Source organism: Gobio gobio (assembly GCF_949357685.1).
Source record: "Gobio gobio genome assembly, chromosome: 21".
Lineage (NCBI taxonomy): Eukaryota > Metazoa > Chordata > Actinopteri > Cypriniformes > Gobionidae > Gobio > Gobio gobio.
The window spans coordinates 9,648,717-9,709,664 of NC_137117.1; the positions used below are offsets into that span (position 1 = coordinate 9,648,717).

Below are 60,948 nucleotides of genomic sequence, written 5' to 3' on the forward strand. Positions count from 1 at the left end.
TAAGATCGAGTAACACTAATAGAGAGATACAGCCACGATCGGATGATAAGAGCAAATCATTTGTAACTCTGACGAGAGCAGTCTCAGTGCTATGATACGGTCTAAATCCTGACTGGAAATCCTCACAGATACCATTTCTTTCTAAAAAGGAACATAATTGTGAAGACACTGCCTTTTCAAGTATTTTTGACAGAAAGGGTAGATTTGAGATTGGTCTATAATTGACTAAATCTGTAGGATCAAGTTGCGGTTTTTTAATAAGTGGTTTAATAATAGCCAACTTAAAAGTTTTCGGTACATATCCTAATGACAAAGATGAATTAATGATATTAAGAAGAGGATCTATGACCTCTGGTAGCATCTCTTTTAATAGCCTAGTTGGTATAGGGTCGAGCATACATGTTGTCGATTTTGATGATTTAACGAGTTTAGCCAATTCTTCTTCTCCTATAGCAGTGAATGAGTGTAATTTTTCCTCAGTGACACTACAATGCTCTGTCTGATGTGATGCTGTATTAGACGGCTGCATGGTTAAAAATTTTTTCCTAATATTATCAATCTTACATGTGAAGAAGTTCATAAAGTCATTACTGCTGTGCTGTTTACAATCATCAGAAGTTGAAGCTTTATTTTTGGTTAATTTAGCCACTGTATCGAATAAATACCTTGGGTTGTGTTTGTTTTCTTCCAAGAGAGTTGAGAAATAAGCAGATCTAGCAGTTTTTACAGCCTTTCTGTATGTGATCATGTGCTCTTTCCACGAATTACGAAATACCTCTAATTTTGTTTTCTTCCAGCTGCGCTCCATTTTTCTGGCTGCTGTTTTAAGGGCCTGGGTGTGCTCGTTGTACCACGGCGTTGGACTATTTTCTTTAATCTTCTTTAAGCGCATAGGAGCAACTGTGTCTAAAGTACTGGAAAAGAGAGAGTCAATAGTTTCTGTTGCAACAGTTCTATACCAGGGGCGTAAATCGCGGGGGGGACGGGGGGGACAGGACCCCCCCAATCTGAGGGCTGTCCCCCCCTGAAAACCATGCTGAGTATTGTAAATAATATAATGATATATACTTAAAATAAATGTGTAAGTAGTAAAACAATACAAACGCAAACGGGACAAAAAAAAATGCGTTTTAAGTTTAGAAACATTTTGAGTCCCCCCTCCCCCTTACCCCACAGTGGTTTGATCCACCGCGCACCTCACCTAACGTTACCCATAGAACGTAGATAAAGTACCACACAAGTTTGGGGAGATAACAATGCTCTTCAGACAGCAGTTGTGAAACTCCAGTAAGCTGTTTTATTCACTTTAAACATCAGATGAAGTGATTATTTTCTCTTTAATACAGATTAGGCAAAACACTGTTAACATCACTTGCCCACTGCGGCACTGCCCCGGGCCACCGTCGTTTTAATTTTTATAGTAATAAAATCATTTGACACAACTATTACAAACTGAACGTGTCTGCTCAATACAGCACGAGCCGAACGGGCAAACAGCTGACAGACAAGATGATCGCGGAAGATTTGGTTTCAAAGCGAAATGTAAAAGCGCCTATTTAAGGGAGTGTGTCATTGTACTGTTTTGTAGTTGTGTTTTTCATTACGAATAATTGGCTAATGAACCCAAAATACAAGCAACCCGCCCCCGAATTAGCGCTCATTCTAAACCTAAAGGTTTTGCTCAATATGAAGTGGCAGATCAGAGGGCTTGCTGCAGCTGAATATCTAAAGATCTGAATATCATAGTATAAAATACTTTGTGGAGGACGCAAGATAATTTAATATTTATAATATGACTGCGTGGTGAACCTTAATCGTATTTAAACAACTATCACTTTGTGTTGTTGGTCAGATAAAATGAAAGAGAAAAGAAAAATGGACATTACATAATTTTTCAGTGCACCAAAATGCCAAGTAGCCTAAGTACGAAATGTTTTTTGTTTTTTGTGGTACACATATCCTTATAAGAAACGATTTTGGCTGTATTATTTGTGTCCCCTTCAAAATTTGCTCATGAGAAATTTCATGTTTATTGTCCCCCCCAACTGTTAGATGAAATTTACGCTTCTGTTCTATACTATCTGGGATGCTGAGCAGATGATACTGATGAGGGAGATTATTTAAAAAGCAATCTTTAGTAGCGGCAGTGATTGTCCTGCCATTTTTAAAGCGAGGGGGCGGCTTTGCAACCTTAGCTAAATTAAGTATACATGATACTAAGTAATGATCTGAGATGTCATCGCTCTGCTGCAGAATTTCAATGGTATCAACATTTATTCCATGTGACAATATTAGGTCTAAAGTATGATTATGGCGATGAGTGGCTCCTGACACGTGTTGCCTAACTCCAATAGAGTTTAGTGTGTCTTTAAATGCTAATCCCAATACGTCTTTTCCGTTGTCTACATGGATATTAAAATCACCAACAATTAGTACTTTATCTACGGCCAGTACTAACTCTGATAGAAAATCAGCAAATTCTTTGATAAAGTCTGTATTATGCCCAGGTGGCCTGTATACAGTAGCTAACACAAATGTTGAACGTGTTTTATCATGTACACTACATAGCGTTACATAAAGCACCAAAACTTCGAAGGAATTATATTTGAAACTAGACTTCTGAGTAATACTGAAGATATTATTATAAATTACAGCAACCCCTCCCCCTTTACCTTTCAGACGCGGCTCATGTTTATAACAATAATCTTGGGGGGTGGACTCATTTAAGGTAATGTAGTCGTCAGGTTTTAGCCAGGTTTCTGTCAAACAGAGCACATCTAGATTATTATCTGTAATAATATCATTAACAATAAGCGCTTTTGGGGAAAGGGATCTAATATTCAGCAACCCAAGCTTTATCAATTGTTCATCTGTATTATATATTTTGTTTATTTGTTGGACGTCAATTAAATTTTTACTGTTGAATGGTTTTGATGTTTTTTTGTATTTACTAATTCGGGGAACAGACACAGTCTCTATATGATAATATCTAGGTGAAAGAGTCTCTATGTGCTGGGATTTATCTGACTCCGGTAACGTGAGACAGCTAGCAGACGGTCGGTTTAGCCAGTTTGTCTGCTTCCTGACCTGGGCCCTAGTGAGTCAAGGTTTAGCTCTAAGACTATGTGCCAGATTACTAGAGAGAAGAGCGGCACCACCCCAAGAGGGATGGATGCCATCCTTCTTCAACAGGTCAGGTCTGCCCCCAAAACTTTTCCAATTGTCTATGAACCCTATGTTATTTTGCAGACACCACTTAGACAACCAGCCATTGAGTGATGATAGTCTGCTAACTATCTCATCACTCCTTTTTTCCGGGAGCGGTCCAGAACAAAAAACAGCCTCAGACATCGTACTAGCGAGTTCACACACCTCTTTAATGTTAATTTTGGTGATCTCCGACTGGCGAAGTCGAACATCATTAGTGCCGACGTGAATAATAATCTTAGAGAATTTACGATTAGCTTTAGCCAGCACTTTTAAATTTGCTTTGATGTCAGGTGCTCTGGCTCCCGGTAAACAAGTGACTATGGTGGCTGGTGTCTCTATCTTCACGTTCCGTGTAATAGAATCGCCAATGACTAGGGCACTTTCAACAGGATACTCAGGGGGTGCTTCACTGAGAGGGGAGAACCTGTTTGATGTTCTAACCGGAACGGAAAAGCGGTTCTTTGGTCTGCGACTATGCTGCCTCACTGTTACCCAGTTTCCCTGCTGCGAGGGCCCTGCAGCCGGAACCGAAGAATGTACAGAGTTCACTAAGCTATTCGCATCCAAATCAGTGTCTAAAGCTGTTACATCCTCACTACTCTCAGATAAAGTATGGATGCGTGTTTCTAATTCTGAAATCTTCTCCGTCAGCCTAACTATCTCCTTACATTTATCACATGTGAAGCCCTGTTCCCCAGCGGAGAAGCCTACACTAAACATGCGACATGCACTGCAGGTGATAATGACAGGAGAAGACATGACTTACCGTGTTTGTTGATTAATCCAATTTACCACTTACCACAATCGTTTGCTGGACACAATTTACTAATCCAAGTTATGAACTCAGAAAAAGGGAGGCCCGGGTGCAGAGATAACAAGCTAACAGGCTAGCAAAATGCTAACGTGTGATGGTGATTTAGATTAAAAGCTAGCGATGTCAAATTTAACGTGATAGGCAATTTTTAAACAATGTATGGTGATGAGTAAGTTATATTTAGCAGTAGAAGAAAGAGGAAATATCAAAATAAAGATTCAAACGTAAGCAAGGCTCTACAGAGCTACAGACTTGAGCTACAGAGCAACAGACACAGCAGGCAGACAGGAGCAATCGATCAGGCAGGAGAGCAATCGACCAGTGACGCCATTCTTCTAGGGCGGCCTTCATGGCCAAGAGTTCCCGATTACCGACATCATAATTTCTCTCTGAAGAAGATAGAGAAGAAGGCGCATGGAAACATCTTTGCAGGAGACCCATGATGCTGAGAGAGTATAGCCCCTATACCTGTGTTGGAAGCGTCCACCTCCACGATGAAGGGAAGATCTGGGTCGGGATGATGGAGAATGGGCGCCGATGTGAAACGTGTCTTGAGATCCTTAAATGCCTGATGGGCCTCATGTGACCAGAGGAGATGTGAAGTAGAGCGTTTAGTCATGGCAGTCAACGGAGCAGCCACCGTGCTGAAGTTCCTTATGAATCGTCTATAAAAATTAGCGAATCCAAGAAATCTCTGTAGCTCTTTCACTGTGCGTGGTTGGGGCCAGTCGAGCACGGCTTTTACCTTGCTATCATCCATCGCCACCCCCTCTTGACCGATTATGTATCCCAGAAAGGTTATGGATGTTTGGTGGAACTCACACTTCTCTGCTTTGGCGTACAGTTGGTACTGGATTAGGCGTCTGAGTACTGATCTTACATGTTGGACGTGTTCCTTGAGAGAGTTGGAGTAGATTAAGATGTCATCAATATACACTATTACCCATCTGTCGAGCATGTCGCGGAAGACCTCATTAATGAACGACTGGAACACGGAAGGACTGTTGGCCAGGCCGAATGGCATGACGAGGTATTCATAGTGCCCTGAGGATGTTGAGAAAGCAGTCTTCCACTCATCACCTTCTCGGATTCGGATTAGGTTGTATGCGCTGCGCAAATCAAGTTTAGTGAAGTATTTGGCCTGACGGAGTTGTTCGAGTGCTGCTGGAACCAAAGGCAGGGGGTATCGGAATTTAATGGTGATGTCATTAAGGCCGCGATAATCAATGCAGGGTCTAAGACCACCATCTTTTTTCTTAACGAAGAAGAATCCGGCTGATGCTGGGGACGTAGAGGGTCTAATGAAGCCTTTTGCCAGTTCTTCCTTTATGTACGACTTCATGGACTCTGACTCAGGTTGTGACAGTGGAAATATTCTTCCCCTAGGGGGAGTTGCACCTGGAACTAAGTCAATGGCACAGTCACTGGGGCGGTGAGGAGGCAACTGAGACGCTTTAGCCTTGCTGAACGCTTCAGTTAAATCAGAATATTCATTGGGTAAATCAGGGATCACAGGGCTTGGCTCAGTAATGGTTACTACCTGCACTGGTGAAGGGTTAACTCGAGTTAGGCAACTCTCCTGACAAGCAGGGTTCCACTGGATAATTTGCCCCTCCTTCCAGGAAATATGAGGATTGTGTCGACGCAGCCAGGGCAGACCAAGAATGATGGGATTGTGAGGGAAATGAATTACATAGAATATTATGGCCTCCTTGTGCAACACTCCAACTTGCATAGAAACTTCCTCAGTGACGTGTGTGACCCTCCCCCCTCCAATGGGACGGCCATCTAACGCCTCCACTGCCAGACAAGAATTACATAGTGTCAGAGTGATTTTATGCAGTTGGGCAAACTCACGTGACATAAAATTGCCAGCAGCTCCTGAATCTAACAAGGCAAAGGTGGGAATAATCCTATCTGGAGCTGTTATTTTCACAGGGATTTTGATGCAGGAAGGATAATTTATCTGCACGTGTGCACTCACCGCTGTGGAGTTAGATGACGTGGGGCGAACCGGGCATGATGTTCTCAGGTGTCCAGCTTGGCCGCAGTACAAACACAAATGGTGCTGGATTCGTCGCTCCCGCTCCTCCGGGGTTAAGTGGGTGTAACCGAGCTGCATAGGTTCTGTGGGAGTGGCTCGAGTGTCGGCGAGTATGGTTCGAGTGGGACGCCGTGAGCGGATCAGGTTATTGATCTGGATTGATAGTTCAATAAACTCACTCAGCGATCTTCCTTCGTCGCGACACGCGAGCTCAGCTTGATTTAACCCCTTCCGGTACAACAGTTTTAGAGTATCCTCCACCCAGTTAGTCTGTGCCGCGAGAGTGCGAAAAGATAGAGCATATTCCGCTGCCGTTCTTCTCCCCTGACTCAGAGCGAGCAGCTGGTCGCCCGCACTCTTACCTCCGGCCGGATGATCGAATACTTCCTTGAAGCATTGAAGAAAGACATTAAAGGACGGGAAAGCTGTTCCGTCATCTCTCCACACCGCGGTGGCCCAATCTAAAGCCTTTCCAGTCAGCAGCGAGCATACGAAGGATATCCTGCTCGAATCCGTGGGATACAAGGTAAGTTGCTGGTTGACAAACATTGAGCATTGTAATAGGAATCCCTTACACTTCGTTGAGTCAACGTCAAACTTCTCCGGGAATGCCAGACACGGGTTCACGCTGGTGGGTAGATTGGGCAGGTTGTCAACGGGGAGCGGTGCAGACGCCGCCGCCTCCGCTGAGGGTATAACATGTAAGCCTTGTAGTGTCTGGACGAGCTCCTCCGTCAGGGTGGTTAGGCGATTGAGCTGATGCTGATGCAGAACGAGTTGGTGGCCCTGTGCGTTCAGTTCAGAGGACAACTGTATAATGGCCGCTGGATCGCTGTCTGGCGAAGTCTTCTGTAACGAGGCGTCAGCCGAGTGAGGATCCATCTGCAGCTTTATTTAACTTGACAGAACAATACAGGGTCGAGGCTCAGCAGTAGAAGTAAGGGGACTAAACAGAATCGTAAACAGGGACAGGCTAGGGTCAGGGCAGGCAGCTAAAGATCACAGTCCAGATAAACAGGCACAGGTCGGGGCAGGCGGCAGAGAATCAACAATGATAAGTAGTCCAAGGTCAGTTACTGAATAGCAATAGGTAATGAAACGCTCAGAAATGATCACCGTGGCAAATCAAGACTTCGCAAGGGTGCTGTGTGTGTGTCATGCTTAAACAGCACGTGTGTGTGTGTGTGTGTGTGTGTGTGTGTGTGTGTGTGTGTGTGTGTGTGTGTGTGTGTGTGTGTGTGTGTGTGTGTGTGTGTGTGTGTGTGTGTGTGTGTGTGTGTGATGAGCTGCAGGTGCGTGCGCAATAAGTCCCAGGTATGAGTGTCTATGGGAGTTGTAGTCCGAATAGCAATGGTCAATATTCTGGTGAGAGCTCCCTCTGGTGATCCGGAGGAAGCGGAGAGGGAGCCTCACCTGTAACAAATGTAAGGAAAAAAAATGCCATTAAGGACAAAAGCTTAGGACGCACCACAGGGGCCTATAGTGCAATACCCCACCTCCTCAAAAAAAAAAAAAAATTCTAAAGGCCATAATGACAATAATGTTATATTAAAATGTTAATGTTGAAAAATTTGGGATGCATTAGGCTACCTGTTTCAGCCACATATATTCCCATTGAAAATTAACGCATTTTAGTACAATACAAATACACTAAAGAACCATATATTTGTAAATTAACGTATTGAGTATTGAGTAAATGAGTATTAACGTGCTTCATGGAGCGGAAGATATGATGATAGTTGCCTATAAGTATTGTAATGGTGCAAAAAGTTAAAATTAAGAGGCATGTTATCAATGACCTTTATTGGAATGTAAATGTACTGTACATGTGTGATCAGTGTTGCCATATTGGGTCGACGATTACCAGCCCAAAGGCTCACCAAAACTCACCCGCTCCAAGAAAAAAAACTTTAACTGCCAATATGATGTGATATTATTTTATTGCCATACTCATCAAGGTTAATAAGTACCATTTTTATCTCCATAAAACATAATGTTAATGATAAAAAAAACATATATCAATATCCCTTAACCTACCTGTCTCCGCCCCCTGGATCTTGTGTTCCGCAGTGAGGGGCTACTGGTAATTTGTGGGTATTGCGCAATTGCGCCAGTGTTGTGCCGAATTCTGACGCCCTGTCAAGTTATAGTAATAGACTGCTAGGATTGGTAGTTTTAGAGGTAGGGGTGGGGTTTAGGATTAGGCAATCAGGTAGCGACTTCAACAAGGCGGGAAATATTTTGGCAGGGGGTCAAAATTCGGTTACTAACTACTTGAGTAGCTTTTTCATTGGATACTTTTTAATCGTACTCAAGTAGCTATTAAGATTATTACTTTCACTTTTACTTTGAGTAAATATTTATATAAGTACTTGTACTTTTACTTGAGTACAGTTTTTGGATGTTATTCCCACTATTTGTTTCAAAACTGGCACATATGCTACACATCTTTGAAATAAGAAGACAGATTCATTTCAGTTGTTTGGTGTTTTCCTCCCTCATTCCTTTCTGTAAATTCATTCTGTAGCAGTGAAATTTCCCATAAATCTTTGGGTGAGTCTATTAGCCCACTAGCCATTGAACTGGACAGCCATTGATCATAAAGATAAACTTCTGTACTCACCCTGCCAGCCGTATTTTCATTTTCCCCTCATGGTGTATTAACCCTACTCTTTTTGTTCGCTCAGACTGCAGATATTTTATCCACTCATCTGTAATATATTGCAAACACCTAAATGATATTCATGTTAAATGCACCTTCTCTGTTCAGAAGCACAGTGTTTTATAACATTAAGCTATTTTGTTAACATGATTTGTGAGCCCAACATGAATTGTGAGCCCAATTAGCAGTCCAATTGGCAATAAAGTTGTGTTTACAAGGTGTCAGGCTTATAATGAGAGAACTTTTGAGAAAAAAATGAATTTAGCTGAATAATGACACTATTTTAATCTGTAGAGCTGCTTTACAACAGAATTTTAAGTTGTCTCATATTTGATTAAGTTTGCATCATTGATTCTGTTATTTTCCTGTTTGTCTCTGTCAACAACAATAACTATAACGATAAAGACTCTAAAATCTCAAATTTGTTCAAATATACATGTAAATATAGGCTTTAGGAAAACAGAGCACGGTGGGCAATATGCAGTTAAATATATAAAAATGGAGGACTGCGTCAGTCATGTGTATTTGCCACACTTCCTGCTACAAGCTGGTGGCACTATATCAGTAACTACATTTTGTCGTGCAGATGTTGTCAGGCGAGGGTACTTATCAAACATGTGAGGACATTGTATGCTTGAGTTACAACAACTTCCTGTTCCTTTAATCTTACCCATAACACCACACCTGTCCCTAACTTTACCCTTAAACTTACCCATACCACCACACCTGTCCCTAACTTTACCCTTAAACTTACCCATACCACCACACCTGTCCCTAACTTTACCCTTAAACTTACCCATACCACCACACCTGTCCCTAACTTTACCCTTAAACTTACCCATACCACCACACCTGTCCCTAACGTTACCTTTAATCTTACTCATTCCACCACACCTGTCCCTAACTTTACCCTTAAACTTACCCATACCACCACACCTGTCCCTAACTTAAACTCACCCATACCACCACACCTGTCCATAACTTTACCCTTAAACTCACCCATACCACCACACCTGTCCCTAACTTTACCCTTAAACTTACCCATACCACCACACCTGTCCCTAACTTTACCGTTAAAGTCACCCACACCACCACACCTGTCACTAACTTTACCCTTAAATTTACCCATACCACCACACCTGTCCCTAAATTTACCCTTAAACTCACCCATACCACCACACCTGTCACTAACTTTACCCTTACACTCACCCATACCACCACACCTGTCCCTAACTTTACCCTTAAACTTACCCATACCACCACACCTGTCACTAACTTTACCCTTAAACTCACCCATAGCACCACACCTGTCCCTAACTTTACCCTTAAACTCACCCATACCACCACACCTGACACTAACTTTACCCTTAAACTCACCCATACCACCACACCTGACACTAACTTTACCCTTAAACTCACCCATACCACCACACCTGTCCCTAACTTTACTCTTAAACTTATCCATACCACCACACCTGTCACTAACTTTACCCTTTAACTCACCCATTCCACCACACCTGTCCCTAACTTTACCCTTAAACTCACCCATACCTTAAAGGTCCCATGGCATGGCATTTTTCTATTATTTTATAGTGTTTCCTGAGGTGTACTTATATTGTTAGTATGATTTTTACATCATAAAATGTCATAATTTAGAAATAAAAGGCATTTTGTCTATACTGCTGTTTGCCCTGTGGCTGAATGCCCTGTTTCAAGAGGCGTTTCTGCTGTGAGACTTAAGTAAAAACGCCCACTGTTGTGATTGGCTGACATCTTTGCATTTAATATGAGCGGAGGGGGCGTGGTTTAACGAGGTCTACGACGCACGAGCTGCTGCCAGAGAGACGGACCTGAGTTCACTTCTCATCAGTTCTCTCAGCACGTCTCAGTTCAGGGTGAACTGTTGTAGTTACAAGAATATACTTCAGGTTATTAGTTTATTTCTAGTCGGAGGGGCTGTCACTCATGTCAGAAAGTTAGTAACTTTAGTAAATTATGGATCAGCGCTGACTCGAGACGCGAACCGTTTAGAACGATTCAGTCCGATTTGGTGAACTGGTTCGGTTCACTAAAAAGAACCGATTCAAAAGAATGATTCGTTCGCGAACCGGACATCACGGAGACGGAGCGATTGCTAACAAAGTTATTTATAGTAACTACTGAGTTATGAGAGCGCTGTCAGTCAGCGCGAGTTTATTGTGTTTGTATCTGAGAGTTCTGAATAAACACGAGTCCCAGTCACGCCGACCCCGTCTTCATCATTATTCTACCAACTTTGTAACACATGCAATGTACCATTACAGCGAGATGAACGAGTTAGTAAGTTTGATTAAAGCATTATTTCTAGATATGTTCCAATCATATGAAAAGCGTCAATGACGCGCATTGAGTAACTTACACAGCGCAAACAAAGACAATAGCAGTAATCGAATGTAATCCAGTTTATTGTGGGGAAAGCTGGCTAGCCTAGCCGGATACCCTCACGCTTACCCCCTTCTGCTTAATCTCACGCTGCGTTTGGTGCCTCCGCTGTGGGCCAGATGCAGTACTGGGGGTCGGGGATGTTGAAGGCCGAGCTTCGGCGTGCGTGAGGTTTATCTCTAAAGTTGTGGCTCTGCCGATGTTAAGCAGAAACTCCCGACTGTATGCACATTTAAGAACAGATAGACGCCACGAGGACGTACAAAAACACTGACTCACAAGATAGAAAACACCGTTCTGTCGGGAGAGAGAGAAGCCGCAGTGTGTGCACGAATAATAAATAATTAGCTACACATCAGAAATCACTGATCACAGATCAGAAGGAACTGAAAAAAGACTTCTGTTTTCATTTGTACATCCAAACACAGAAACTGCCAGCATTCACTCGTTCACAACTCATGATCTCTCGAGCGTTTGCATGGGCGTGCCAGATTCTCTGGGCGGAGGAAAGGGAGGTTACCGTTCCTGCTTGGACGTCAAACCAGGAGACTTCAGGATTGGCTCGTCTGGCCTGTCATTTTCTCAAAGGCAGAGAAAGACAGCCAGAACTTGGTTTTACACCGATCAACATTTCTATCCACTTGGGGACAATATTCAGGCTAGGGGAACTCATATTAATGTTGAAATACTTCATAAAATGAAAATTTCATGCCATGGGACCTTTAAGGGTAAAGTTAGTGTCAGGTGTGGTGCTATGGGTGAGTTTAAGGGTAAAGTTAGTGACAGGTGTGGTGGTATGGGTAAGTTTAAGGGTAAAGTTAGGGACAGGTGTGGTGGTATGGGTGAGTTTAAGGGTAAAGTTAGTGACAGGTGTGGTGGTATGGGTGAGTTTAAGGGTAAAGTTAGGGACAGGTGTGGTGGTATGGGTAAATTTAAGGGTAAAGTTAGTGACAGGTGTGGTGGTATGGGTAAGTTTATGGGTAAAGTTAGGGACAGGTGTGGTGGTATGGGTGAGTTTAAGGGTAAAGTTAGGGACAGGTGTGGTGGTATGGGTGAGTTTAAGGGTAAAGTTAGGGACAGGTGTGGTGGTATGGGTGAGTTTAAGGGTAAAGTTAGGGACAGGTGTGGTGGTATGGGTAAGTTTAAGGGTAAAGTTAGGGACAGGTGTGGTGGTATGGGTAAGTTTAAGGGTAAAGTTAGGGACAGGTGTGGTGGTATGGGTAAGTTTAAGGGTAAAGTTAGGGACAGGTGTGGTGGTATGGGTAAATTTAAGGGTAAAGTTAGTGACAGGTGTGGTGGTATGGGTAAGTTTAAGGGTAAAGTTAGGGACAGTTGTGGTGGTATGGGTAAATTTAAGGGTAAAGTTAGTGACAGGTGTGGTGGTATGGGTAAGTTTAAGGGTAAAGTTAGGGACAGGTGTGGTGGTATGGGTAAGTTTAAGGGTAAAGTTAGGGACAGGTGTGGTGGTATGGGTAAATTTAAGGGTAAAGTTAGTGACAGGTGTGGTGGTATGGGTAAATTTAAGGGTAAAGTTAGTGACAGGTGTGGTGGTATGGGTAAGTTTAAGGGTAAAGTTAGGGACAGTTGTGGTGGTATGGGTAAATTTAAGGGTAAAGTTAGTGACAGGTGTGGTGGTATGGGTAAGTTTAAGGGTAAAGTTAGGGACAGGTGTGGTGGTATGGGTAAATTTAAGGGTAAAGTTAGTGACAGGTGTGGTGGTATGGGTAAGTTTAAGGGTAAAGTTAGGGACAGTTGTGGTGGTGTGGGTGAGTTTAAGGGTAAAGTTAGGGACAGGTGTGGTGGTATGGGTGAGTTTAAGGGTAAAGTTAGGGACAGGTGTGGTGGTATGGGTAAGTTTAAGGGTAAAGTTAGGGACAGGTGTGGTGGTATGGGTGAGTTTAAGGGTAAAGTTAGGGACATGTGTGGTGGTGTGGGTTAGTTTAAGGGTAAAGTTAGGGACAGGTGTGGTGGTATGGGTAAGTTTAAGGGTAAAGTTAGGGACAGGTGTGGTGGTATGGGTAAGTTTAAGGGTAAAGTTAGGGACAGGTGTGGTGGTGTGGGTAAGTTTAAGGGTAAAGTTAGGGACAGGTGTGGTGGTATGGGTGAGTTTAAGGGTAAAGTTAGGGACAGGTGTGGTGGTATGGGTGAGTTTAAGGGTAAAGTTAGAGACAGGTGTGGTGGTATGGGTGAGTTTAAGGGTAAAGTTAGTGACAGGTGTGGTGGTATGGGTGAGTTTGAGGGTAAAGTTAGGGACAGGTGTGGTGGTATGGGTGAGTTTAAGGGTAATGTTAGGGACAGGTGTGGTGGAATGGGTGAGTTAAAGGGTAAAGTTAGTGACAGGTGTGGTGGTATGGATAAGTTTAAGAGTAAAGTTAGGGACAGGTGTGGTGGTATGGGTGAGTTTAAGGGTAAAGTTAGTGTCAGGTGTGGTGGTATGGGTGAGTTTAAGGGTAAAGTTAGTGTCAGGTGTGGTGCTATGGGTGAGTTTAAGGGTAAAGTTAGTGACAGGTGTGGTGGTATGGGTAAGTTTAAGGGTAAAGTTAGGGACAGGTGTGGTGGTATGGGTGAGTTTAAGGGTAAAGTTAGTGACAGGTGTGGTGGTATGGGTGAGTTTAAGGGTAAAGTTAGGGACAGGTGTGGTGGTATAGGTAAATTTAAGGGTAAAGTTAGTGACAGGTGTGGTGGTATGGGTAAGTTTAAGGGTAAAGTTAGGGACAGGTGTGGTGGTATGGGTAAGTTTAAGGGTAAAGTTAGGGACAGTTGTGGTGGTGTGGGTGAGTTTAAGGGTAAAGTTAGGGACAGGTGTGGTGGTATGGGTGAGTTTAAGGGTAAAGTTAGGGACAGGTGTGGTGGTATGGGTAAGTTTAAGGGTAAAGTTAGTGACAGGTGTGGTGGTATGGGTAAGATTAAGGGTAAAGTTAGGGACAGGTGTGGTGGTATGGGTGAGTTTAAGGGTAAAGTTAGGTACAGGTGTGGTGGTATGGGTGAGTTTAAGGGTAAAGTTAGTGACAAGTGTGGTGGTATGGGTAAGTTTAATGGTAAAGTTAGGGACAGGTGTGGTGGTATGGGTGAGTTTAAGGGTAAAGTTAGGGACAGGTGTGGTGGAATGGGTGAGTTAAAGGGTAAAGTTAGTGTCAGGTGTGGTGGTATGGGTAAGATTAAGGGTAAAGTTAGGGACAGGTGTGGTGGTGTGGGTGAGTTTAAGGGTAAAGTCAGTGACAGGTGTGGTGGTATGGGTGAGTTTAAGGGTAAAGTTAGGGACAGGTGTGGTGGTATGGGTAAATTTAAGGGTAAAGTTAGTGACAGGTGTGGTGGTATTGGTAAGTTTAAGGGTAAAGTTAGGGACAGGTGTGGTGGTATGGGTAAGTTTAAGGGTGAAGTTAGGGACAGGTGTGGTGGTATGGGTAAGTTTAAGGGTAAAGTTAGGGACAGGTGTAGTGGTGTGGGTGAGTTTAAGGGTAAAGTTAGGGACAGGTGTGGTGGTGTGGCTAAGTTTAAGGGTAAAGTTAGGGACAGGTGTGGTGGTATGGGTAAGTTTAAGGGTAAAGTTAGGGACAGGTGTGGTGGTATGGGTAAGTTTAAGGGTAAAGTTAGGGACAGGTGTTATGGTGTGGGTTAGTTTAAGGGTAAAGTTAGGGACAGGTGTGGTGGTATGGGTGAGTTTAAGGGTAAAGTTAGGGACAGGTGTGGTGGTATGGGTGAGTTTAAGGGTAAAGTTAGGGACAGGTGTTATGGTGTGGGTTAATTTAAGGGTAAAGTTAGTGACAGGTGTGGTGGTATGGGTGAGTTTAAGGGTAAAGTTAGGGACAGGTGTGGTGGTATGGGTAAATTTAAGGGTAAAGTTAGTGACAGGTGTGGTGGTATGGGTAAGTTTATGGGTAAAGTTAGGGACAGGTGTGGTGGTATGGGTAAGTTTAAGGGTAAAGTTAGGGACAGTTGTGGTGGTGTGGGTGAGTTTAAGGGTAAAGTTAGGGACATGTGTGGTGGTATGGGTGAGTTTAAGGGTAAAGTTAGGGACAGGTGTGGTGGTATGGGTAAGTTTAAGGGTAAAGTTAGGGACAGGTGTGGTGGTATGGGTAAGTTTAAGGGTAAAGTTAGGGACAGGTGTGGTGGTATGGGTGAGTTTAAGGGTAAAGTTAGGGACATGTGTGGTGGTGTGGGTTAGTTTAAGGGTAAAGTTAGGGACAGGTGTGGTGGTATGGGTAAGTTTAAGGGTAAAGTTAGGGACAGGTGTGGTGGTATGGGTGAGTTTAAGGGTAAAGTTAGTGACAGGTGTGGTGGTATGGGTAAGTTTAAGGGTAAAGTTAGGGACAGGTGTGGTGGTGTGGGTAAGTTTAAGGGTAAAGTTAGGGACAGGTGTGGTGGTATGGGTGAGTTTAAGGGTAAAGTTAGGGACAGGTGTGGTGGTATGGGTGAGTTTAAGGTGAGTTAGGGTTAGGTGAGTTAGGGTTAGTTTAAGGTGAGTTAGGGTTTAAAGTTAGGGTGAGTTTAAGGGTAAAGTTAGGGACATGTGTGGTGGTGTGGGTTAGTTTAAGGGTAAAGTTAGGGACAGGTGTGGTGGTATGGGTAAGTTTAAGGGTAAAGTTAGGGACAGGTGTGGTGGTATGGGTGAGTTTAAGGGTAAAGTTAGTGACAGGTGTGGTGGTATGGGTGAGTTTGAGGGTAAAGTTAGTGTCAGGTGTGGTGGTATGGGTAAGTTTAAGGGTAAAGTTAGGGACAGGTGTGGTGGTATGGGTAAGTTTAAGGGTAAAGTTAGGGACAGGTGTGGTGGTATGGGTAAATTTAAGGGTAAAGTTAGTGACAGGTGTGGTGGTATGGGTAAGTTTAAGGGTAAAGTTAGGGACAGGTGTGGTGGTATGGGTGAGTTTAAGGGTAAAGTTAGGGACATGTGTGGTGGTGTGGGTTAGTTTAAGGGTAAAGTTAGGGACAGGTGTGGTGGTATGGGTAAGTTTAAGGGTAAAGTTAGGGACAGGTGTGGTGGTATGGGTAAGTTTAAGGGTAAAGTTAGGGACAGGTGTGGTGGTGTGGGTAAGTTTAAGGGTAAAGTTAGGGACAGGTGTGGTGGTATGGGTGAGTTTAAGGGTAAAGTTAGGGACAGGTGTGGTGGTATGGGTGAGTTTAAGGGTAAAGTTAGTGACAGGTGTGGTGGTATGGGTGAGTTTGAGGGTAAAGTTAGTGTCAGGTGTGGTGGTATGGGTAAGTTTAAGGGTAAAGTTAGGGACAGGTGTGGTGGTATGGGTAAGTTTAAGGGTAAAGTTAGGGACAGGTGTGGTGGTATGGGTAAATTTAAGGGTAAAGTTAGTGACAGGTGTGGTGGTATGGGTAAGTTTAAGGGTAAAGTTAGGGACAGTTGTGGTGGTATGGGTAAATTTAAGGGTAAAGTTAGTGACAGGTGTGGTGGTATGGGTAAGTTTAAGGGTAAAGTTAGGGACAGGTGTGGTGGTATGGGTAAGTTTAAGGGTAAAGTTAGGGACAGGTGTGGTGGTATGGGTAAATTTAAGGGTAAAGTTAGTGACAGGTGTGGTGGTATGGGTAAATTTAAGGGTAAAGTTAGGGACAGGTGTGGTGGTATGGGTAAGTTTAAGGGTAAAGTTAGGGACAGGTGTGGTGGTATGGGTAAATTTAAGGGTAAAGTTAGGGACAGTTGTGGTGGTATGGGTAAATTTAAGGGTAAAGTTAGTGACAGGTGTGGTGGTATGGGTAAGTTTAAGGGTAAAGTTAGGGACAGGTGTGGTGGTATGGGTAAGTTTAAGGGTAAAGTTAGGGACAGGTGTGGTGGTATGGGTAAATTTAAGGGTAAAGTTAGTGACAGGTGTGGTGGTATGGGTAAATTTAAGGGTAAAGTTAGTGACAGGTGTGGTGGTATGGGTAAGTTTAAGGGTAAAGTTAGGGACAGTTGTGGTGGTATGGGTAAATTTAAGGGTAAAGTTAGGGACAGGTGTGGTGGTATGGGTAAGTTTAAGGGTAAAGTTAGGGACAGGTGTGGTGGTATGGGTAAGTTTAAGGGTAAAGTTAGGGACAGGTGTGGTGGTATGGGTAAGTTTAAGGGTAAAGTTAGGGACAGGTGTGGTGGTATGGGTAAATTTAAGGGTAAAGTTAGTGACAGGTGTGGTGGTATGGGTAAGTTTAAGGGTAAAGTTAGGGACAGGTGTGGTGGTATGGGTAAATTTAAGGGTAAAGTTAGTGACAGGTGTGGTGGTATGGGTAAGTTTAAGGGTAAAGTTAGGGACAGTTGTGGTGGTGTGGGTGAGTTTAAGGGTAAAGTTAGGGACAGGTGTGGTGGTATGGGTGAGTTTAAGGGTAAAGTTAGGGACAGGTGTGGTGGTATGGGTAAGTTTAAGGGTAAAGTTAGGGACAGGTGTGGTGGTATGGGTGAGTTTAAGGGTAAAGTTAGGGACATGTGTGGTGGTGTGGGTTAGTTTAAGGGTAAAGTTAGGGACAGGTGTGGTGGTATGGGTAAGTTTAAGGGTAAAGTTAGGGACAGGTGTGGTGGTATGGGTAAGTTTAAGGGTAAAGTTAGGGACAGGTGTGGTGGTGTGGGTAAGTTTAAGGGTAAAGTTAGGGACAGGTGTGGTGGTATGGGTGAGTTTAAGGGTAAAGTTAGGGACAGGTGTGGTGGTATGGGTGAGTTTAAGGGTAAAGTTAGAGACAGGTGTGGTGGTATGGGTGAGTTTAAGGGTAAAGTTAGTGACAGGTGTGGTGGTATGGGTGAGTTTGAGGGTAAAGTTAGGGACAGGTGTGGTGGTATGGGTGAGTTTAAGGGTAATGTTAGGGACAGGTGTGGTGGAATGGGTGAGTTAAAGGGTAAAGTTAGTGACAGGTGTGGTGGTATGGATAAGTTTAAGAGTAAAGTTAGGGACAGGTGTGGTGGTATGGGTGAGTTTAAGGGTAAAGTTAGTGTCAGGTGTGGTGGTATGGGTGAGTTTAAGGGTAAAGTTAGTGTCAGGTGTGGTGCTATGGGTGAGTTTAAGGGTAAAGTTAGTGACAGGTGTGGTGGTATGGGTAAGTTTAAGGGTAAAGTTAGGGACAGGTGTGGTGGTATGGGTGAGTTTAAGGGTAAAGTTAGTGACAGGTGTGGTGGTATGGGTGAGTTTAAGGGTAAAGTTAGGGACAGGTGTGGTGGTATAGGTAAATTTAAGGGTAAAGTTAGTGACAGGTGTGGTGGTATGGGTAAGTTTAAGGGTAAAGTTAGGGACAGGTGTGGTGGTATGGGTAAGTTTAAGGGTAAAGTTAGGGACAGTTGTGGTGGTGTGGGTGAGTTTAAGGGTAAAGTTAGGGACAGGTGTGGTGGTATGGGTGAGTTTAAGGGTAAAGTTAGGGACAGGTGTGGTGGTATGGGTAAGTTTAAGGGTAAAGTTAGTGACAGGTGTGGTGGTATGGGTAAGATTAAGGGTAAAGTTAGGGACAGGTGTGGTGGTATGGGTGAGTTTAAGGGTAAAGTTAGGTACAGGTGTGGTGGTATGGGTGAGTTTAAGGGTAAAGTTAGTGACAAGTGTGGTGGTATGGGTAAGTTTAATGGTAAAGTTAGGGACAGGTGTGGTGGTATGGGTGAGTTTAAGGGTAAAGTTAGGGACAGGTGTGGTGGAATGGGTGAGTTAAAGGGTAAAGTTAGTGTCAGGTGTGGTGGTATGGGTAAGATTAAGGGTAAAGTTAGGGACAGGTGTGGTGGTGTGGGTGAGTTTAAGGGTAAAGTCAGTGACAGGTGTGGTGGTATGGGTGAGTTTAAGGGTAAAGTTAGGGACAGGTGTGGTGGTATGGGTAAATTTAAGGGTAAAGTTAGTGACAGGTGTGGTGGTATTGGTAAGTTTAAGGGTAAAGTTAGGGACAGGTGTGGTGGTATGGGTAAGTTTAAGGGTGAAGTTAGGGACAGGTGTGGTGGTATGGGTAAGTTTAAGGGTAAAGTTAGGGACAGGTGTAGTGGTGTGGGTGAGTTTAAGGGTAAAGTTAGGGACAGGTGTGGTGGTGTGGCTAAGTTTAAGGGTAAAGTTAGGGACAGGTGTGGTGGTATGGGTAAGTTTAAGGGTAAAGTTAGGGACAGGTGTGGTGGTATGGGTAAGTTTAAGGGTAAAGTTAGGGACAGGTGTTATGGTGTGGGTTAGTTTAAGGGTAAAGTTAGGGACAGGTGTGGTGGTATGGGTGAGTTTAAGGGTAAAGTTAGGGACAGGTGTGGTGGTATGGGTGAGTTTAAGGGTAAAGTTAGGGACAGGTGTTATGGTGTGGGTTAATTTAAGGGTAAAGTTAGTGACAGGTGTGGTGGTATGGGTGAGTTTAAGGGTAAAGTTAGGGACAGGTGTGGTGGTATGGGTAAATTTAAGGGTAAAGTTAGTGACAGGTGTGGTGGTATGGGTAAGTTTATGGGTAAAGTTAGGGACAGGTGTGGTGGTATGGGTAAGTTTAAGGGTAAAGTTAGGGACAGTTGTGGTGGTGTGGGTGAGTTTAAGGGTAAAGTTAGGGACATGTGTGGTGGTATGGGTGAGTTTAAGGGTAAAGTTAGGGACAGGTGTGGTGGTATGGGTAAGTTTAAGGGTAAAGTTAGGGACAGGTGTGGTGGTATGGGTAAGTTTAAGGGTAAAGTTAGGGACAGGTGTGGTGGTATGGGTGAGTTTAAGGGTAAAGTTAGGGACATGTGTGGTGGTGTGGGTTAGTTTAAGGGTAAAGTTAGGGACAGGTGTGGTGGTATGGGTAAGTTTAAGGGTAAAGTTAGGGACAGGTGTGGTGGTATGGGTGAGTTTAAGGGTAAAGTTAGTGACAGGTGTGGTGGTATGGGTAAGTTTAAGGGTAAAGTTAGGGACAGGTGTGGTGGTGTGGGTAAGTTTAAGGGTAAAGTTAGGGACAGGTGTGGTGGTATGGGTGAGTTTAAGGGTAAAGTTAGGGACAGGTGTGGTGGTATGGGTGAGTTTAAGGGTAAAGTTAGAGACAGGTGTGGTGGTATGGGTGAGTTTAAGGGTAAAGTTAGGGACAGTTGTGGTGGTGTGGGTGAGTTTAAGGGTAAAGTTAGGGACAGGTGTGGTGGTATGGGTGAGTTTAAGGGTAATGTTAGGGACAGGTGTGGTGGAATGGGTGAGTTAAAGGGTAAAGTTAGTGACAGGTGTGGTGGTATGGATAAGTTTAAGAGTAAAGTTAGGGACAGGTGTGGTGGTATGGGTGAGTTTAAGGGTAAAGTTAGTGTCAGGTGTGGTGGTATGGGTGAGTTTAAGGGTAAAGTTAGTGTCAGGTGTGGTGCTATGGGTGAGTTTAAGGGTAAAGTTAGTGACAGGTGTGGTGGTATGGGTAAGTTTAAGGGTAAAGTTAGGGACAGGTGTGGTGGTATGGGTGAGTTTAAGGGTAAAGTTAGTGACAGGTGTGGTGGTATGGGTGAGTTTAAGGGTAAAGTTAGGGACAGGTGTGGTGGTATAGGTAAATTTAAGGGTAAAGTTAGTGACAGGTGTGGTGGTATGGGTAAGTTTAAGGGTAAAGTTAGGGACAGGTGTGGTGGTATGGGTAAGTTTAAGGGTAAAGTTAGGGACAGTTGTGGTGGTGTGGGTGAGTTTAAGGGTAAAGTTAGGGACAGGTGTGGTGGTATGGGTGAGTTTAAGGGTAAAGTTAGGGACAGGTGTGGTGGTATGGGTAAGTTTAAGGGTAAAGTTAGTGACAGGTGTGGTGGTATGGGTAAGATTAAGGGTAAAGTTAGGGACAGGTGTGGTGGTATGGGTGAGTTTAAGGGTAAAGTTAGGGACAGGTGTGGTGGTATGGGTGAGTTTAAGGGTAAAGTTAGTGACAAGTGTGGTGGTATGGGTAAGTTTAATGGTAAAGTTAGGGACAGGTGTGGTGGTATGGGTGAGTTTAAGGGTAAAGTTAGGGACAGGTGTGGTGGAATGGGTGAGTTAAAGGGTAAAGTTAGTGTCAGGTGTGGTGGTATGGGTAAGATTAAGGGTAAAGTTAGGGACAGGTGTGGTGGTGTGGGTGAGTTTAAGGGTAAAGTCAGTGACAGGTGTGGTGGTATGGGTGAGTTTAAGGGTAAAGTTAGGGACAGGTGTGGTGGTATGGGTGAGTTTAAGGGTAATGTTAGGGACAGGTGTGGTGGAATGGGTGAGTTAAAGGGTAAAGTTAGTGAAAGGTGTGGTGGTATGGATAAGTTTAAGAGTAAAGTTAGGGACAGGTGTGGTGGTATGGGTGAGTTTAAGGGTAAAGTTAGTGTCAGGTGTGGTGGTATGGGTGAGTTTAAGGGTAAAGTTAGTGTCAGGTGTGGTGCTATGGGTGAGTTTAAGGGTAAAGTTAGTGACAGGTGTGGTGGTATGGGTAAGTTTAAGGGTAAAGTTAGGGACAGGTTTGGTGGTATGGGTGAGTTTAAGGGTAAAGTTAGTGACAGGTGTGGTGGTATGGGTGAGTTTAAGGGTAAAGTTAGGGACAGGTGTGGTGGTATAGGTAAATTTAAGGGTAAAGTTAGTGACAGGTGTGGTGGTATGGGTAAGTTTAAGGGTAAAGTTAGGGACAGGTGTGGTGGTATGGGTAAGTTTAAGGGTAAAGTTAGGGACAGTTGTGGTGGTGTGGGTGAGTTTAAGGGTAAAGTTAGGGACAGGTGTGGTGGTATGGGTGAGTTTAAGGGTAAAGTTAGGGACAGGTGTGGTGGTATGGGTAAGTTTAAGGGTAAAGTTAGTGACAGGTGTGGTGGTATGGGTAAGATTAAGGGTAAAGTTAGGGACAGGTGTGGTGGTATGGGTGAGTTTAAGGGTAAAGTTAGGGACAGGTGTGGTGGTATGGGTGAGTTTAAGGGTAAAGTTAGTGACAAGTGTGGTGGTATGGGTAAGTTTAATGGTAAAGTTAGGGACAGGTGTGGTGGTATGGGTGAGTTTAAGGGTAAAGTTAGGGACAGGTGTGGTGGAATGGGTGAGTTAAAGGGTAAAGTTAGTGTCAGGTGTGGTGGTATGGGTAAGATTAAGGGTAAAGTTAGGGACAGGTGTGGTGGTGTGGGTGAGTTTAAGGGTAAAGTCAGTGACAGGTGTGGTGGTATGGGTGAGTTTAAGGGTAAAGTTAGGGACAGGTGTGGTGGTATGGGTAAATTTAAGGGTAAAGTTAGTGACAGGTGTGGTGGTATTGGTAAGTTTAAGGGTAAAGTTAGGGACAGGTGTGGTGGTATGGGTAAGTTTAAGGGTGAAGTTAGGGACAGGTGTGGTGGTATGGGTAAGTTTAAGGGTAAAGTTAGGGACAGGTGTAGTGGTGTGGGTGAGTTTAAGGGTAAAGTTAGGGACAGGTGTGGTGGTGTGGGTAAGTTTAAGGGTAAAGTTAGGGACAGGTGTGGTGGTATGGGTAAGTTTAAGGGTAAAGTTAGGGACAGGTGTGGTGGTATGGGTAAGTTTAAGGGTAAAGTTAGGGACAGGTGTTATGGTGTGGGTTAGTTTAAGGGTAAAGTTAGGGACAGGTGTGGTGGTATGGGTGAGTTTAAGGGTAAAGTTAGGGACAGGTGTGGTGGTATGGGTGAGTTTAAGGGTAAAGTTAGGGACAGGTGTTATGGTGTGGGTTAGTTTAAGGGTAAAGTTAGGGACTGGTGTGGTGGTATGGGTAAGTTTAAGGGTAAAGTTAGGGACAGGTGTGGTGGTATGGGTAAGTTTAAGGGTAAAGTTAGTGACAGGTGTGGTGGTATGGGTAAGATTAAGGGTAAAGTTAGGGACAGGTGTGGTGGTATGGGTGAGTTTAAGCATAAACTCACTTCATTTTGTCAATGAAAATATATCTTATGTCATTTTACTTATCTAGTAAATGCATCTTGATTTAAGAAGTTTTAGATATTTAGACTAGAAACAAGACAAAAATACTAAGTAAGAAGGGCATTTTTTGCAGTGTATCCCTTATCCTACCTCCCTGCATCAGAGGGCTTCTGTCTTTTTTGACACTACAATCCGGCCATCCGTCATAAATAATCAGGCAACTTTCACTGTGTCTACACCTGGCGCGAGAGGTCAGGCACCCAACAAAATGAAAGCAAATCTGTCTGATTTGGATGCGGTGAGAGGCGACGCGACACAACAAATTCCCCTAACGTTAAACTGATCGCACGTTCTATTTCGGACGCAGTTCAAGCTCGGCGGGGGAGATTGATGAGGCGGACCGGGAAGAGGCGGTGGACTTAGTTAAGTTTTTTTGCGCTTTATTTGGTAATATTCTGCCTATGCCACGGGCCGGCCCTGGACAGGCGACTCCATCACACGTCCCAGTTCCTTGGTTAAAATAGCAATTTCTCACGATTTACAAATAGTTGGAAACATTTGGGATATTGTAAGTCCTCAACTGAACAAAATATATAACACTGGCCTAGTGGTTTTTGGATATTTTACTGAAAAATCGTACATATTGCACCGTGAATTGCTGTGACATTACGGAACACAGGTGTCCTCCCATCCAGAAGAGGGCACTGTTTTCATGTCTCTGGGTTGCAGACAAATGGACAGAGTTGCCCAAACTTCATGAGAAAGTCATTTTCTGCTCTTACCAGTGCTTCCTCGTCAATATAGACTGCCGCCCTTCTGGCAGTCAGGTAGTATTGCACTTTTCTGAGTCTCCAGCCTAACACATACATCAGGAGTCCACAGACTGCCGCAGTAGAACGGCCCACTCCTGCATTACAGTGAACATATACTGTGTGACCGTTCTTCAGCAGTCCATAGAGCAGGAACACCGCCTGGGGCAGCATCTGTGTACGACCTGAAGAGGGCAAATAGAAGCTCTTTAGATTCTTGCATTAGTAATCAAGTTTACAGCTCAGGTACAGCATATCCTCTCTGTGCTAAGTAAAACTACCAAATCGGTTACTCACAGCATAAGATTCTATGATGGTTAGGATTCAACCTCACAAGGGAACTGCCTAGGCAGCGGAACTTGTGTTATTCAAGGGTATATTGGCTAACCACACACACAACTGACCTTCTGTGCTCATGTCTGGGGTGGGGATCCAGATATAAGAAAGGCCACAGTCTTTGTACAGGCGCTCCATTGTCTCTGAGGTCATGGTTTGACTGAGGTCACGCCGGCAGCCGAGTGAGTTGTTTATAATGTCCAATTCTGTCTGAAAGTTCATCACTGCTGTAACACCCAGTTCTTGTTTGAGCTTTAGGGTTACATGTTCGACCCGTCGAGGGCAGCTGCCTAACCAGATACGCGGCAGCACTCTGAAGAGAAGAGAGAGAGGAGACTTGGCTGTGTGAATGAGGGTGTGTGTGTGTCTACAAACTATGGAAATAGTTGTGTGTGTAACCAGTGACCCATCAGAGGAAAGGGAAATAAAAGATGTATTCAAAATATAACAACTTAAGACATCAAATTAACTGTTACAATATATGTGCAGAACTAAAATCAGTAATATTTTTTAGTAGACAGATCATGAGCAGCCAAAGTTGTGATAATTAAACATGCTGCAATTTTTTATTGGTTCGATCAATATTTTACATACATCAATTTCCCTGATGGACCACTGCTGTAACATACGATCACCACACTTCTTAATAGATATATTATGAGATCCCAGAGCAACGAGTGCAGACAGATGTGACAGGTTGATGGGAAAGATCATAAAACATACTGTATGAAAAAGTGTTCCTTTAACAGCTGCATTGACAATGTTACTACTCAGTGATTGATTCATTTTCCTGTCATATCATATCAATATAATAGAGACTCCTCCTGACTTGGGGGGTTGACTTGGGCAAAGCAACAATTACGCAGAACACTGTAGCAACTGCAACGAATCAGTCTACAAAACACTCAGAACAACTTAGCAATGCAGGAAAGGAAATTAAAGAAAATGACAAGAAAGTAAAGGAAAGAAAATTAAAAGAAAGGATAGGAAAGTCCAAGAAATGAAAAGAAATGACCAGAAAGGAAAGAAAAGGACCAGAAAGGAAAGGAAATGAAAGGACCAAGAATGACGAAAAAGGAAAGGAAATGACCAGAGAGGAAAGGACATTACTAGAAAGAACAAGAAAGGAAAGGAAAGGACAAGAAATTAAAAGAGAGGAAAGGAAAGGAAATTAAAGAAAATGACAAGAAAGTAAAGGAAAGGAAAGAAAATGAAAATAAAGGATAGGATAGGAAAGTCCAAGAAATGAAAGGAAATGACCAGAAAGGAAAGAAAAGGACCAGAAAGGAAAGGAAAATAAAGAACCAAGAATGATGAAAAAGGAAAGGAAATGATCAGAGAGGAAAGGACGTTACTAGAAAGAACAGGAAAGGAAAGGAAAAGAAATGAAAAGAGAGGAAAGGAAAGGACCAGAAAGGAAAAGAAAGGACCAAAATTTACGAGAAAGGAAAGGAAATGACCAAAGAGGAAAGGACATTACTAGAAACAACAAGAAAGGAAAGGACAAGAAATGAAAGGAAATTACAAGCAAGGAAAGGGAAAGAAGATGAAAGGAAATTACAAGAAATGAAAGGAAAGGAAAGGGGAAACAAGGAAAAGAAGAGACAGGAAAGAAAAGGAGGGGATAATTTAAAGGGTATCACACACCAGTCTCATGTTAATCTTGAGTACCTATAGAGTAGTATTACATCCTTCATATCTCTGAAGAGTCTTCAGTTTTATCATATTTATAAAAGATAGATACGCTGTACTGATTATTTCCGAAAACAGCCGAGCTCATGCAGGAGTGCAGTGGGCGCAGCTAAAGAGAGCGCGCACACACACACACACACACACACAGAATACAACATGACATTATCCCTGGATAACTTTTGATTCACTACACGGTCGTGTTGTTGACACGTCTTGCGCACCAATTGCCAACAAAACACAGACATTTGATGCAGTTTCACTCACCGCCTGCAGTTTCCACTCATGACCGGGAACAAACAAACACACTTGCAGAACTCCTGAAAAACAAACTGCATCCATTGTTTCCTTAACCGTGGATTATTTGTGAAGATGAACAAGGTTATCTTTCCCTCACAACCAGAAACACACATCTTTAGTGACGTTGTTAATTCCGTGGTCTAAAAACAAAATGACAGCGCTGCCGATGGCTTCTGTAACCAGAACGAAGCTCGTTGATTCGCGCCTTCTCGCTCTGGTTGATGTGTGTGCTTCGCATGCGCTCATCGGGAGAAGTGCCATACAAGCAATTCTGCCTATTATGACCTCACACAGGACCATACTCGAAACGTATTTGAATCCTGAAGGAGTGTATTTGGCACAGAAATACTCTGTCATACATCCAACTAATTTATTTTACATTTTGGCCATGTTTAGCATGAGAATCCGACTCTTTAACAGTGTAAATAAGTCAGAATGCGTGAAATAGCATTAACCCCCCCTTTAAGATGAGAACAGAGAAGGAAAAGAGAGGAGAGCAGATCTTTTTCATTTTACATTTTCAACGTCTATACCTCCATCGTTTCTCATCAAACGATGAGACAGTCGTGTCAGCAGGGTCTCTCCCTCTGTGTATGTGAGAGCTCAGGACTCAAATAATGGAAATGCTAATGAGTTTAGTGGTGAGGAGACAGACTGACAGCCAGGGGAATGAAGGTCACAGACATCAGATGAGAGCTGTATTTTTACCTCAGAAACCCACATGCCTCTTTAAGGGGAAAACATAAATGAAATGATTGAAGGGAAAGGGATCTGCAGGTTAATGGTCTGAAGCATTGAGTATGATGTAACCTCTAACCAAAACCTTCTCCAGGGCAGGACGTTTGGAGCATTGTCCAAATGCTTTTTTTTGGGGCCACTGGTGTATGCAATGTACTCTTCTTTTGTGTGTGTGTGCATTTAAGCACTGCATTAGTAGTTGGCACGTATATGAGCAGAGGTGACAAGAACAGGTTGTGTTTAATTAGTGGCCAAAGACCTAACAAGGTCTACTTGATTCTGGAGACAAAAGGTCCTTGTATTTCTCCTTGGGACTTTGTTCATTCAGCCACCAGAGTTTATTTTATTCTCTCAATTAGACTTTGTAAATAATACACACAAACATGGTTTCCTGAGTTTCCCGGTTGTTCGTTTCTTATAGAGTCAATGACATGCACTGTAGGAACATTGACTCATATTGTAATTGTAGACAAAACCTGACATAAGAAAAAACTTTCTAGTTCTCACAGTTAATTTAGCTGTTGAGTTCTCAGTGGGTCTTACTTTCTTCTGGGAATCAAAATAACCTGAAGATGTCTGGGAGATTTTTTCAGATTTTCAGAAGCAAAGTCTGCTGCATAAGATTAAATTAAGTTTTAATGTAAGTTCACAAGGAACTCAAATCCTGCACATTATCTGCTGAAAGAGCCACAGCCACCAGGGAATACCGTTTCCATGTAAGGGTGTACATGGTCTGCAATGCTTAGGTAGGTGGGACGTGTCAAAGTAACATCCACATGGATGGCAGGACCCAAGGTTTCCCAGCAGAACATTGCCCAAAGCATCACTGCCTCCGCCCACTTGCCTTCTTCCCATAGTGCACCTGGTGCCATGTGTTCCATAGGTAAGCCACGCACACACACCCGGCCATCCACGTGATGTAAAAGAAAATATGATTCATCAGACCAGGCCACCTTCTTCCATTGCTCCGTGGTCCAGTTCTGATGCTCCTGTGCCACTGTTGGCGCTTTCGGTGGTTGACAGGGGTCAGCATGGGCACCCTGACTGATCTGCGGCTATGGCGCCCCATACACAACAAACTGAGATGCTCTGTGTATTCTGACACCTTTCTATCAGAACCAGCATTAACTTCTTGAGCAATTTGAGCTACAGTAGCTTGTCTGTTTGATCGGACCTCACGGGCCAGCCTTAATTCCCCACGTGCATCAATGAGCCTTGGCCATGACCCTTCGAACACATCAACTTTGAGGACAAAATGTTCACTTGCTGCCTAATATATCCCTCCCACAAATGTGTAATTTGACAAATGTGTAATTACAAATATATTTAAATACATGATAAATACAAGTTTCAGTTGCTGTTATATTATTAAAGTATATTATAGCTTACCATAAATGCTTGTCAGTACATTTAATTTAACCATATTAAAAAGACAATAGATTTAATTATACAATTACATATAGAGATATTCTTGAGGCATGTGGGTACTAAAGTGGGACACAAAAAACTGTATTTAATATAATGAATAACGTCTCGGTTACGTATGTAACCCTCATTCCCTGAGGAGGGAACGGAGACGTACGTTAGTGACTAACGAATGGGGGTTTCGCCTAGAAGCCAATTACCTTCGAGGTGTTTCACAGCGCCCAATGGCGTGCCAATGCCATGGGCATGCGGAATTTGCATGCGTAACTCCGCCCCACCTCGTGGGTATATAAGGAAGTACGCTAGCAACATCACATTATGTATCTGCTGCGGAGCCAAGATCTGAACTCCGCGTTCCAGCAGCACAGCTGACGTGGCAGAGGAACGTACGTCTCCGTTCCCTCCTCAGGGAACGAGGGTTACATACGTAACCGAGACGTTCCCTTTCGTTCAGTCAGTACGACGTACATTAGTGACTAACGAATGGGGGTTCCAATAAAACCGTGCCACTCGGCTGTCATCCAGTGCCCTGTGTAAGTGTGAGATCCCGCCACTTAAGGCCGTAGGACTCCCACTTATCACAGGATTACCAAGGTACACTGGGAAGCATATCCCAGTGAGGGAATGCCAATGATGCCTACCCGTGGGGAGGACTTAGAGAGTACACATATGACCCGCTGTGGGCTGCATATGGGAAACTCTAGGGTACCAGCCGAAGGTGGATTTTTAACCCTAGGGGTGGCAGGGGCTTGCCAAGGGAAAGACACCTGCTCACTGAGGAGGCTTACGGTGGAAATACTCGTGTGGGGGTCACCGGAGGAGAACCATGCACACGGGGCACCTGGCCGGACATGAGGGTCTGGGCTCGAAAGGGCAGACTGAACTGATGTCGGCGTCGACAGTGCTGGAGGAGCTCAGGGCTCTCGGGGAGCTCACCTGAGGAGAATATCGCACTTATCCAGTCCGTGGAGTGGAGTGGCGAGCAAGCGAAGACACCAGAGCCTGGTCCATTCTGATGTATTCCAGTCCATACTGGAACCTCGGGGGGGCGAGTACATAGTCGGACACTGGCTCCACTCGGAGATTGTAGAATCTGGCAAATGTGTTGGGTGTCGCCCAGCCTGCAGCTCTGCAGATGTCTGTTAGCGAGGCGCCATGCGCTAGAGCCCAAGAGGAGGCCACACTCCGGGTGGAGTGTGCCCTCACACCAAGGGGACATGGTCGACCTTGCTGCTGGTAAGCCAAAACAATGGTGTCCACTATCCAGTGCGACAACCTCTGCTTTGAGAGAGCTCTTCCCTTCCGCTCTCCACCATAACAGACAAAGAGCTGGTCTGAGGTCCTGAAACACTGCGTCATGTCTACATAAGCGCGGAGAGCACGTACTGGACAGAGCAATGCCAAGGCTGGGTCTGCCTCCTCCAAAGGCAGCGCTTGCAGGTTCACTACCTGATCTCTGAAGGGAGTGGTAGGAACCTTGGGCACATATCCAGGCCGGGGTCTCAGGATCACGTGAGAGTTAGCCGGCCCAAATTCTAGGCACGCTTCGTCAACCGAAAATGCCTGCAGGTCCCCGAACCCTCTTAAGAGAGGCCAATGCGGTCAGCAGAGCCGTCTTAATCGACAGAAACTTAATATCAACCGACCGCAAAGACTCAAAGGGAGGCCTCTGCAGAGCACTCAAGACTACTGAGAGGTCCCAAGAGGGAACGAGAGGAGAGCGAGGAGGATTCAGTCTCCTCGCCCCCCTCAGGAACTTGATGATCAGGTCGTGCTGACTTACCTTCTCTTCTCCCAAGAGGTCGTGATGGGCAGATATTGCGGCCACATACACTTTCAGGGTGGAGGGAGACAGCCTTCGCTCCAGCCCTTCTTGGAGAAACGAAAGCACGGACCCGATCGGGCATTTCCAGGGGTCTTCTTAGCGGGAAGAGCACCAGGTGACGAAGAGGTTCCACTTCAACGCATAGAGGTGTCGTGTAGACTCTGCCCTAGCGGAAGTGATGGTGGCGACCACCGTAGGTGGCAGGCCACTCAAACCTGCCGCGTCCCGTCCAGAAGCCACACGTGGAGCTTCCAGAGCGCTGGACGCGGGTGCCATAGAGTGCCCCGTCTCTGAGAGAGGAGGTCCGGTCTCAGAGGGATAGGCCAGGGAGGGGCTGTCGCAAGGAGTAGCAGTTCTGAGAACCAGGTCTGGCCGTGCCAATACGGGGCGACCAACATGACCTGCTCCTTGTCCTCCCTGATCTTGCACAGTACTCGTGCGAGAAGGCTCACTGGGGGAAACACATATAAGCGTAGGCCCTGGGGCCAGCTGTGCACCAGTGCATCCGTGCCGAGCGTGCCCTCGGTCAGGGAATAGTACAGGCTGCAGTGGGAAGAGTCGTGGGAGGCAAACAGATCTACCTGTGCGTCGCCGAACTGTTCCCAAATCAGCTGGACCGTCTGGGGATGGAGTCTCCATTCTCCAGGAAGTGGCTGAATCCGTGAGAGCTCGTCAGCTGCACAGTTCAGTTCTCCCGGGATGTGGATAGCACGAAGGGACCTCAGGTGCTTCTGACTCCATAAAACGAGATGGCGGGCGAGTTGAGACATACAATCTCATATGTAGCAATCCGAGCGGCGTCACCGTGGCTGCAGATGCCATATGCCCCAGGAGCCTCTGAAAATGTTTCAGTGGAACCGCACTCTTGCTCTCGATTTGACGGAAGCAAGTCAGCAGAGACTGCGCGCGCTTGCTCGTAAGCTGCGCGCACATGGCGACCGAGTCGATCTCCATACTGAGAAAAGAGATCCTCTGCAAGGGGCAAAGTTTGCTCTTCTCCCAGTTGACCCAAAGGCCCAGACGGGCTAAGTGGTGGAGAACCAGATCTCTGTGTTCGCAAACCTGCTCTCGAGAGTGACTCATTATGAGCCAGTCGTCGAGGTAGTTCAGGAAGGGAACCCCGTGCTGCCGGAGGGGCGCAAGGGCTGCCTTGGCAATCTTCGTAAAGACGCGAGGGGACAGAGATAGCCCGAATGGGAGGACCGCGTACTGGTATGCCCGCCCCTTGAAAGCAAACCGTAGGAACGGTCTGTGTCGAGGTAGGATGGAGACATGAAAGTAGGCGTCCTTCAGGTCTAACGCTGCAAACCAATCGCCGGGACGAACGCATTCGAAAAGGCGTTTCGCTGTCAACATCTTGAACGGAAGCCTGTGTAGGTAACGGTTCAAGAAGCACAGGTCCAGGATTGGTCTTTACCCGTGGGTGGCGCGCACTGTCATCACCGATCTCTGGGGGCTCAGGGATGGGAGTGTTAATTCTTTCTTTGACCAAATTAGGGTGCTGCTGCCCGGGGGCCAGCAGCTGAACAAAGGATTCTCCCCCGGCCCTCCACCGGGGGAAGGAGTGGTCCTGCTACCATCTCCTGGAAAGAATTTCCCATCCCTGAGCCGTCCGTCTCAGGAGCGCCGCTTGGCCTGGCGTTTAGCGGGGCGCGGGGCGGCCTGAGGGGACTGGGACGCCTTCCTACGGCTTCCTCCGCGACCCGGCCCGGGTGATGGCTGCTGCTTGGACCGGGTGGGAGGGGCGGGAGCCTTAGGAGGGCGTCCTCGGCGGCGAGCAGGCTGAGGTGACTGTGCCGGCGGCTGGGTGGAAGCAGCAGCTGGCCGCCGGGGCAGTATATGCTTTATAGCCTCAGTCTGCTTCTGGGCGGTTGAAAACTGTTGGGCGAAGTTTTCAACCGCGCCGCCGAAGTGGCCAGCCTGGGATATGGGGGCATCGATGAAACATGTCCGCTCGGTGTCCCGCATATCGGCCAGGTTAAGCCACAGATGTCTCTCCTGGACCACGTTTGTGGACATCACTTGACCCAGGGAGCGTGCAGTCACCTTCGTCGCCCGGAGAGCGAGGTCGGTGGCGGCACGCAGCTCATCTAAGAGCCCCGGATCAACTCCACCCTCGTGCATGTCCCTGAGGATCCTGGCCTGGTAGACCTGGAGGATCGCCATGGCATGCAAAGAGGCGGCAGCCTGCCCCGCAGCTCTGTGCGATTTCGCCACCAAGGTTGATGTGAATCGACAGGCTTTGGAGGGGTGCTTAGGATCACCACGCCATGTTGAAGCGCTCTGCGGACACAGTTGCATCGCAACAGAACGTTCAACTGGGGGGACCCCAGTGTACCCTTTGGCCGCGGCCCCATCAAGGGTGGAGAAGGCGGAGGAGACTGCAGACCGATCACGGGAAGACAACGGGGACTTCCAGGACCGGGCAATCTCCTCATGCAGCTCGGGAAAGAAAGGTATTGGGGGCGGGGACTGACGTGAGTCAGCGCGGGTCCCCAAAAACCAATCATCGAGCCGCGAGCGTTCGGGACAGGGTGGAGGGTTCCACTCTAACTCTAGACTCGCGGCTGCCCGAGACAACATGGCTGTCAGCTCTGGGTCCGACTCGGGCAATGCTGGCGCGCCCGAAGGCGGCAGCACAGCCGAGTCATCGTCCTCAGAGGACTCTAGCCCACCTTGTGATGCGGTGACCGACATCGCATCATCCTCCGAGCGCCAAACGAAATGCGTGGGGGTGCCGGAGCAGGCCCCGCGATTTCAGCCTGGACACTCGCTGGTTGCAGAACGCTAGAGGGGGGTGTGGCCCGAGGCATGAGCGTCGGGGCTTTGTTCCACACCGTGACCCTCAGATCACCCTGACCACCAGCCGAAGTACCGCCCACCGGGGGAACGGTAGATCGGGGTGTGGTAGAGGGGACTTTCACTTCATTACGAAGATCCTTAAGTCTCGATCGCAGCACCGCGATGGGGAACATGACACCACTGCGGGAACATGACTCATCCACAAACGCTGCTTGAGCATGCTGAACGCCCAAGCATACCAAGCAGAGATTGTGCCCATCAAATGAATTCAACGACCGGCCACACCCAGAAGTACACGGGCGAGACATCCTGAAAAGGACGTGCCACGTGCAAGCTCTTTTGTGAGAGGAAGCTTCGCAGAGAGCGCCGAAGCGCCCAGGGACCACACACCAGCTGTCAGACGGACCACTGCGCAGATCAGCAGGCAGGCAGTATGCGATCACTGGAACGCGCCATAGACACCAATGCCTCTGGAAAGCTGTTCGTCTCGAAGGCTGACAAAGACTCAGTTAGCAGGCTTGAAGGAGTGAAGGGGTTCTCTTGGCTCCAAAGCAGAAACATAATGCGATGTTGCTAGCGTACTTCCTTATATACCCACGAGGTGGGGCGGAGTTACGCATGCAAATTCCGCATGCCCATGGCATTGGCACGCCATTGGGCGCTGTTAAACACCTCGAAGGTAATTGGCTTCTAGGCGAAACGCCCATTCATTAGTCACTAACGTACGTCGTAGTGACTGAACGAAAGGGAACTATATATATAATACATTTTATTTAATAATTGAAGGTTGATAGGAAATATTTAACATGCAAATAAAGTACATTATTTTAAAGTATATACTTTTTCTTAAGGGAAGACTGCAAGCCAAATATGTTTACCATTATTAATGGGATGGGTAGGTGAACTCAATTACATAAAATTCAGAACAGGATTAATAGTATTTCAATTTGTATTATTAGTTTATATTATATATATATACACAGAATATATTCATTTAATATTATATTTAACACTGCAAATGTTTTTTTATTATTATTATTATTATTTTATTTCATTAAGCATTCTGAATCAGAATGATTTAATTTAATAGTTTAAATAGTTTTAATTTGTTTGTGTTTCGTTCAAAATTACCATGTTTAGTTTTAATTTAGTTTCAATATATATATATATCTTGTGATTACATTTTATCAGAAAATGCACCTAAAATAATTCCATAAAAAAAAAAAAGAAATGTTTAAAACTATATGTTAAAAATGTTTTAAAATTCACAAAGCATAATGTTGTACTTGCTGGCAATGGAATGTGCAATAAACGCACCATTACTTCAACATTTAGCAATAATTTGTTACTACATCCAAGACATCTCTGGGACACACTCAGATTTTGTGTCCAACAACAGGCAACACTGGAAAACAACTATAGTTGTTGTATTTGCCAAAGTTCATGAAGTTCATGGCATCAAATCTTACAAATTGAGAGTTTTGCTTGAGGACATTTCAACAACACGAGACAGCTGTAACCACTTAGCGCCATGCTGCTTTATTATTGTGATGTTCCAATTTCAACTCACCTGTTTCTGAATGTTATTTCTGACAAATTACACTTTCTGTCTAATTTATCATTTCTTAAAGAATTTTATGATGATAATGAAGTCAGAAGTCACTCTTGAAAATCAGTCAGACTGGATAATCCAATTAATTCAACATCATACTGATGATAATTTTTCTGACTGTCACTGTCTATAAAAGTCAGTCAAGGTCCAAAAAGGACAAAAAAGGACAAAACAAATATACAACTTCTGTGCTATTTCAAATGATGGCACAGGACAAAAATGTCAGTGAATAAAGACTTACATTTTTATCTTTTCTTCAATCAAGCAGTAGAGTGGCTTCAGAAGAAAAGTTTGGGCACTCTGCTAAACTTCTTTATTGTGAGAAATCCATACAGATTTGGAACGTAAGGGTGAATAAATGATTTTTTTTTTTGGGGGGTGAATTATTTCTTTTAAGAAGTGCTGACGCTCTTCACCTGATTAAAGTCTCTCTGTGTTTTCCACTATTTTGTCCATTTTTACTTTCTTTACTGGAGATGACGGTGCATTCTGTCATAGGAAGACATAGCATCTCTGCCCTCTTGGAGATACACCAGCCTATTTGACACTGTAAATCTGTCATTACTCTAATGGATTCCCCTACGCCAGACTCAATGACCCAGTCATACTTTTGTCCACCTCCACTTTCAACTTTTTTGCCTGTAGAACAAGGTCAGAGGCCAAATGAAACAAGCACTTAGAGCTCACTGCCAAAGGAGTGCAGGGATTCAGAGTAATTGAGCTAACTAAAGAGCGCTGTTGAAACCACACACACAATTAAAGGAGAGAGAGGCAAAAAAAGAAAAACCCTAATCAAATGCTTGTCACTGTTCTGTTAGTTTGGACTTTTTGTGTTTCGCCACATTCTGCCTGAGTTATTGTTTGTTTGATCAGTTGATATTGTTTGTATCGATCATTTGCTGTCATGGACACTCATTATGTTCTGCTGTTCACTCATTAATATACTCATTATCACGTGTATGTATATATATATGCTCAGTTCTGTTTGAGTTAAGTTGTTCTGTGTCGTCAGTTTATGGACGTGTTGTATGCTACTCTATTGTGGATTACCCAGTGGATTTATTAAATATTGCCATTTAACCTTTATCTTCCTCTCTGTGTGCGTTTATACAACTGCCCGCGTGACAGAACACTGGACCTACAAAGTATTGTTTTTTGAAGTGTTATTTTTTTCCCTGTAAGTACGTGTTTTGGTTTCGTTTTTCCCCCTGCTTGCACAATGGACATTCTGGCAGTAAAACTGTTGTGCAGTGAGCAGGGAGAACGCTCCCTCGAGAAACACTTATTGGAGTTTTTGGATCTCGCCCCTCAGATCACCTTCCCGGATAACTGCCAGTGCTTGTTCCTACCCGCCGGCCTCAACACCGCCACGTGAGCGCAGTTGTCTCGAGAGACTCCTCGAAGGAGCTTCGCTGCATTTGTGGAGTGGGTGCTGGTTTCCTGTGGATCAGCATTCCCTGTTGAGGACGCCACCAACCCCACTCCCAATCCTGTGCTCGACCAGAACCACCCAGCCTACGAGAATCAACAGCCTGAGCCCACTTCTGTTGTGACATTAGAACCTGCGCCCCTGAGAGCGACCAAGGATCACATCACCTTGATGTTAGTGGACTAGGGTTTTGAAGTAAGCTCTGCCCACCCAGCCACCACTGCGGATGAGTTGTTGGCTGATGCACTGTTAAATTTTGGGTTTAGAGGATGTTATTCTGCCTCCATTACTTTTGCCTGAACCAGTCTGTCATATGTCTCACTGGGCCCACCCAGCCTCACTCTCCCACCACCTCTCCAGAATGAGAATATGAGCACTTTGTTGTTCATTGGTTTCTGTATGGGTCTCCAGTCTACAGTACTCAGCCATCCATACCATCCAGTCCTCACTGTCTCCCACCAGTCCCCCGGTACCACCTCTGCCTCCTCTCAGTGGCATGGCACCATCTCGGGCCTGCGGGGAACCGTCTCCTCCTGGGCATGAGGAGCCTGAGGCTCAGCCTTGGTGTGTTGCGATCTGCCTCAACCCTTCGCCCTGGCTCCTGCGCTCCTTCCACCCTCGACCTTAGCGTGGACCATTGGCCATTCTCAAGTCGGCTCCACCTGGGTCAGACATTGCTTCACCTGTGCTGTGGACTTGCAGACCGTCCGCTGCTCTCTGGCCCTCATTCTCAGCCTCGGTCACTCCAGCTCGCCCTCTGGCCTCTGGATCCACACAACGATCTTGGTGGTCGTCGCTGCAGCTCTGTCACGGCCGCCTAGATCTTTACCATCTCTCCACCACCTTGGCTCTTTGGCTGCATGGTGGGCTCCATCCACGCCATGCTTGCCTTCTGTCTCCCAGCTTGCCCTCTGGCCTCCAGATCCCCACTTCGATCTTGGGGGGTCGTAGATCTTTACCATCTCTCCACCACCTCGGCTCTTCGGCTGCACGGTGTGCTCCCTCAAAGCCATCCATGCCTTCTGTCATCCCCATGGTTTCCATCAGTACTTCTCCATGACTCCTCCCTCCAGCAACACTGCGGTGGGGCACATCCCTGGCTCTCTCCACCTCCGTCACCACCTTGGACTATATTGGCTTAGGATGCTTCTGGGACAAGCAGCCCTGGTTTGGGAAAACATGCATTTCATTTTAAAATATGATTTATGTCTCTTTAACTTCAAATTATTTTTTCATTTGTGGCCGGGTTGAGTCATTCATATTAAATGTTTTTGATATATATACATACACTTTTTTTTTACTGATAAACATAGCTTATTTACTATTGAAGCTTAAGCTTATTAATAAACTAAACCGAAAATTATCATAAAGGATAGTTCACCCAAAGATGAAAATGACTCCATGATTGACTTACCCTCAAGCCATCCTAGGATATTTTTTAATATAACTTTAATATAACTAATGATTGTATTTGTCTGAAAGAAGAATGTCATATACACCTAGCATGACTTGAGGGTGAGTCAATCATGGGCTAATTTTCATTTTTGGGTGAACTATCCCTTTAAGAACGTGAACAACATTATGGTTACACAGACAAAAGTAATGTTATGGGCTGATAAAGATTGTACAGTTACAATAACTATTTATAGTGTGAGTTAAACATTACATTTTATAATTATTTCACTGTTTGCAGTATTGACAGTAAAATGTTTTCACTGCTTTATTCTTGATTTATAAGCATTGTAGCGACTGAGGCAAATCAGAAACATAATCGCCTGTTACATTTAACAAATATGTTTGAAATGCTTTGTGCTTAGTAACAGACCTTCCCCCAACACAACAGAGAAAAGCCTCTGCTACCAGAGTTACCATCAGATAAGACTCGGTTTACGACCAAAACGAATTTTTGCAGAGAGCTGAGACTCACAGTCTTTTCTGAAAAGGACAAATAAACCATCTTAAACTCTTATAGCCTATATATAACCACTTGAGAAATATATAAACATATATCCATCTCATGATTTGTTTTTATAGGGTTTGGTCTATATGTTAATTCAAACTGTTGGATTTATGTTTCAGAATTGCATACTATGGTTAACGAAAATCATGTGTATGACATGTTTGGTGTCTACGAAGTTGAAATTTAAAGATCTGAATGATTGTGTAAATGATATGTCGATCATTGTGCAACATATTAGTATTACAAGACGGTCTTCTACAGCTCAGGCTAAACGAAGTACGAAAGTACGAAACACAAATCGCTGTGTAGTTAGTAAAACTGTAAACCCCTTGTTCAGACAAAGGAGTTTATCAATGATGAATCTTCCCAGGTTTTAGACTCTTTGCATAACTTCATCCATCTGTTCTGACCCATTTCTTCCAACCACTTTAACCTTGCCTTTTACCATGTATATGTTTTGTGTATGTGTGTTTTATGTCAGTTTAGTCTTGTACGTGATTTAGTTATTAAAGTTTGTGCACAATATATGTTGGTTCTGACTCTCTTTCTGCAAACAAATTGTCCCTTAAATGATCGATCTTGTTATGTGCCCTAGGCGCTAATGTAAATTAATGTTCATAATTAATCATAATGAATAATCATAATGAGTTATGAATAATTATTAATATTTCCCCTTTGAGCTAATTCGCTACAGCATATCTATAATGTGTTTAATGATCAATTTATAATTTCTAAATTAAGTATTACATTATTTACAAACCAGTTTAGGAGTTGTCAGTGGTTCATAAGATTATTTAGAAAGTGTAAAACTTTTTATTATTAAACTTTTTATTATTTAGAAATTAGAAATTAGTGTGTTAAAGGGTTAGTTCACCCAAAAATAAAAATTCTGTCATTAATTACTTACCCTCATGTCGTTCGACACCCGTCAGACCTTTTGTGCGCAAAAAAACCCTAAATAACGACTTACATAGTGATGACGATTTCAAAACACGGCATCATGAAGCTTCGAAGCGTTATGAATCAATGAGCCGAATGATGATTCGGATCGCGTTTCAAACCGCCAAACTGCTGAAATTTGGCGATTCAAACTGCTGATTCGACTCGCTGATTCATAACGCTTCGAAGCTTCATGATGCCGTGTTTTGAAATGGTCATCACTATGTAAGTCGTTATTTAGGATTTTTTTGCGCACAAAAACTATTATCGCCGATTCATAAAGTTATTGTAGAACCACTGTAGTGAGATGGACTTTGTAACGACGTCTTTAGTACCTTTTAAGGGTCTTGAGAGTGAACCGTGCATTGTGCCAATGGAGGCCTTTCAGAGCCATCAGATTTCAACTAAAATATCTTCATTTGTGTTCTGAAGATGAACGGAGGTCTGACGGGTGTCGAACGACATGAGGGTAAGTAATGACAGAATTTTCATTTTTGGGTGAACTAACCCTTTAATAAATGCTTTATTAACATGTATACCTACTGTAATTCATGATTAATTCAGGTAGTTATAAAACATTTAGTAGTTGTCAATTTTTTTGTACGGTCATCTAAAGTGAGGACTTTTTATGCCTCGTAAAGCTTTTACAAATTAGATTTAAAGGCTCAGTTATCTTCTAAACAGAAAAAGGAAACAAACACAACATAGAGTGATACAGAACATAGATATATTTATATGATCATGTCTACAAGGGTAAAGGACACACCCTACATAACTGGTTCCCTCGTCCAGATTCAATCAGCATAACAGTGCCATTCAACTGCATAGATGCTAATCCAATCACTCAGGCAGTATTGCTCTAAACTTGTCATGCTAAATAGTCAGGAAATTGCATAGAGACAAAAGACTTAATGTCTCAACCACTTACACAGCCTGAAATAATCTCCTTAGAATTTCCTCAAGTTTACTTCAAAATGTAAAACACAAATATAGATAATGTTTTCAGTTATATTCTATTACATTTGAACCTAGATGTAACAATGTATAAATTTGTAATTCAACAAACCTATATATGTGACTATTAGCCTATACCTAGATCACACATAATTCATGCAATTGTTATAACTATTGAATGGTTGACTGAAAGTGTTTCTTGTGTATGATCATCTGTCCGTAACTCAGATGATGACTTGAATGAAATCTGTGTAAAATGTATTGTATTCTTAGTATAGAAACCATGTCTAAATTGTACTTTGCTGTACAGCAAGGCGTCCAGTTGGAGCCTCCATGGATCGGAGTTGTTTGTTCAGCACATCCCACAGATGCTCGAGATATCTGGGGAATTTGGAGGCCAAGTCAACACCTCAAACTCGTTGTTGTGCTCCTCAAACCATTCCTGAACCATTTTTGCTTTGTGGCGGCGCATTATCTGCTGAAAGCGCCACAGCCACCAGGGAATAACGTTTCCATGAAAGGCTGTACGTGGTCTGCAACAATGCTTAGGTAGGTGGGACGTGTCAAAGTAACATCCACATGGATGGCAGGACCCAAGGTTTCCCAGCAGAACATTGCCCAAAGCCTCACACTGCCTCCGCCGGCTTGCCTTCTTCTCATCCTGGTGCCATTTGTTTCCCAGGTTAGCGACCCACACGCACCCGGCCATCCATGAGATTTAACTTCTTGAGCAATTTGAGCAACAGTAGCTCATCTGTTTGATCAGACCACACGGGCCAGCGTTTGCCCCCACATGCATCAATACGCCTTGGCCATGACCCTTCGAACACATCAACTTTGAGGACAAAATATTCACTTGCTGCCTAATACATCACTCCCACTAACAGGTGCCGTGATGAAGAGGTAATCAGTGTTATCACTTCACCGGTCATAATGTTATGCCTGATCGTTGTATATCCGCTGCAGAGCTGATAGTTATGGCCCGTTCAAATTAACACTGGACAAGTCATTTGCATGGCTGTAAAATAAGTGATTCCTTCAAAATTCCCTATAAAGGAATTAATAATTCCCTTTGAGCGGAATTAACCTGTTTCCTTTACATATCTTACATTACTGTACGATTTATTTGATCTCTAATGTTGTGATTCACCGCGATTTATTGCTTATAACGCTTTAACAAAATCTATTTTAAATCCCTAGTGGAAAAATGAATGGAAAAAAATACTTCCAGAACCAATGCCAGTTAAAACGTGTGTGGAAACGAATGCACTCTATTGGAAATAACTGGATTTAGTTTGTGAGCAACAGTACATGTGATCGCACCTGAAAACACAAGATGGATGGGAAATGCATTCACACATACTGAGAGAAGTGGATGGCCTGCTGTTCCGCAATGCTGAAGTAGAAGCTGGTGGTGTGTTTCATCTCATTTGTGTGGCCCGTCTCCTCGATCCAGTGGCCAATCGGGTGGCAGTATACTCGCTCCACCATGTTACAGTCGGCATACACACATTGCCGGTCATGATGTGGCCCATTGCCTAGCGATAGACACAAACCAGTCAATCAGTCAAAATAGTCAAACACTATTTGAAATTGTTTCCATGTTTTAAAAAACTATTAATATTTAATATTTGTCAAATATTACAATCTTTTTTCAGAGATATTCTTCATTATGTTCTCATGATGGTTATAGTTATCACCTTAACTTTTTACCTGTAAGCCCCATAAATCCTCAAAAATTCCAAACATATTCATGATAAAAGAGATTCCGTAGTTATTAAATTTCATTATGAAAGGCATTTTAATATATTTATGAGGACATGCATGCATGAATTAATGAATAATTGACCCAAACATTTCTAAATCTACGTGTCAATTAATTATTTTACTTAATCCTTTTCACTTGCACTAATGTCAAGTGCATTAAAAGCCCTCGCTTCATCTTTATTATACTGCAATAGGAATATGAATAAGAATTTGGTCCCACTTTATATTAGGTGGCCTAATATAATCAAGTCAGGGACAGGTGTGGTGGTGTGGGTGAGTTTAAGGCTAAAGTTAGGGACAGGTGTGGTGGTATGGGTAAGTTTAAGGGTAAAGTTAGGGACAGGTGTGGTGGTGTGGGTAAGTTTAAGGGTAAAGTTAGGGACAGGTGTGGTGGTGTGGGTAAGTTTAAGGCTAAAGTTAGGGACAGGTGTGGTGGTATGGGTAAGTTTAAGGGTAAAGTTAGTGACAGGTGTGGTGGTATGGGTGAGTTTAAGGGTAAAGTTAGGGACAGGTGTGGTGGTGTGGGTGAGTTTAAGGGTAAAGTTAGGGACAGGTGTGGTGGTATGGGTGAGTTTAAGGGTAAAGTTAGGGACAGGTGTGGTGGTGTGGGTGAGTTTAAGGGTAAAGTTAGGGACAGGTGTGGTGGTATGGGTAAGTTTAAGGGTAAAGTTAGGGACAGGTGTGGTGGTATGGGTAAGTTTAAGGGTAAAGTTAGGGACAGGTGTGGTGGTATGGGTAAGTTTAAGGGTAAAGTTATTGACAGGTGTGGTGGTGTGGGTAAGTTTAAGGGTGAAGTTAGGGAGAGGTGTGGTGGTATGGGTAAGTTTAAGGGTAAAGTTAGGGACAGGTGTGGTGGTATGGGTAAGTTTAAGGGTGATGTTAGGGACAGGTGTGGTGGTATGGGTAAGTTTAAGGGTAAAGTTAGGGACAGGTGTGGTGGTATGGGTAAGTTTAAGGGTAAAGTTAGAGACAGGTGTGGTGGTATGGGTAAGTTTAAGGGTAAAGTTGTTAGGGACAGGTGTGGTGGTATGTGTTAGATTAAGGGTAAAGTTAGGGACAGGTGTGGTGGTATGGGTAAGTTTAAGGGTAAAGTTAGAGACAGAAAGTTGGTGGTATGGGTAAGTTTAATGGCAAAGTTAGGGACAGGTGTGGTGGTATGGGTAAGATTAAGGGTAAAGTTAGGGATAGGTGTGGTGGTATGGGTAAGTTTAAGGGTAAAGTTAGAGACAGGTGTGGTGGTATGGGTAAGTTTAAGGGTAAAGTTAGGGACAGGTGTGGTGGTATGGGTAAGATTAAGGGTAAAGTTAGGGACAGGTCTGGTGGTATGGGTAAGTGTAAGGGTAAAGTTAGAGACAGAAAGTTGGTGGTATGGGTAAGTTTAAGGGTAAAGTTAGGGACAGGTGTGGTGGTGTGGGTAAGATTAAGGGTAAAGTTAGGGACAGGTGTGGTGGTATGGGTAAGTTTAAGGGTAAAGTTAGAGACAGAAAGTTGGTGGTATGGATAAGTTTAAGGGCAAAGTTAGGGACAGGTGTGGTGGTATGGGTAAGATTAAGGGTAAAGTTAGGGACAGGTGTGGTGGTGTGGGTAAGTTTAAGGGTAGGGTTAGCGACAGGTGTGGTGGTATGGATGAGTTTAAGGGTAAAGTTAGCGACAGGTGTGGTGGTATGGGTAAGTTTAAGGGTAAAGTTAGGGACAGGTGTGGTGGTATGAGTGAGTTTAAGGGTAAAGTTAGGGACAGGTGTGGTGGTATGGGTGAGTTTAAGGGTAAAGTTAGGGACAGGTGTGGTGGTATGGGTAAGTTTAAGGGTAAAGTTAGGGACAGGTGTGGTGGTATGGGTAAGTTTAAGGGTAGGGTTAGAGACAGGTGTGGTGTTATGGGTAAGTTTAAGGGTAGGATTAGGAACAGGTGTGGTGGTATGGGTAAGTTTAAGGGTAGGGTTAGAGACAGGTGTGGTGGTATGGGTGAGTTTAAGGGTAAAGTTAGTCACAGGTGTGGTGGTATGGGTAAGTTTAAGGGTAAAGTTAGAGACAGGTGTGGTTGTATGGGTAAGTTTAAGGGTAGGGTTAGCGACAGGTGTGGTGGTATGGATGAGTTTAAGGGTAAAGTTAGCGACAGGTGTGGTGGTATGGGTAAGTTTAAGCGTAAAGTTAAGGACAGGTGTGGTGGTATGGGTAGGTTTAAGGGTAAAGTTAGGGACAGGTGTGGTGGTGTGGGTAAGTTTAAGGGTAGGGTTAGCGACAGGTGTGGTGGTATGGATGAGTTTAAGGGTAAAGTTAGCGACAGGTGTGGTGGTATGGGTAAGTTTAAGGGTAAAGTTAGGGACAGGTGTGGTGGTATGAGTGAGTTTAAGGGTAAAGTTAGGGACAGGTGTGGTGGTATGGGTGAGTTTAAGGGTAAAGTTAGGGACAGGTGTGGTGGTATGGGTAAGTTTAAGGGTAAAGTTAGGGACAGGTGTGGTGGTATGGGTGAGTTTAAGGGTAAAGTTAGGGACAGGTGTGGTGGTATGGGTAAGTTTAAGGGTAGGGTTAGAGACAGGTGTGGTGGTATGGGTAAGTTTAAGGGTAGGATTAGGAACAGGTGTGGTGGTATGGGTAAGTTTAAGGGTAGGGTTAGAGACAGGTGTGGTGGTATGGGTGAGTTTAAGGGTAAAGTTAGTCACAGGTGTGGTGGTATGGGTAAGTTTAAGGGTAAAGTTAGAGACAGGTGTGGTTGTATGGGTAAGTTTAAGGGTAAAGTTAGAGACAGGTGTGGTGGTATGGGTAAGTTTAAGGGTAAAGTTAGAGACAGGTGTGGTGGTATGGGTAAGTTTAAGGGTAAAGTTAGTGACAGGTGTGGTGGTATGGATAAGTTTAAGAGCAAAGTTAGGGACAGGTGTGGTGGTATGGGTGAGTTTAAGGTTAAAGTTAGGGACAGGTGTGGTGGTATGGGTGAGTTTAAGGTTAAAGTTAGGGACAGGTGTGGTGGTATGGATAAGTTTAAGGGTAGGGTTAGGTGTAAGGGAAGTGTCAACTGTGTAATTATAAATGTAACTACAGAAATTAATTACAGATGTAATTATATGTAGGTAATTTTTAAAATGTAAGTACAATGTAAAAACATGTACACAATAAGTGCATTGTATCAAATTATTCATTTAAATGTTACTACATAGTAGTTAAGGCCACCTGATATAAATTGGGTCCAATAATTTTAACAATGGAGACAACACATTTGTTTCATGCTTCATGTAAAGTTTCAAAGCCTCTTGAAAAAAGTTTTTTAAATGATTGTCCCTTTTGTGCTTTTTGTGTAAGCCTTTCATTTCTGAGGGGGAAGGTCAATAGCCAATTAAATTACAGAGTGTTGTTAAGACTCTGGAGGTCACCTGTTCCTGAACCTCGGAGAGTTCACATTTAAAAGTCATTAAATCAGACACATCCTGTAATGGCTGTAATTCCGCATAATTTTGATGGTCAAGTCATAAGCTTGATTCATAATATAATAAACATTCAAATGAGTCCTTGCGTTAATAATAAAAAAAAGCGGAGCGCTGCTTCAGTCCTACATGTAATGCACTTGTAATGAGGAAGAGCATATGGGTTCTTTGAACTCGTATTCATCCCAGACTCACATTGGTCCTGAAAGTATGTGGGGGTTTGTTATTTGCCGTCATTTATCATCCCACCCTACTGCTGTCGCCCTTTCAACTGCTGGGCTGATGAGAGTCTCACAGCAGCAGCCCACACAGCAAACAAGCTCTTCATGCTGACTCATTTAGCATGAACCAAACCTATGCAATTATCATTCTCATGGTTACAGTCTCAACTTAAGCCACAAACGTATATTACACACTGTAAGCATATACAGTATGCAGATGGTGGTGTTTAAATTGGTTTGGCGGGCTTGAGTTTGGAGGCCTTAAAGCAACATTGCCCTACAAAGCCAAAATGCAACAAGTATATCAACACTTAAATGGCAAAATGACTAAAATCTCATTTATAAAATGGATTGTTATGACTGTATATTCTGATCGGATGGATTAGCATTAAAATGCTAATATACACCGATCAGGCATAACATTATGACCTAATATTGTGTTGGTCCCCTCTTGTTGCCAAAACATCCCTGACCTGTCGAGGCATGAACTCCACTAGACCCCTGAAGGTGTGCTGTGGTATCTGGCACCAAGATGTTAGCAGCAGATCCTTTAAGTCCTGTAAGTTGTGAGGTGGGGCCTCCATGGATCGGACTTGTTTGTTCAGCACATCCCACAGATGCTCGATTGGATTGAGATCTGGAGAATTTGGAGGCCAAGTCAACACCTCAAACTCGTTGTGCTCCTCAAACCATTCCTGAGCCATTTTTGCTTTGTGGCGGCGCATTATCTGCTGAAAGAGCCACAGCCACCAGGGAATACCAGGGTGTCCATGGTCTGCAACAATGCTTAGGTAGGTGGTGTGTGTCAAAGTAACATCCACATGGATGGCAGGACCCAAGGTTTCCGGGCAGAACATTGCCCAAAGTATCACTGCCTCCGCCGGCTTACCTTCTTCCCATTGGGCACCTGGTGCCATGTATTCCCCAGGTAAGCCACGCACACACACCCGGCCATCCACGAGAAAGAAAATGTGATTCATCAGACCAGGCCACCTTCTTCTATTGCTCCGTGGTCCAGTTCTGATGCTCACGTGCCACTGTTGCCGCTTTAGCTATCACAATTTGGCCCTTGTCAAACTCACTCAAATCCTTACGCTTGCCCATTTTTCCTGCTTCTAACACATCAACTTTGAGGACAAAATGTTCACTCTCTGCCTATTATATCCCACCCACTAACAGGTGCCGTGATGAAGAGATAATCAATGTTATTCACTTCACCTGTCATAATGTTATGCCTGATCAACGTATTTATGTTAATGTGCCATGTTGCTATATGATTGGTATTTTTTAAAGAGCCTGCAGTTAAGATAATCAAACTATAGGTACATCGTGAAAGAATAGTTTATTTGATAACCAATAGTCATACATGTATTGTAACTATTTTTGAAATTTCAGGGGCCATTCAGACAGAGTAAGTTTTTATGTTTATAAATGTGAGATGCATGTACGTGGACTAAAAAAAAAACCCTGCAAGGTCTAGAAACAGTTTTTAAAAGCAGTGTCAGACGTCAAGATGCATGGCGTGAGCACATTAACACTTTAATCTAGCGTAGAAAAAACGATGTGCAGTGGAATGCAGGTTAGTTTTTTGTTATCTTGTATATTCATACTAGGGGTTGAACGACTTCAGATTTTTAAAATCGACATTTATGTGATGAAAGTTGAGTCGGCGTTGACTAGTCATTGATTACGTCATTGATAATCAAATAAGCCTGAACCTCGAGCTGAGACTCGATGGCAAATGAGCGCTGCCCACATGGCTATTGCTCCAACAACAGTGTATTTTTATCGGTTCTTTTGTCTTTATATCGTTGTTATATTTCTCGTTTGAAATCAGATACAGATAAAGTAGCACAGTAAAGATTACATTTATATGAATGCATTAGAGAGAGAGAGAGAGAGAGAGAGAGAGAGAGAGAGAGAGAGAGAGAGAGAGAGAGAGAGAGAGAGAGAGAGAGAGAGAGAGAGAGAGAGAGAGAGAGAGACAGAGAGAGAGAGAGAGAGAGAGAGAGAGAGAGTGCGATTGTGTGAGAATTAATTCTACCTGGCAGCATCTCTCTGCTAATAGTTAAGCTGTGGGTTTTAGTTACAAAGAAATATATGCAAGAACTTTTCAGTTTCTAAGCTAGTTTATGATAAACACAGAACAGTGTTGACGATATATTTCTGCACTTCTGAATGATTATGTGCGCGCGCGATTTGCACGTGATTTATGAGTCTGTCTGTATGTGTGTGTGTTACAATGCAGCAGCATATTAGTTTAGAACAGCGATTAACTTGCGTGTACAATAAGCTGTGTAAAATGTGCATTCATCTAATACATTTTGAGCATCCAGATGGTATAATCAGACATATCTTGAGAGCACTCCATTTATTTGTCATTTAAACTTGGAAATGGAGAGTAAAAGTAGACTTCAAAGATTTCTTATCCTGTTGCGGATAAGGCCATGATCATTGACTAATCAACGTCAAGCTTAAAGCATCATGGCAGAGCATTAAAGTCGACTAGTCTGTGCAACCCCTAATTTACACCCCAGTGTTTCTCATGTTCAGTGTCTGGTGTTGTACTTTGTGGATGTTATGCGTGTGGGGTTTTCAGTTCCGTTTAGCCTGCCTTGCCCTGTGTCTGGATTTAGGGGAGCGCGGGGCACAGCCTACCGTGGGGTTAGTTGTAACATGCACACATGCCAAGATGACACAGCTTAGTGTATTTAATAGTCAAAATTTAAAAATATTTGGAAGATAGTGGAAGTAGATGGAAGTACATTTGTTACTTAAGTTTATTTTTCAACATCTTATATCAGTTATGTAACAGTTGATGTAGTTATTTAATGCTGATCTAACCAGCAGAAGACACGAGCCGTGGTTTAAATCCCAGTTGTGCAGGCTGGGCATGTCGTAACGCTGCGTTACAATGAGCCCCTATTAGAAAGACGCTATTATACTTTTATGAATTCTTTTGAGAAACCATAAGAAAACAGTGAATAATGACTGTGAGTCAATGTTCAGAAATTATTCATTATTATTATGTTTTTAACTATGCTTTATAGCTGTATTTAGCGATGTGTTTGTTGTCAAACTCAAAAATGAGTACATTTTTAATTATTATAAAATGCCATTATTTTATTTTAAAAAGTTAATAATTGTATTTTATTGACAAAATATTTTAGTTTGTCATGGATTTTTAGGTAACATTTTAAGCTGTCATTTGGTCATGTCATAATGTACCCCACCTATGGGGCATGTTGTCACATTTCACCTCTGTTCTTTCGGGTTAAATCAAGAAAAAAGTATACACTGTATTAATGAAACAAAACCACATAATTGTAGTAGACGTGTAAAATTAATGTGGGGAAAAATAAATACTCTGAACCAGTGGCGTAACTTTGCTTTGAAAAGTGGTGGGGACACCGCACAACTCGTTTTGCTATGTGTTTATTAAGTAACCGAATTTACTTGGGGACTGAGTTCAGAGTTGGAAATGCACTTAATTTTCACTTTGATGTACACATGCATCACATTCACAAATTATTCTATAAACATCCAATAAGCAAAACGTAACATTCACAACACATCTAGGGTAACGTTAGCCTAATATCAATGAAAATAAGATAAATATGGCGAACTTACCATTTCATAGGCAGCTCAGCTGCAGCGTATTCATTAATTGCATAATTCTTATGTGTGTGAGTGTATTACGATTCATTCTACTTTGAATTACTTGCATATTTTCTCTTAATACCAGCAGGACAACTTGTTAAAAGCAGGTGTGTGATGCAGAACGCGCTGAACATGGAAGAATCAACATTACGTCAAGAGTCAAGACAAGCCCACAAAATGTTTCCTCATCCAATCAAATAATTTAACCAATCCTGAACTAGGCAAAACCTTGTGTAAAACATGAATGAAAGTTAATTTGTATTTAAAATTGTTAAACTATATTTATTAATTAAATAATTAAATAAGTAAAATTGTCTGACGAATCTTTTTTTTATTACGTTTTTATAAAAGCTCTATTTTTCCTCCCCCACCCCACATATGTAAACAAGGCTAGTTAACGGTAAATGTTGCTACCTATAGCGTAAACGTTAAAACCTAAAAAAAATGTCCAAGAGAAAGTGTGGAAGTGATATAAGAAGCTTTTTAGTGAAGCAGCCACGCACAGTAAGTTACTTTGCTTGACACAAAAACATATTATATTTAACTTGAATATAGGCATACTGTCGCTAATAGTTTTTGGCGCCCACTGGAGGCTGCGATTTCATACAAAACTGAATGAAAGAACTATGGACTAAAGATATGTATAATTTTATAATATATGTTTTAATTTTGAAAATCCCAGTAATAACATAGAATTGGCCTGTTGCCTAAAAGTGCTGTAACTATTGTTCAGCCTTCAATGATGGACAAATGCTAATATATTGCTTATGTTTGCAAATTGAACTAGTACATTTTTTCCCAGAATCAGACAAATGTGCCTACTGACAAAGAACAAGAACAGGGAGCAGAAAATGTAGAGGTAAGATTAAAATACAGTACTAATTGTAGACTACAAATACATTTTAAATAAAAAGTATTAAAAAAAGTTGTTGCAATACATCATTTTAATAACTTAAATATTACAATAAACATTTTATATAATGCACATAAATTACAATATTAAAACTATATACACAACCCCCCCCCCCAAAAAACCCAGAAAATCATTTGCAGACTCATTTATAATTTATCATGTATAAATTAAAATTATATTGCATTTTTACATAGCTATAGATAATTATATAACACTTAACTATTTAATACAACAACTATTTACAAAAATATGCATTCATCAACGCTCATGTAAAATTGCTAAAAATGTAATTAACTATTTACAGAGGCAGGAAGGTGATAGCTTGGGTGAGGCAGGGCAAAACTTGACTGTGGAGATCACAGAGTTGCAGCAATCATTACAGCCAACTCCTTCCATAGAGCCAGGACAGCAGGCACCTGAAAAATACAGAGCAACTGAACCATTTCAGCCTGATTCCAAATTCATTGAGGTTCAGAAGTTGTCAAACAAAACTCTTAGATTTCAGGAGAGCTGGTTTAAGAGCTTCTCGTGGCTGCACTACTGCTCTGAACTTAAAGGGGTAGTGTGTTTTTACTGCATCAATGCCTTTTCCGAACAGACCTCCACACTGGCCAAAAATACAGAGCAAGCATTCGTCTCTCAGGGTTTCCGGAACTGGAAACATGGTCCAGAAGCTTTCGAGAGACATACAAACAGCAAAGCTCACAATATTGCAGTGAACACATTCATTCACTCAGAAAAAACAATAAAAGTGCAACTGTGCAGCATTTCATCAAAAGCACAAGAGGAGGCCATGCTCAATTTGTCAAAAATAGTAAATGCTATTAAATACCTGAGCCAACAAGGCTTGCCTCTGAGGGGGCACAAGCAAGAAGAAGGAAATTTCCACCAGCTTCTCCTCTTCATGGCAGAGAATGATCCTGGTCTAGCAAGCTGGCTCAAGCGTAATCACTGCTACACAAGCCCTGCAATTCAAAATGAAATAATGAATTTAATGAGCAACACCATAATTCGCGGAATTGCACAGGAAATTGCTGCTTTACCAGTAGTGCAGTATTCGATAATAATGGATGGGACGCAGGACATCAGTGGTGTTGAGCAGATGTCTATCTGCATACGTTACGTTGACACCGACCTGGAACCTAGAGAGGAATTTGTTGGCCTTTATGAAGCTTCTTCTACAACTGGTGAGCAAATAGGCAAGATTGCTTCTGATGTCCTCCTCCGTCTAAACCTTCCCCTTTCCAGTCTGCGTGGTCAAACCTACGATGGAGCAGCAAACATGTCTGGGCATTTGTCAGGTGTACAAGCTCACATCCGAAGAGAGCAACACTTGCCACTTTTGTTCACTGTGGCCCCCACTGCGTGAACTTGGTCACACAAGCAGCCTGTTCAGCAGCTCCAATAATTCGAGATTCTTTGCAATGGATACATGAGCTGGGCTGTTTATTTGGCCAATCAGGCAAGTTTAAAACCATTTTTAAGTCTGTTGCAAAATCTACATCTGGCTGCTATACAACACTGAAACCATTGTGTCCAACTAGATGGACAGTGCGTACACCAGCCATCAATTCTGTCCTCACCCAATATGAAGCTGTCTTGACAGCACTGGAGGAAATGGCATCATCCGGCATAAATGACACTGCCTCCAAAGCCAACGGCCTTCGCGAGCGTTTCCTGAAAGGGAACACTGTCCTTGGACTGCTGTTGGCACAGGACATCATGATAGGCCTTGAAGGCCTGAACACCTCACTGCAAGCGAGAGGAGCAACAGTTGGAGGCATGCTAAGTGCAGTTGAGTGTGTGAAAAATGGCTTTCAGAACAAAAGATCAGATGAAAGTTTCAGAGAGCTCTACACACAGGCATCTGAGGTGGTAAGATCACTGGACCTTGAGGAGATAACAGTACCACATTTTAGAAGGCCTTCTACAAGACACGCTGGTCCAGCTCAGCCCTACATTCCAAATACAGATGAGGAGTACTATCGTGTGCAGTTCTTCAAAGTTCTTGATACAGTGATGACACAGCTGACACATCGATTTGATCAGGAGGGTCTGCGCAACATTGTCATGCTTGAAAATGTCCTGATCTCTGGGCAAGTCAACAACACTGTTGAACTGTATCCTGAGCTGGAATCCCGGTCCCTAAAGGTGCAGATGGCCATGTTTCGCACAAATTATAAATTCCAAAGTTGTACAGAAGTGGTCAATATCTTGAAGAACATGGTACCTGAGGTCCGTGGACTCTTCAAGCAAGTGGAGACTCTGGTCCGCTTACTTCTTGTAGTTCCTGCATCATCAGCTGAGGCAGAGAGAAGCTTCAGCGCTCTCCGGCGCCTGAAGACATGGCTTCGATCAACTATGTCACAGAACCGTCTGAACAGCGTTGTTGTCTGTCATGTTCACAAAGACAGAACAAATAAATTAGACACAACAAAAATAAGCCAGGCATTCATAAAGGCCTCAGAGAGACGTGCTCAGGTTTTTAGTTCATTTTAGTGGACAAAGCTAACTAAACCTAAAAAGATGTTACTCTGGTACTCTGATTTTTTTTCTTTTTGACACCCATTACAATATTATTTTTATTTCTTATTACAGCTCATTCTGATGTGTTCATAAACATTTGTGTTACTGTTTATTGTTAATAAACAAGATTACGGTTGACTTCTAACAAAAGCATGTATCTTTGTTGCTCAACATTTTGTAATACTATACATTTTCAACTTTATCACTTATTAAATGCTTAAAATACTATGTGGCATTACATTAGAGGCAAAAATATATACAATTATATACCAAAAATATCAGTAAATACAACTGGAAATAAATAATAATAATAATAATAATGAAATAACAACAATAATAACATTCTATGGTAGCACAAACTTTACCTTTTTAGCCCGCACTTGTGATAGGTAAAATCCTGGAAAAGGCTGTCGTCAAACAGTTTCACTAAAACAATGTTACAGAATTAAAACATTAGTTAACAATAAAAGCCAAATAGCCAATTCATTGTATTTTTACTTTCAAGAGGTCTCAAAACTATATGAATTTGTTAATTATGAGACGATTGTTTACAAAATGAATTGTTTAGGCTACTTCTTACGTAACTTAATTTTTCATATAACACTTAATCATGACTTGTAATAATAACCGTGACTTGTGACTTTTTAACAGTGCCTCAAGTGAACTCACCTCACTGCATAGTTGAAGAAGAACCACCGTCCTCCGTCCAGTCATTGATGACTACAGTAGTGATATGGACCAGAGATATATTGTCCCATTCATTTTCTCAAAAATCTCAAATAAAATATTTCACCATTGAAACAGTATCCAAACAATACGAACATCGCAAATAGAAAGGTAACGTAGGCTACAGGATTCTGTAGACTAATTATAAGGAAAGGAAACTACTTCCCATGACGCGCATATCGCGTGTCTCGCGCTAGCTTCACAACGAGATTTAATTTTCATAGTTGAGGACGTTGTAAAGCTTATGACCGGCGGAAAAATGGGTGTAATGAATGAATTAGATTATGAAGAATGACGATTTGTAGATCGTGCTTTTGCTTTATACACACCTTCCGCAATCTATTTTTCAATTACTTTTAAAAAGTGGTGGGGACAATATCGAGCTTGGCAAAAAGTGGTGGGGACATGTCCCACCCGTCCCACCCGTAAATTACGCCTATGCTCTGAACCCCAATTGGACTTACACAAACTGAGAGTCAAAAAGTCCCCAAAAAGGTGTTTGTTATGGAACCTTTTTGTTGCAATTGAATCCGACTCTTTGCCTTTCTGAAACGTCCCGCACTACACTACAAAAGACTCAAGCACAACAGTCAAACACGTCTGTCTAGCATGTTTACATAGAAAACAATGGAAAGCAGTCGAATACACCTCAAAGAGCATTTTTTTAAAAGTGAACTTTCAACTTGAGCACAGTGTTTTTAGAACATTGTCATTCACGAGACGTTATTAAAGACACAAGACGGTGGTGCGGCTATTAAACATGTCCATCTAGTGCATATTAATATAGAAAACAATGGAAAAGCAGCACTCTAGTAACTAAAAAGAAAGTAGTTATCTGGGAGGTATGAGTACTGATTAGCTAATAGTGAACTACCACATTCAACTGAGCACTATTACTTAATTTGTTAATCACTGTTTCTTGTTCGCTAATAGTAGTTACTACAATGTTAAACATTATTCTAAAGTATTTTAGAATACTTTACGTGTGTACGTGTGTTTTATATTATTGCTAAGATGCATGAAAGTGAGTAAATAATTTTAAATAGGAACTATTCCTTTACAATGTAACAATGTACACATATGTATGCATTATGCTACTTTCAACCATGCAACAGCCAGTCCTTTCTGAACTAAAAGTGGTTCACTCTCTATCATATAACATTTCCTCTTACGCTTCACATCTAGGTCAAATACAGAAAAAAAAGCGCAGAATTAGAACCTACTGAAGTGAACAGGCCAATATGTCCTATAAACCAGGCCTGTCCCTGTCTGGACACTGCCAATTGATACACCCCACTGATCAGAGTACTTTTATCTCAACTGGAGGACTATCAATTCATGGCTGCTTACCTGAGGCACACTCAGAGCCAATTCACCTGCTATGGTGTGCAATCAACAAGCACCATTTCAATCAGCAAAACACATTTCGACAAACAATCAAAATCTCGACTGTTTTCATATGAGACAGTGTGAATAGACAAGATACCAGCAAACAATGGCTCAATCAAAACCTCAGTCAACAGACGGCGTGAGCACTGGAGCAGATCGTCGATTTGTCATGCATAGGCGTATTCATTCAAATGAGAAACATGACAGGATGAGAAAACTGCCACCGAGTCATGTAAGGACGACAGCTTCAATGTTCCTTCATTCTTCATCACTTTGAAATATTTGCTGCTTGGCTCCCAAAGCAAACTTTGGACTCATGACAGTGAAATACTTTTCAACAAGCTTCATACTGTGCAAAAAAAAAAAGAGAAAAACTCTAAATACAGACAGTAAATACATACTGGACAACATTTCTATATTATCAGGTAAATTCCCAATCACTCCAACCCCGAAATAAAACAGAATGTTATAGAAGCTTGTTTTCACCATGGAATAAAAAAGAAAAAGGTAATTGCAAAATGTTTGCATTTCCCCGAGAAACTCTACATTCACTCACAAAATGTTTGAAATGCATCCGTGCCGAGGGTCCCCTCGGTCAGGGAGTAAAACCAGTTGCAATGGGAAGTGTCTAGGGAGGTAAACAGATCTATCTGCACGTCGCTGAACAGTTCCCAATTCAGCTAAACCGGGATGGAGTCTCCATTCCATGGCCGTTGTCGTGAGAGCTCGTCGGCTGCACAATTCAGCTCTCCTGGGATGTGAATGGCATGAAGCAACCTCAGATGCTTCTGACTCCATAGGAGGAGATGGCGGGCGAGTTGCGACATACGGCGGGAGTGCAGACCACCCTGATGGTTGATGTACACTACTGTCACCGTGTTGTCTGAACAGACCAGTACATTTTTGTCCTTCAGCAGTGATCAGAAACGGTGCAGGGCTAGACGTACGGCCAGCAACTCGAGGCAATTGACATACCATAGGTACTGGGGTCCTGTCCGGGAGCCCGCGGCAGCATGTCCATTGCAAATGACACCCCAGCCCATGACAGAGACATCAGTTGAGACAACAACATGCCTGGAAACTTGGTCTAAGGGCACTCCAGCCCGTAGAAAAGAGGTTCGACCACAGGGTTAAGGTTAGGCCCGAGTGATTGGTACCCGGAGCGTGCCTTGTTGCCATGCCCATCTCGGGATTTGATCGCAAAGCCAGTGCTTAAGTGGTCTCTTATGAAGCAGTCCGAGTGGCGTGGCTATCGCTGCGGATGCCATATGCCACAGGAGCCTCTGAAATAACTTCAGTGGAACCGCACACTTGCCCTTGAATTGACTCGGGCAAGTCAGCAGTGACTGCTTGCACTCACTTGTAAGCTGCACGACCAAGGCGATTTCCATACCGAGAAAATAGATCCTTTGCATGGGGGCACGGAGTTTGCTCTTTTCCAAGTTGACCCGAAGGCCCAGACAGGTGAGGTGCCGGATCCCTGGGTTTGCAAACCTGATCTTGAGAGTGAGCCAGTATCAGCCAGTCGTCGCGATAGTTTAGGGTGCAAACCCTGTGTTGCCTGTGTGGCACAAGGGCTGCCTCAACAGAGGTTTACTTCATTACATTTACTTGAGTATTTTTTTGGAAAAATTGTACTTTTAAGAGCAGATTTTAATGTGATTACTTTTACTTCTTTACACTGGGCGACGTTCCTCTTGTTACTTTAGTTTAATGCAATACTTGTTGATGTTAAGAAATATGTATAGTTATTCCAAGCATGTGCGTCGTTTTCATGTTCTATGAAATTGGTCAGATTTGTTCATTGGTCCTTTGGGAGTAATGTCATGTCGCATCAATTACTACAATGCACAGCACCTTGACCTGGAAATTAGTGAAACTATAACAGTCAATCAGTGGAACAAAATGGAGGAAGAACGCGATTCAGCTGCGAACACAGTCAAAATCAGCCCCAGGATCAAGAGCACCTGTGGCTGTACCTTAGCGAATTTTCTTTTAGTGGTATTAGTAAGGATATATACAAGATTAAATGTGTCCTTTGTCTCCCGCTTAACAAGGAAATATCAGCCTTCAAAAGTTAGGGAAACATATTGAGGTAAGTACGTTAAGTATTTTGTTTTACTGATTTTTTATTGATTTTTTATTTTGTTAATGCAAACAACATAAACTTCAATAATTCTAATATGGGCAACATTTGAGCCATACCAATATTTATTTATATTTTTGCACTTTTTAGTAATCTTATGAGCAGATATTTGGCTGTGATCTCAATATGAATATTGATGTATAGTATTCATGTAGCAGGTTGTTTCTTGAAAAAAAACTCTCATACCACTTGAAAATGCTGTTAGAATTTATGCTAAAATAAGGGATTTGCATGATTTTAGACATTTAGATGTAGATGACTGCACATAAATGTAGTTAATGACAAAACCCATAAAATGTGTACCCAGAAGCCCCTCAACCAAACCTTTCTCTGTGTCTGACTGCATCTGGAGCCTTTGGAGTACAATAAGGATTTGGCCAACAGTTAATCTGATGATGAAGATTTTTTCGCTTCTTTGAAACTGACAACACATGAAGCCAGCAAAGAGTTGGATGGATATCTGGCCTGTGTTTCAGACACCAGGGAATCGCTGCTCACGTTCTCTACTATTTGCAGCCTCTCTATCAAGACTAATACATCTCTTCCTGCATCGGCTGCCTGTGAGAGGCTTTTCAACACTGCAGGATTGCTTTTCACCCCCAAAAGTGCTAGGCTTGACACTCACAATTTTTTTTGACTGCTTAAGTTAAATCTGAGGTTTTACAATTTTGAGTAGCATGTTGCATACTGGCATTAGGTAGTAGTCTTATACAGTGGGGTGACCAAGTATTTGATACACTGCCGATTTTGCTGGTTTTCCTACTTACAAAGCATGTAGAGGTCTGTAATTTTTATCATAGGTTCACTTCAACTGTGAGAGACGGAATCTAAAATCCAGAAAATCACATTGTATGATTTTTAAATAATTAATTTGCATTTAATTGCATGACATAAGTTTTTGATCACCTACTAACCAGTTAGAATTCCAGCTCTCACAGACCTGTTAGTTTTTATTTAAGAAGCCCTCCTGTTCTCCACTCATTACCTGTATTAACTGCACCTGTTTGAACTTGTTACCTGTATAAAAGACATCTGTCCACACACTCAATCAAACAGACTCCAACCTCTCCACAATGGCCAAGACCAGAGATCTGTGTAAGGTACAAGGCTGGGATGGGCTACAGGACAATAGGCAAGCAGCTTGGTGAGAAGGCAACAACTGTTGTCACAATTATTGTAGGTGCAGCAGCTCAGCACGTGTTTGAATGGCTCCTGGGCGGCCGAGAACTGCTGGGCAAAGTCCTCGACCGCGCCACCGAAGAGGCTGGCCTGGGAGACCAGGGAGTCGAGGAAACAGGTTCACTCAGACTCCCTCATATCTGCCAGGTTCAGCCATAGGTGGCACTCCTGGACCACAAAAGTGGACATCACCTGACCCAGGGACTGCGCAGTGACCTTCAACGCTCGGAGCCTTCATACACTTCGACCTTCATACACTTTGTTTTGGTATTTAAAACCTTTGCCTGGTATACTTGCAGGATGGCTATGGCATGCAAAGCAGACACGGCCTGACTCGCAGCTCTGTAGGCCTCTGCCACTAAGGTGGACGAGATTCCACAGGCTTTCGACGGGTGCTTGGGATCACCACGCTGGTGGAGGCGCTATGAGGATGCAGCTGCATAGCAAAAGAGCGTTCCACTGGGGGAATCCCACATACCCCCGCATATTTAGCCACGCCTCCATCGAGGGTAGTGAAGGCTGAGGTTGCACCAGAACGATTACAGGCAGTAAAAGGTGCCCTCCACGAACTGGTAACTTCCCCATGCACCTCTGGGAAGAATGGCAGGCGATCAGCGCGCCCCGTGCCTAGGAACCAAACATCCAGCCTTGACTGTTGGGTTGAGGTGGAGGATTCCAGTCCAGCCCAATGTTCACAGCTGCATGGGAAAAGAATGGCCGTCAGCTCTGGATCAGACTCGGGCAACGCTGGCGTTCCAGAAGGAGGCAGCGCAGCCAAACCCTCATCTCCAGATGACTAGGCCCGCCTTGTGATGTGGCGATTGACATCATATCATCTGCCGGAGCCCTGAATGAAACGCTTGGTCCCTGGAATGAGGGACCAGCCATCTCAATCGGAAGCGCCACAGCTTGCGATGTGGAGGGGGGTGTAGCCTGAGGAATACATGTCGGGGTGTCCCACACCATAACCCTCAGATCACCCTGGCCATCAGCCAAAGTAGGTCCTTGCGAAGAGGAACTAGATTGGGGTATGACAGAGGGGACTCTACCCCTACTAAGCGAAACCCCTATTCTGTCAGTCACTGAGGTAACTCGGAGTGACTGACTGAAAGGGAACTTTGCGTTTGCTTGCAAAATGTTTGCGTTTCCCCCGAGAAACTTTGCATTCACTCGCAAAATGTTTGCTTCGCCCAGAGAAACTTTGCATTCACTTGCAAAATGTTTGCTTCGCCCAGAGAAACTTTGCATTCACTCGCAAAATGTTTGCTTCGCCCAGAGAAACTTTGCATTCACTTGGAAAATGTTTGCTTCGCCCAGAGAAACTTTGCGTTTTATTGCAAAATGTTTACGGTTCCCCCGAGAAATTTTGCATTCTCTCGCAAAATGTTTTCATTCCACCGGAAAAAAATTTGTGTTCACTCACAAAGAACACAAACGTTTTGCGAGCTAACAAAAAAGTTTCTCGGGGAATGCAAAACATTTGTGAGAATGCAAAACCATTGACATATTTTTTTCTCCCATCTCATATTTTTTTTCCACCACCATGTCTCCTTAGAGGGTCCTCTGAATAAAGTTAATGTTTTTTTCCCCCTGCAAATATGAGCACCATTATTCTTAAAATCCTGATGTTTGATACAAAACATAGAACCCAAATGCATTGTTATAGGCTATTTTGTCTAAAGGTCCCAATTAACTGTTCCATTAAAAAAAATGAAAATGTTCTGGCTATTATTTCACAATTAAGTAGCTAACTTTACATGGTTAATTTCTGAAAAAGGTTTACGACAGGTGTAATTCTTAAAAGCTATAGCAAACTAGTCTTCATCACATGTTAAACTGAAAGGATTTATAAATCCATGATCGTCTGTCAATGCAAGTCAGACTGTGGAACATCAGCACCATCCAGTGAGCCAAAAGGTTTATTACACTGTTCTTATTTGTAAGACTTGCCTATATCGTCACATAGCCTACCTTCCCAAATGTAGTTGCCATCGACACGCTTTATAAACTTAAACCACAGCTTATCTGTGAGCGGTTGGGACAGATGCACTTCTCCAATCCACAGACACGGTTCACCGGTGGACAGAACCGAGCGGCTCGGATTCATCTTCACGGCTCGGTTCGGATCCCAGTGTCCCATCTCCGGCCGAGAGCCCAATACAAACACCTCGACACTTGAACGCTCTGGTGTCAAAATGACACCAAATCTGAACACAACCATGTCCTGTAAATACACACAGTATGAACTGGGACTGATCTATGTGCCTTCGGTCACTGACATTAAATGGCTGCGCTAAAAATAGACCTACGCAGTTTTCTTGACATTTAAAGCGATACTCTCTCTCTCTCTCTCTCTCTCTCTCTCTCTCTCTCTCTCTCTCTCTCTCTCTCTCTCTCTCTCTCTCTCTCTCTCTCTCTATCTCTCTCTCTCTCTCTCTCTCTCTCTCTCTCTCTCTCTCAAATCGTATTTTCTATTATATTTTCTGACATTGACATACAAATAAAAAAATCCCCTCCAACTATAACATGTCCACATCGCATTTAAATTATACATTTTACTATCGTAATAACAGTGAAAATGCATAGTAGGTCCTGAACAGTGCTGTAAAAGTACACTCAAAAAAGTAACCCTTTATTTTTATAATATTTAATTTATTATTTTCCATCAAATTGAATAATCCTTACATATTTTAATTGAACAATCCTTAATCAATTATTAAATAGAAATATAGCTATAAGGATTATTCAAATCAGTTTGGAACTTTACTATTAATTGAAATGCGTCAATATTAAAACACACACACACACACACACACACACACACACACACACACACACACACACACACACACAATTGCAACCCAGTCTCATATAAAAACCCTGACTACATTGGTCCAAGTGCAAAACGTAGAGGGGTTACAATAATGGCCCTTAAATTGTATGACTTACAATTTTTTTGCCTATTCTTTTCCTCTTGGTTTGCGTCCACCGAAGCAGAAACGTGACTTTCAAGATTCCAGCCGTGAGAACAAAAAACATGGCGGACATTTCTCTAATTTTTACTGGAAAAAATCAGTATTTTGAGTAAGTTTCTGCATAAAAATAAGTTTTGATTACATTTCTAGTGAGAAATATATATTTTATTTTCATAATATTCACTCGATTATGTGAATGTACATAATCACTCACTTGCTCGTTGTTGCGAAGATTTTTAAGATCTCTCCAGAAAAATGTTTTGGTTGCTATGGACGCTGCTATCAACACGTGAATGTTATCATGATAAAATTATTTATTGGGTTATCATTTTTCCATTATGACATGTTGGAGAAATTTTTTTACATCGCTGACGGTA

At 43.1% G+C, this 60,948-nt stretch overlaps 1 protein-coding gene across 1 annotated transcript; it reads right to left on the minus strand.

The window, feature by feature from the left end:
- Nucleotides 1–23,256: 23,256 nt before the first annotated feature.
- Nucleotides 23,257–59,886, minus strand: epm2a (EPM2A glucan phosphatase, laforin). The gene is made up of 4 exons (XM_079802241.1): nt 59,568–59,886; nt 41,017–41,191; nt 24,049–24,293; nt 23,257–23,829 (listed from the first exon to the last, which is right to left on the minus strand). The coding sequence occupies exons 1-4, from the start codon at nt 59,815–59,817 to the stop codon at nt 23,546–23,548; spliced, it is 954 nt and encodes a 317-aa protein (XP_079658367.1). The 5' UTR covers nt 59,818–59,886; the 3' UTR covers nt 23,257–23,545.
- Between the last annotated feature and the right edge of the window lie 1,062 nt (nt 59,887–60,948).

Excerpts from the sequence above, each read along its gene's own strand:
- epm2a (XM_079802241.1), bottom strand. The coding sequence starts at position 59,817 with ATGGTTGTGTTCAGATTTGGTGTCATTTTGACACCAGAGCGTTCAAGT. Across the intron at positions 41,192-59,567 it reads TGGCAACTACATTTGGGAAG|GCAATGGGCCACATCATGAC; the intron begins GTAGGCTATGTG and ends GTCTATCGCTAG. Across the intron at positions 24,294-41,016 it reads CAGGCCATCCACTTCTCTCA|AGTGCTGCCGCGTATCTGGT; the intron begins GTATGTGTGAAT and ends TCTTCTCTTCAG.